Consider the following 60948-nt stretch of genomic DNA (forward strand, 5'->3'; position numbering starts at 1 on the left):
TCATGAATCACAATTGAGTCAACAATCGAGCAAGACAAGTCCACCTTCAGTTTAGAGTGGCCAACAATTAAGACATTTTTCAACTTAATAGGATAATAAAATATCAAGGATTCAAGAGCAATGCAATTAGAGAGCAAAAGCTCAAGGTCCTGATCGGTAATTCTAGAGCCATATAGATACAAATCTTTAAGGCATTCAAATCCATTATTCGTTTTTGGAAGTCTAAGAAATAGGCCCTCTTAATCAATATCATGGTCACCGTGCAAATGAATTATTTCAGCTTTCTTAGATAGGGCAAACTCAACCCACCTCACAAAATTGTGACCTTTGAACATACTCACTCACTCTGAACTCTTTTATACAAGAGCCTCTGTGTGTATTCAAGACATGGTCAACTATTTTTGAGTAAGTTGAAACCGTGTCATCCCACAATTTATATCTAGGGAAACTGAGATGAGTGAGGTATGTATGAAGATGCCGCCATCGTGTTGAAAGTATGCACGTAGAAGTAGCTTCTTGGAGGGTGAGTCGACCGATTATAGATATCAGAATATCACTATGCAAGTTGCTAATTCTATCTTCATTCACCATCTACAATTCACAAATTATAAATCTTCATCAATTAATTGATCAAAAGATCATGCATAAGCAATGTAATCTACAACAAAATGGAAATATCATATACTAATACTTACTTCCATAGCTTTAGTTTATACAATAAATAAATGGATAATCAGTGATACGGCCGAGCAACGGCGGAGCCGACGGCGCTGCGAGAGAGATAGGTTTCAATTCCTATCTATATTTTGGGCCAATTTATAGCGAGTTTAGGCTCAACTTTAGAAATTGTTTGGCTTTAAATCTTGAAATTGGCCTGCGTCTTTATTTCCTAGTGTTGGACTAGTTCACTACTCCAACGTTACACCTTTAGTTTTAATTGAGATCCAACTTAATTAATTCCCTATTTAAGTAGAATCTCAACTAATTATTTTTTTTAAACCTAAAGGTGTGACTAAAACAAACTTAACTTGACACTTATCATAAATCATAAATTTGGTCAAACTGTAATATATAAATTATCATATGTATAAATTTTAATCAAACAATGGTATGTTTTGCAATTTTGAAAATCAATTATATAAATTATTAATTTCAGTATATTTCTCAATTTTCCCACATGATTTAATTTGGGTGAAATGTTATCAAATGTAACATCCTAAAACATTCAACTAGGACATACCACCAACAAAATTTACATAATAACACCCCCCCCCCTCCCATGAGATTTGTATCAGTTTATCATTTTCGTCCATATCGCAAAGCATTTGGAATATACCAAAAATAGACATTAAATACACTCTTCAATCTCCTCAATGTGAGACTCTTATTCCCCTACACACCTTCATTTAATACAAAGTCAAATAATTTCTTAAATCCGCGTCATGTCAATCTGGGACAAACTTTGTGGGACAGAATGAGTACCATTTTTCTCAACACGCTTAGAGCATCTCCAAAGGGAGAGGTAAATGGAAAAGTAAAATCATATAACTACCGCATTTGAGAAGGTATTATACATTTTTTCCCATTTTGAAGAGGTATATTTACCAAGATCTTATAACCAGCATATTTGTGAAAAATCATTCTCGGGGAAGGTATTTGAAAAATTATTACACTTTATGTTTTTTAATGCAATTTTGTACTATTAATTTATTTTTTTTAAATGATATACCTTTCTATATATACTTTTTCCTTGGAAATGTATTACTTTTTGGAATGATATATTTCACTTTTTGAGAAGGTAAATAGATGATATACCTCTTTCATTTACCTTTTCTTGTCGTGTTCTACCAATAACTCAATTAAGTCATCAATTTAAATCATGTGTGCATCAAATAAACCATATATTAGAAATTCGAAATCAGAATAGTTTTGTCATTGAAATATTGAGAAAATTGTAAAAATTTTATGACAAGTTTTCAAAGTTGTGGAGTTGACAAGAACTTGATCAAAATTCATGATTTTTCCGTCCATTTGCCTTTAAAAGTAAAAGTTCAGAAATTACAGGCGGATTTCCTAAGATGTAATTTAAGGATATATTTCTGGAAGAGCTTGAATCACATGGACAATTTCCAAATCTTTGTCATTTCCTAGATTTAAGGTATCTAAACTAAGCTGTAATACTTACTCTATCCATTAAAAAATAGTCTCATTTGTGGACGATGGCACGAGTTTTATTAGAAAATTGATAACGTAAGAGAGAATGAGAAAAAATAAGTAAAGTAAGAAAAATATTAGAAAAAAATAGATAAAGTGTGAGAGAGGTAAGAAAAAGTGGATAAAATATGAGAGAAATTTTATTGTTTTTCAAAGATATTTTTCACAACAACATTGAGTTGTAGTGTTTCTACGCGCGATCTTTCATGAACCCTAATCTCAATAGCAAGGCAACAACGAAATATTAATTTAAAGGAAGGTATGAATAACTATTAAAAATAAATATAAATAATTCTAATGTCTAATAGTGTTGAAATAAAATAAGTTTTCAATAAGTAGAAAACAGACCACAATAGTTACATGACTAAAATACTAACTGATGTAATATGTCGAAAATCGTGGTGTGCACGAGCTAATGCTTCTTCATCACGAGCCACCACAGTCACTTTTTTAAGAGATATAGCATTATCGATTAGGTACAAAGTGAGAGCCAATTGTGATGTTGCACCGGAATATTGTAAGATTTCCAAATACTTTAGAAATAACTCGCATCTAGGTCCAATATATGTTTTTAACATGTCTTCGATATGAGAGGGCAGCATACGTGGAAATGTCATCACAAACTATAAACAAGCGCCATATTAATGTAATGACTAATGGATCAACATATATCATATACCCAAATTAATGCGTACCTTTATCACAAGTTTGTCTAATGAACGACATGCTTCAACCAACCGAACCAAACGCAAGAAAACGCGTAAAAAATTCGGGCAGCTACGACAATCTATTGAACAAAGGCTCATCTGTAGATGTTTTATGTTTACAAGATCAACCCACGACAACTCCTGATACAACTGCAAATTAAAATCACAAACATTAACGTTTGATATATATAAAAACACACATAAAAAGATAAAATAAATTGAAGATAAATTATTACTCCTGCGATACAAGTACAATCAACTACAATCGAGAGGTGCATTATTTGGAGTTGGTCGCGGTTGCAAGATGACATTCCAGTAAGGAGCTCATCAAGCACTTCTAGAGGAAACCTTTCAATATGGAGTTCCGTAAGCTTCAGAGTATTACTAACTTGCACGGAACACTTATTGTTGAAGCTATACAACTTCAAAGAAACGAGGCTAATAGCATCACGAATCACAATGGAGACAACACTCGAGTAAGATAAGTCAAAATGCTTCAGTTTAGAGTGGCCAACAATTAAGACATTTTCCAATCCGATTGGAAAATCAAATTTCAAGGATTCCAGAGCAAAAGCACAAAGTCTTGATCAGTAACTATAGGGCCAACTAGATACAATTCTTTAAGGCATTCAAATCCATTATTCGTGTTTGGAAGTCTAAGAAATAGGCCCCCGTAACCAATATAGGGTTGAGCATGTAAATGAATTATTTTAGCTTTCTTAGATAGGGCAAACTCAAACCACCTCCCAAAATTACAACCTTTGGACATGCTCAATCTGAACTCTTTTATACAAGAGCCTCTGTGTGTATTCAAGACATGGTCAACCATTTTTGAGTAAGTTGAAACCGTGTCATCCCACAATTTATATCTAGGGAAACTGAGATGAGTGAGGTATGTATGAAGATGCCGCCATCGTGTTGAAAGTATGCACGTAGAAGTAGCTTCTTGGAGGGTGAGTCGACCGATTATAGATATCAGAATATCACTATGCAAGTTGCTAATTCTATCTTCATTCACCATCTACAATTCACAAATTATAAATCTTCATCAATTAATTGATCAAAAGATCATGCATAAGCAATGTAATCTACATACAAAATTGAAATATCTTATACTAATAATACTTACTTCCATAGCTTTAGTTTTTCCAATAAATAAAGGGATAATCAGCGATACGGCGGAGCAACGGCGGAGCCGGCGGCGCTGCGAGAGAGATAGGTTTCAATTCCTATCTATATTTTGGGTCAATTTATAGCGAATTTAGCTCAACTTTAGAAATTGTTTGGATTTAAATCTTGATATTGGACTGCGTCTTTATTTCCTAGTGTTGGACTTGTTTACTACTCCAACGTTACAACTTTAGTTTTAATTGAGATCCAACTTAATTAATTCCCTATTTAAGTAAAATTTCAACTAATTATTTTTTTAAAACCTAAAGGTGTGACTAAAACAAACATAACTTGACATTTATACGTGTTTATCTCACATGCATTGAGTTCAAAAGTAAGTTGTATGAAGGTGGGATTTAACTTATTAGTATATCCCATTTAAATAAATGTAGAATGATATTAAAAATCTAGGTATTTCCCATGCAAAAGTTATCAATGTGGATCTAAGTCTTTTTCCTATTTATTTGTATATAAGGGAGAGAGATATGCAATGTTATGCTTGGTGTGTAGTTTGGTTATCCAATGTATAAAGTGACTGTTAATTTATAGGTCAAGTGGACCAAGCTCAGCAATCAGTTCCAAAGAACAACCAAATAGTCCCAAAAAACAGTCCAAAGATCAATTGTCAGGCCATTCGCAACGCTGTCTCTTATCCATCTCTTAACCGTCTCATCTCTTAACTATTCATGGGCCCCACTGTACTTTTCAGCTCATCTCTTAACTAAGAGACAACACTTGCATCCCCCCATCTCTTAACCATCTCTTATCCATCTCTTAACTATTCATTCAATTTCATTTTTTAATTTTTATTTCCAACAAATTCAATTAATAAAAACACACTTAATTAAATAAAATAAAATCACAATTTAAAGGCCTAAAAAATTATAAAATACATAATTATAAAATACATAATTATAAAATACATAATTAAAAAATAATATAATAAAATAAAATAAAAATTACAATTTAAAGGCCTAAAAAAGTTAAAAATGCATGATTAAAAAATACATAATTAAAAATACATAAATTAATATTAAAATTTACAAAAAAAAAATTTCGAATTTTCAATTTTTTTTTTAAAATAAATAAATTTATGACGTCATAATTCCGACGCCCACTCGCGGGCCGGCGAGTGGGAGTCACGCCATCGCTTAGCGCGCGCCACGTGGCCGCAACGCTGTCTCGATGCCGTCTCGTCTCGTCGATACGAGACCGAGACCGCAACGAGGCAGCGTTGCGGATGCTCTCAAGATCTAAGTTCACAATGCGCGATGCGCGGCTCTCAGCCTTGGTGAGGCGGCGGCGGCGCGCACATGTGGGGTCTACCGTCCATCTTAGTCCACGATAATTATTACACGTAATAATCATCTTATTAAATACCGTTTTAACAAGGTTATCATCCCCAACATGGGATAGTTAACTCAATTAATTAATCATTAGGCTTTCCTCACAGCTTTTTTTAGCTTTATTGTGACCATCATTAATCCATTATTTCTCACTTAACGAGAATCGGATTTGAGAAAAAGAATATACTAATGTCATCTATCCGAACATAGATTGTCGCTATTAATCACATTTATTATTTCTTTTTTCTTTGTTTTATCTCCTCGTATTTCTCTTTGAAAACATGTGTGTTTGTGGTGAGGATTGTTCTTCGCAAAGATAAGTCTTAATCACTAACCTCACTTACTAATCAACGAAACAAGTCAAATCACATGTTTCTCTAAAAACGTCAAAATATAATAGCAACTCTTATTCCAAAGCGCGATTATAACCGATTGAAACTGATTTACCTATTTTTACATAAACCGCGAAAATGTTCATCAAAAACCTCTTCATTTCATCCATTAAAAATCAAAATTATCTTCTCCTCCAAACCAAATTGAACAAAATCAATCGTCTCAATTAGCTCAGAATCTCGATTTTCATGTCGAATTGAAGGCAATCATGATGCTCGGTGGTTTCTCCGCGTCCGAATCTGCCGCGGAATTTCTCTTATTGAGCCGGAATTCGCTTCCCCCTTGTGGATTTCCGATTTTGCGGAGGCATTTTTCTGTTTCCGCGCCGAGGAGGGAGAAGCAGAGAATAGCTGCGGCGAGAAGCGCTTTGAATGACGGCGTTGTTTTTGATAAGGAGTTTGAATTCACGCCGTCGTTCAGTGAGTACTTGAAGGCGATGGAGTTTCTGAAGAATGAGAAGTACCAAACCCTAAAAAGTAGCGACGGTGGAGATGCTAGTAGTAGTAATAGACCGAGGGGAAGGAAGGTTGTGAAGAAAATTGAGGAGAAGAGCGGTGATGAGATGAGTGCAGCTGAAGAGAATTCGAGAAAGGGGAAGAGAGGGGCGTCGTATAGAGGAGTTCCGAGAGAGGGCGATTTTCGCGATTCGGAGATGGCTGGGAGGAGGCAGGGTAGAGATAGAGATTTGGGGATTCGGAATAGAAAGACCACGGATGGCGGTGAGAGTGAGTCCTTAAGTGTGGAACGAGATGCGTTTAAGCCGTTGGAAAACAGTGAGGGTGTTGTTGGAGGGCCAAGGGTGACAAGGGTAGACATGGAGGAGAGAATACAGAAGCTTGCTAAATGGTGAGTAGTGAGTTTGATCAACTGTGTCTGTTGCTTTGGTCGAGCTAGACGAAAATGTAGTGGCATTGCATAATGAGACTCTGTAGAGTGTCACTAGTCTGATAATTTTGTTGTGGTTATTGGTTTTCCTATTTAGAGTGGTGATTTGTTTGAATATCTTAGTTTATTCTAGATATGTAGTGAATGGCACCTTATGGATTAAGCATGTGTGTGATGTATGTTTAGGAAATTAGTGTCGCGTAGTTCATTTTGTGCTTGGCATGCTATGCTGGTTTTGTTTCCCTGTGACTTGCCTTACTGTAAGACATCATTTTGCAATCGGTGTGTGTTCTCTTGGATGTGCCAAATTGTGTAGTGTGCATCTGTTTATCCGCTCATAATAAAGTAGTTTACTTTTACAGTCTGAATGGTGCAGACATTGACATCCCTGAGTGGAAGTTCTCAGAAATTATGCGGAGTGCTCAGATTAGATTCTCAGATCATTCTATTTTGAGGGTAGTTCAGATATTGGGTAAGTTGGGAAACTGGAAGCGGGTGCTCCAACTCATTGAATGGCTCCAGTCCCGCGACCGCTTCAAATGTCACAGGCCAAGGTACGTCATCCATGATCACGATTTATTACACATTAAATCCCATTGTGAATCGTATTCATATAGATTTGACTAGTGTGAGGCTTTGATTAATGGTGTAATATTAATAGGAAATGCAACAGTGAAGAAGAAATTCGTTCTTAGTGTTTTCCTGGATCTGTTGCTGTTTTGATGCTTCTAATTTGTTCTTATATTCTAGATATATTTGTACTGCTGCACTGGATGCTCTTGGAAAAGCTAGGAGACCAGTAGAGGCTCTCAATCTCTTCTATCGGATGCAGGTATAAAAGTTGCACTATGCATGCTCGTATCAGTACCTAATAAGTACGGATCGTCATCTGATTTCTATCTGATCACTTCATGTAGGGACAAATGGCTACCTATCCGGATATAGCAGCATATCATTGTATTGCTGTCACGCTTGGACAAGCAGGGTATATGAAGGAACTATTTGATGTGATTGATACCATGAGGTCCCATCCCAAAAAGAAGTTCAAAACTGAATTGCTTGCAAAGTGGGATCCACGACTGGAACCGGATGTTATTGTCTATAATGCTGTAAGTGGCATCTAAGAACCATGCATCTTTATGTTCTCTCGACATTTTTTTTTTCTTTTATCTACACGATTTTTGTTTAATTTGTAGCAGGTGCTATATTGCTATATAGGTCCTTAATGCTTGTGTTCGGCGTCAGAAATGGGAAGGGGCTTTCTGGGTTCTGCAGCAACTAAGCGAACAGAACCAACAACCTTCAAGCACAACGTATGGACTAGTTATGGAGGTAAGCTGTTCGTGTTTCTGATATTACATGTCAGCAGAATTACCGTTGCCCTCGGATATAGTTCTTTTTTAACATTACACATTCTAAATAACCGTGTAAAAAAGAAATGTGACGTTTCAAATGGGACAGAGAGAGTATAATCTAATAAATATGCATTGGAGTAGGTCATGTTGGTATGCAGCAAGTATAACTTGGTTTATGATTTCTTCAAGAAGGTGCAGAAATCGTACATACCAAATGCTTTAATATATAAAGGTAACTTTTTGAAATATCCTTACAGCCTACTGCATCATCGGTCTCAGCTCGTAAACCGTTTTCTTGTTGTCTGTAGTTCTCATAAATGCTCTTTGGAAGGAAGGCAAAGTCGATGAGGCCATAATGGCGGTTGATGAAATGGAGAGAAGAGGGATAGTTGGTACTGCCGGTCTATATTATGACCTTGCTCGCTGCCTTTGTAGTGCAGGGCGATGCAGTGAAGCACTAAAACAAGTACGTACTTTTCATACATGTCGTAAACTTTGGTTTACAACTATGTTTCTTAGTTTCGTTTCATTTCCATTTCCTATTTTGCAGATTGATAAGATCTGCAGAGTTGCAAATAAACCACTTGTGATAACTTACACTGGTTTGATGCAAGCATGTGTGGATTCTGGCGACGTTGAAAACGCGGCATATATCTTCGATCATATGCAGAAGTTTTGTTCGCCAAATCTCGTCACTTGTAATATAATGCTCAAAGCTTTTCTTGATCATGGGAAGTTCGAAGATGCCAAACAGTTGTTTCTAACTCTGTTGGATAACGGAAATAATATTCGTCGCGAAGAAGATTACAGAGTTAGGGTTATTCCCGATATCTACACGTTCAACACAATGCTAGACGCATGTGCCGCAGAGAAAAGATGGGAAGATCTTGAGTTTGCCTATGCGCAGATGCTGAGATACGGTCACCACTTCAATGCAAAACGCCATCTTCAGCTAATATTGGAAGCACAGCGTGCTGGAAAGGTATTCATCACATCAGTGTTTCATTTAGTGCATCTGTGAGTCGGGCTCGTAGCCTTGCAGTGGCACGTTCTCATGTATATGAACTGCTTAAACTTTCATTACTTATTCGATCATGAGACGTGTCACTAAGACTCGAAGCTGTTTGCTCTTTCAGGAATCGATTCTGGAGATGACGTGGAAGCGCCTGGTGGAGACCAAACGGCCTCCTCCTCCTCTGCTCGTCACGGAAATGTTCTGCACGAGAGTGTCGCAGGGAGACTATTCCGCTGCGCTCTCGTATGTGGTTAACTTCGCCTTCGTCGAATCACATGTTTTCTCCAGAAAGTCCTGGTTGAAAGTCTTGACCGAGAACGCCCACCGGTTCCCGGACCGCGCTCTCGACGAGCTCGTACACGGCGGGAACATCCTTCTTCGCCGTTGCGAAAACGCTGCTCTTGAACATCTGTTAGATTCTTGCAAAGATTATTCAAGGAAGCAAGCATTATTAGATGTGAGGGAAATAGTAAGAACTGGGTTTCAAAATAATGCTGCTTTAGTATGCTAAAATCTGAAATATTATATTATTTGTTAATGTTATTATGTCGAATTTCTTTAATACTATCTAGATCGAACCACTTAAAATCGGCATATATAAAGTGGCATGTAATTATTTTTGTGTATTTAGTTGCATACCAATTTTATAATAAAGTATCGAACTATTAATTATTCTGATTTTATAAATAATCAAGATTTTAGCAGTGCTGACATGACTTGGTGACTTATTTGCGTGCAATATCAAACGCCAACATAAACAACATTTTTCGGTTTCTTGTTCCTCATTTTTTATTTTATCTCTTCTACCTCTTTATTTCTTAATATAAATTATAAATTATAAACCAATAAGTTTGAATTATTTCATTCAGTATAATACGATGTTGTTTCGAAGCTTACGATTTGACGTCGCCTATCTATGTACTTTGGTGATAATTTTTTATTTTGATAATGTAATAAATAAATGTGTTAGGTAACTTAGGTTAGGAGAATGTCCTATTCTTATAAGAAACAATTACAGTGACAATTGCCAATTTATTTACTATATTTGTAGTATAAACTATCGTGTTGGTTTAGCTGACATAATTGAACTTTGCTTGTCATTGTGACTGCAATTTTATTTAATTTATCTATTGTTTTCTATATTAAAAGTTTTCCTTTTTCCTACTGTCTTCTGAATATATATTACACCTTCACATGTTGCAAGCTTGTTTATTTTCAAACATATTTAATAGATAAGTATTTCTTAAAATACGTCAATATCTTCGAAAGCAGGAATAACTCACGATATATATGGAGTCAAACATTAAATTTTAAATTAATTTTTTTTTTTTTGAAGTTTGTATAATTTTGTTTTTCATGGATATATAGGTGAGATGTGGGTCAACAAATTTGAAAAACAAAAGTATATGAAAATAGAGAAAATGTTATTTCTTGACAGTAAGACATTTCGTCCTATCTATATGACTTGTTGCGTTGATATTTGATATTTTTAATATTTTCTTAATTGGCTTCAAAATGTTACACCTAATATTTGGCATATTCTAAGTAGGTGAATAGCATATTTAACGTGAATTATGTCACTCAAATTAATGAAACGAACAATTAAATCCGCGTAGAGACTGCAATAATTAAAAGAAGTAATAACAATATATAATAATATAGTAAAAGATTATCATGGCTGTAATTTAATAAAATTAATTAGTTGTACTGTACCTTGTTTTTTCTATATAAATTCATTATTTTTATTAAAACCATTCAAGAAACTTTTATGTTTCTAAACGATTTCTTTTAAATATTATTAGTAGATATTATTTCGTTTTCAAATAAGTTGTTTGATGATCAAAATCTGTATATTGATTAAGAAAGTGAATGATTATACATTTTTCTCATCCATTATTAATTATAGCGTGAATATTTTGAAAAATAAAGAGTTATCATGATAGTAAATGACACTTATCTATAGCAAAATGAATATTCATTATTACGAACACATTTTTATTGGGATTGAGATAATTCACATCAGTGAGTGAGTAGTTTTCCCAATTTATTTGAATTGAAGTCTAGTCTTTGTAGTAATTAATTTATTATTATTGGGGTGTTACGAAATTGCTTTGTTAATTAATATATGATCATCTCATAACTTGATATGCATATTACTAGTATTTATAATAAAAAGATAACACCATTTAATTAAAGGCTCGTTGGCGAATAAAGGCCCTTAATTCACACTAATATGGCTACAACTTTATTATTCCAAATTATGGCTATTATAAATTTGAGTAAAGATAAATTAACAAAAATAGTATATACAAAATGCCCTCAATGCTTTTACAACTTTTAGTACTAATATTATTTGTGTAGTTGAAATAGAAGATGACTATGTTCATCATCTTTATTTGATTTTAATCTATCCAATTGACGCTTAATCAATGTTATACTCATTTCGATTACTTCTGGTTTGGCTTTACATGCTTTTCCTTTTTGATAATATCATTGTGAATGTGAACAAAGGATTCTTGTTAATTTTTGGTTTTAGGATTCTTTTTTTAATTTTTTTTATTGGATGGAATATATATTGACAATATTCTTTGATTTGGTTTATAGAGGATAATGTATTACTGGAGTTTGGGACTGCAGATTATTTTTTTATATTGTGAAGGGTTTAGGTGGTTTTTTATTCTTTTTTGTGTGTAATGTCGTTTCTTGGTAATTAATATTAATCTCGTCCTGGAATTATTTTGAAATAGGAGAGGTTGGTGATGGTAGAAAACTAAGGAAAAATCTAGATATTTTCTTAAATAATATTATAATTTAGAGAATTCTCCTAAAATGTCTAGATATTTTAATACCTACTAATATCTAGAGAATTATGGATAATATATCTAAATATTTGTATAATATCTAGATATTTCCATTACAAAACCAAGTTTATTATTAATATTCTAACCGATTGAAGGGTTGCGTGGATCTGTAGTTTTTGGCTAAAGTTAGCCCTTCTTGTCATAGTGCTATGGTATTTCTAACCATATAGTGTTTTTGTTTGAATAAGAAGGAAATTGGTGTTCAAATATCATATGAACCATGTTACCATATAGTGTTGTTGTTTGAATAGGAAGGAAATTGTTGTTTGCAAATATCCTTTAAACAATGTTGCCCAGTTTTCTCATGCCAGTTTGTAGATATGGATAGTGTAGAGTTTCTTAAAATGGAACTCAGTAAACATCAAGGCGGTGAGTCCTCTATGACAGCGATGAGAGTCAATCCCGTGGCTAGAAGACCATATCGATTGGCTTGGATCCGGCCAACCCTAATGGTATCACGTTGCAAGCAGAGGCCGACCTCCATGGTGTCATGGGGTTCTTTGGAACCCCACCAATTTGTGTTATCACTATATATAATAAAAATATGCAACGATATATAATATAATTAGCTAGCTCAGTTGGCCAGCGCAGCGACTTGCAATCAGGAGATCTGGGTTCGACTCTCATTATATGTGCCTCTCGCAACTCCGCAATGTGTCAGGTTGTTTCTGGACGCCGACACTAAAAATATGCAATAATCGTTAATTATAATTTGGACCCCCACTATAAAAATCATGCGTCCGCTTGCAAGTGTACGTTCTAAGGCGGCCTTAGGATTGGCTAGGCCAAAAGTGCACGTTGAAGCCATTCAGTTATCGGTTGAGCACTGTGCAAATCTGGATTCTGCCCGACAGTAGATAATGGAGCGACTTGTGCCAATGACTGACTTATGTCTGACTACTGACTTCTTTGAATACGCAGACTCCGTTTGGCGTGTCAACGATATTACCTGGGTGAGAAGTTCAACCTTACTCTTACTCTCCACTAGTTCAAAGATTAAACACCTTATTATTCATATTTGACTCTTCAAAAATTTAGTTTACACATGACTCTCACTTAGGGTTATGAATGGCATTGGTCTAAACCAAGCAGGTTGTTACTTTTGTCGGATCGATGGTACCAATGGCGGACACACGTTTTTTCTTATGAATTCATGATTTTTATAGTAAAGCTCATTCAAGAAAGTTTTATTGATATTCAGTCGAGCAAAAATTCATCACTACCTAATTTTTCCAAAACATAAAACACAACTACGGAGGGAGTACCATTTATTGAATTTTATTTTGATAAAGTGGTAAGTTATTGAATGTGTGTTTATTTGGTATATTAAATTTATTGATATTTAAAAATTTAATTTTATAAAATTAAATCTAATATTGAAATAAAGAAACAAAGTGAATGATGACAAAAGGGAAGAAGAATGATAACTTTAAAATAATATTAGATTTAGTACCTAACAAATAATATCAGATTTAAAAAGTTCAAAGTGTAAAAAAACCAAATTGCCCAGCATCCCATTTTTAAAATCCAGGAACTATGGGCACACGGTGGTCCATAAGTAAAATTATGACAAAAATCAAATAAAATCTCAGCCCTTGGATCCTTAGATGGGATGATTGTGATAATAATATCTGAGCTACATTATTACACTTAAAACGTTATATTATTATCCGAGCTACATTATTAGACTAAAACGGGTTACATTATTAGCCAAGCTACAATATTAGACTACACAATCTACATTATTAAATGACACGTGACATTAATCTAACGGTTACATCACAAGATCCAACGGATGAGATTCACTTGAATTTTTGACAGAATTTCACTTATTGATATGAATACATCCTTAGGTTTGTGTTAAAATGACAACCCCTCTTAAAGTGACACCGTGACACCACTTATGCAGCAATATTATAAACGCTAGACATCAATCTATAGATTGTTGTATAGCGTGTTGGATATTGTTGGCCAAGAAAAATTGTTGTATAGTGTACAAAATATTGTTGGCCGTCTTTTTCAGAAATTTCTTCTTTTTTTGCCACGTGGCAGCTTATTATTCGTCCACCTGTACAAATGATTGGGTAGGAATGGTGGTACGATGTTATTTTAAAAGGTGGTGGTACTCTAACACTCTCCTACATCCTTATATATATATATATATATATAGGGTCTTGTTAGGTTGAGATTTATCAACCTAATTGAGAATTGAGATGCAATCTCAGCCACTCATTCAGAATATTTGTGAAATGTCAACAGCATGTAGTTTATGTCAACAGAGGGGCATAATTGTAATTTTATTAATTTTTTTATTTATTTATTTTTAATTTTTTTTAAAAAAAATTATTTTTTTTTATTTTTTTAAAATTTTTTTTTGTTTTTTTTATTATTTTTAAATTTTTAAATTTTTTTTTTCAACTACATATACAATTCATGTCAACTACACATCAAATGTCAACAACTTTATTCAATAAATACCATTTGACATGAATTGTACATGTAGTTGACATTATATTGTGTAGTTAACATGAATTGTATATATAGTTGACATGGATTGTACACATAGTTGACATTATATGTGTGTAGTTGACATGAATTGTGTGTGTGGTTGACATGGGTTGTACACGTAGTTGACATTATATGTGTGTAGTTGACATGAATTGTATATGTAGTTGAAAAATAAAAATTAAAAAATTAAAAAATTAAAAAAATTAAAAATTAAAAAAAAATTAAAAAAATTAAAAAAATAATAAAAAATAATTTAAATTTTTTTAAAAAAATATTAATAAAAAATTAAAATTAAAAATTAAAAAAATTATTTATTGAATAAAATTTACCATGATATTACTATTCTGCCCTTTCATAATCAATTAATCTAAAGATATTTTCCATGTGGAAAAATCTGGACCACTCATTTAATAAAAATGAGTGGCTGATATTGCATCTCATATATATATATATATATATATATATATATATATATATATATATATATATATATATATATATATATATTTTGTTTTTTTTTTTAACCACATATGTACCAAACCCTTTTAATTATACACAATCGGTAACATATTACTCCTATGATTCTAATTGTTTTTATGTAGCATGATTCATGAAGACCCTACAGCATCAAGGTCTAATTATTGTGTCATAGTATCATATTAACTGAATGGTCAACGTTTCTAAATATTTTTTTTTCTTTTAAATATTAGCAGATATTATTTCGCTTTCAAATAAGTTATTCAATTATCAAAATCTGTAAGAAAGTGCATGATTATACATTTATCTCATCCATTATTAATTATAGTGTGAATATTTTGAAAAACAATTAAAGAGTTTATCATGATAGTGAATGACACTTATTCTGTAGCATAATGAATATTCATTATTATTAACACATTTGATTTGGATTAAGACAATGTGTGAGTAGTTTTACCAATTTATTTGAATTGAAGTCTAGTCTTTGTAGTAATTTATTATTATTGGGGTGTTACGGAATTGCTTTGTTAATTAATATATGATCATCTCATAACTTGATATGCATATTAGTATTTATAATAAAAAGATAATACCATATAAATTAGTAGCAAATAATGTTAATTAAAGGCTCGTTGACAAATAAAGGCCCTTAATTCACACTAATATGGCTACAGCTTTATTATAGTACCAAATTATGGTTATTATAAATTTATCGTCATTCAAATCGAAAATCACATTATTCTACATAACATGATAAAAAAAACTTCATAAATTATGCCACTACAACATAGGAAAATAATATTCGCAATAATAGTACGAGGTAATCAAACTCAATAAATAAATTAAAAAATTTTAATACTCCTATACCGTCGGTTACTCTTGGTGTGCATTATTAAAAAAATCATTTTCACAAATAAATAAATGCAGATTTTATAGGTGAATTAGTGGGGACGTGTTTGGCATTGGGGTTTGGAAAAGTTGAAAAATATAGCTGCCAAGTATTTAACCACACGTGGCTCTCTGTGGGTTGTGAATGAATGCTCTACAAATGCATGTGCAGGTTGTACCGTACAACACCTCCATTGAGATACGAATTCAAATTTATATTTCAAGTCGAACGAGACAACCATCGGCGGATCCAGGTGGGGTCGGGCGGGTCGGCCGACCCCACCACAGGCCCCGGAGTGCCGCCGGGAAGCTCCTTTCATCAGCCTCCGATCCTACGGCATTCGCTTCTCCGACCCCACCTCACTCAGTGTGAGATGATGAGACTGAACAGAGAAAAAGGAAGAAAATGAGGGAGGATGCCGTAAAACGGAAGCCGATAGTCGAGAAAGAAGAGGAAGTAAATTCAGAAGAGCCTTTTCTCTTTTCTTCGAAGAGAGAGAAATTGAAATGGGTTAGTGGCGCATTGGGCGAAGAGAGAGAACTAAATTTTATCTTCCCTATATTTACTTGTAAACTAAAATTAAATAAATAAAAAGACATCAAGAAAGATGACACGTGACTGCGTAATTTATCTTAGATTAAATTGAATTATCTAATTGTAGAATGGGCATTGAACTTTTCTTTCTTTCTTAATTTGTATTAATTCTCGAAAATCATTTAAATATATATTCAAATCTAAAAAATCAATTAATTTTAATTACGAGTACTAGTATTTATATATCTAAAAATCAACTTATTTATAACAAACACATAATACTTCAATAAATATAATATAAAATAAATATTTCTTAATTTCATCTAATTTTAGTTTATACTCTCTTCGTCCCACAAGAATATGCGCTCTTTCTTTTAGTCTGTCCCATAATAATATGCACTTTCCAGTTTTGAAATTTTTTTCCTAGACTCATTCTCCACTAATTATACTTTAATTACTTTTTCTCTTTATTCTCTTATTTTAATTTTGCATTAAAACTCATGCCGAACTCAAAGTATATATTCTTTTAGGACGGAAGGAGTAATTAAATTTTCAACCATATTATTCATATTAAAATTAGCTTTGAAATTTCAAATTTGGGGATGTTACGAAAAAAATTATACACGTTAGTCCCATTAACACTTTTGGGATGAAATGAGATTTTTAATGCACATTTAGTAAAATAAAAGAGATATAGAAATAAAAAAGTGATTTATATAGTGTTTGTGGAAAATAAGGTCTACCTCAAAAAAGAGAAAAATAGTTAAAAAAAAAATAGAAGTGTCTATTGAGCAGACTCAGGCAAAATAGTCTATTTTTATGCAATAGGGTGAATATTTAGTTTAGAATACCGATACTAGTATGAGTTATAGTATTTAAATTAAAATATATATATGAATAATTATACTATTAAATATTTATTATATGGTTCGACCCCACGATATTTAGTTCCTGGATCCGCCATTGGAGACAACTATCCAAGGATTTACGATTGTTCAATATCAAAAGATAAGGATTGAATTTTTTTACTACGTATTGAATTAAGAATAGACGAGTTTAATTTTACTCAGCTATAATCTTTTAATTATAAATGTAAATATATTATTTGACAATAGACGGTATTTGAATCTCATTCTATCTTACAATGGCGATATTATAATATTTGTAGTGATTAGTAAAATGTGAATTCAAATTCATATTTTAATGGCATATATTTGTGGTTGCAAGCATAAGCATAACATTTGATGTGATCATGATTCAGAATTTGACTCGTCTCACATATTTTGTGGTTACAAGCATAACATTTGACATGACTATGAATTCAGAATTTGACTCGTCTCATGGTGTGAGGATTGTGCATAAAATTATAAAATTCGTCAGTTATAAGATCGACTCTAATGTTACACACCATAAAATAATTAAAAGTAATTTATAGAGGTACTGCATAGTTTTCACTTAATTGTAATGCTAAAATTATGTCTTTATGTGAATGGAATGGTATATACTACATAAAACTATTTAATTTTAATTAATTTATAATACATAGTTCTCACATTAATTATAGGGCGAAATTGATAAGTTGGTGTGAATGGAAATGGTATATTGTATAGACAACTATTTTGAAGAGAAGTTATTGTGTGAAGGGTTTGAGTTGAGATTTTAGTGAGCTAATAAACTAACATATGATAAGCATATTACCAAAAAAAAAACATATGATAAGCAACCTTAATTTATCCCAAAGATAATACTCCCTCCGTCCACGATTAAGAGTCTCATTTCTAGATGGCGCGGGTTTTAAGAAATATTAAGAAAAGTAGGTGGAAGAAAGTTAGTGGAATATGGGTCCCACTTGTATATATTAGTTTTAAATGATATGTGAGTGGAATGAGTTAGTGGAATGTAGGGTCTCTTTACCATTTATGGTAATTATGAACCGGGACTCTTATTCGTGGACGGACCAAAATGGAAAAACGAGACTCTTATTCGTGGACGGAGGAAGTAGTTTGCAAAGTAGAAAAAACAAAGCGAGCTAGCTAGCTACATCTTTATAGCCACAGTCGCTCGACAAATTGCTCGGGACGAGAACAAACATGAAGTATTCTCTTCCTCTCTCGAGGCTCGTTGAGGAAGAGGCAAACCACTGGACAATCAACAGCATCATCCTTTGATAACCTATACTTACTCATCCATTTACCAACTACTACATTCACTAATGCTCGAGCTGCACACAAGCGTGTAGGGGAATCGGCCACCATAGATACCACTTCCTCATTCGACAGGATGTCCCAAACCTGCAAACAATGTACTCATAAAAAATTATGCTACAATGTAATGAGTATGAATAAAGTCTGAATAAAGTCTACGTACACCGGCTGTTGTTAACAGTACAAACGCGTCTTCACCACACTCAACTGTACTGGAACGAATAAACTATTCGCATATCTCATCCCTAGTACAACTCTCGACTCCCCACTATTTCCGATCGTTAGATCTTTACCCTATAAATAAAAAATTAAGGTTGTTGATATATATATATATATATAGAGAGAGATGTGACCAGATATAACTAGTAGTATCTAACAACTAATTTCAATTTTGTATGTTAAAAATATGTTAGTTACCTTTGTCACTAGGGTGACCGAGGTAGTTCCACATACGCATTTCTGATTCGGCTCAAAATTGCATGTGTTTTTCTTAAGAATCTTGACTTCCCATTGCTCACTCAGCTTCAAAGGGAGAAAATCCCGGACACGCTTAGCGACCATATGGCCTTGAGGGCCTTGGCCGTCAAGGAAGGCCGTGTATTCTGTTCTCGAACCAAACTCGTTCAATTCATTCTTACTACTATTTTCTGTGGTTGAACCAAACTTCTGCAATGCAATTCATTATTACAAAGGTGGTGAAAGAAAGAGCAATTAAGCTAAAAGAAAAAAAAAATTAAAATTAAAAAAAAAAAAAAACAATTAAGCTAAAAGGAGTAATGTATGAGCATGAGCATGAGACATGTAACTATTTAAGTAAGTGGTAACCTCCAAAGCAAGCATGGCTTTCTTGCCTTGCTCTGAAAAGAGGGAGGCGACCTCAGTCGGCCGATTCAAGGAGAAGTGACGGTGGCCGTGGTGCAACCCTTTATCCTCATTATTCTTCTGCTCAAACGATGTGATTGTCGAAAACTTCCACTTCTTAGCCACCGTGGGAGAACTGGTCCACCTACTTTCGCACGATAAGCACAATCCCATCCGATCTATAGAGACTCAAAATTCAGCAAATATCCACAAAACTACAATTAACTCATGCTTTTTTCTAAAATGTAAAATTCCTAAGAGTTGTATGTTGTAACACTAAAATCTATGAACTATATATTATGATTGCTTGCAGATAATCAACAACCCATACAAAACAAATACTATGTAACATATTATATGCATATCAATGTTATAATTTAATTTGCAAAAACAAATATATATTTGTGTGTAGAGTAATCGAACCTTTATTGAAGAATTAAAGAAATTAGAATGATTTTGGTGGAGAATCTTGGTTTGGAAGATGCAATTACACTCCACTCATTACATATATACTCAAAAACAAATCAATTCTGATACGAATTTGTTGTAGTGGTTAATTACGAGTGAAATTAGGATCTAAATCACAACTTATATCCATTTTTTGCGATTCGCTAATCTAACAAATTTAATAGGATTAGTAATTTTACATTATAGTATTATGTTTTATGTAAAGAGTTACTAATGACATTTTTGACGATACTAAATATAGATAAGACAATGTATTAAATTAAAAAACTTTTTATATTATATGCCATGAAACAGTATAGATTAATCATTTTTTTGTACTAATAATATAGTTACTTCCTATTGTGAATCATTGTATTATTTAACCATGATTATTTATTATTATAGATGATTAAAAGAAATTGGTCCTCCTCCTAATGAATGTGATCAACTCTATGTCAGTTGGGACATAGAGTTGAGTTGACAATTAAAGGCCCTTAATTCACACTAATATGGCTACAACTTCATTACCCCAAATTATGGTTATTATAAATTTATAATCATTCAAATCGCAAAATCACATTATTCAACATAACAAACTTCATTAAATTATACCACTACAACATAGGAAATAATATTAGCAATAATAGTACGAGGTAATCAAACTCAATGAATAAATTAAAAAAATTTTATAGTCCTATATCGTCGGTCGGTTACTTTTGTGTGAATTATAAAAAAATCATTTTCACGAATCAATAAATTCAAAGCACAGATTTTATAGGTGAATTAGTGGGGACGTGTTTGGCATTGGGGTTTGGAAAAGTTGAAAAACATTTGCCAAGTATTTATCCACACGTGGCGCTCTGTGGGTTGTAATTGAATGCTCTACACGTACAACACCATTGATATACGAATTCAAATTTATACTCCCCTCTATTTTAAAATATAATAGAAAATAAGTTCGAAAAAATTAATGGAATATGAGTCACACTTTTATACTCCTTCCGCTCCATAAAAATATGTACACTTTTTATTTTCGTCCATCTTATAAAAATATGTGTATATAATGTAGGTCTCACTACCCACTAACAATACTCTATTTTTCACATTTCTCTTACTTTACAATAACATTCTTCTTATCTATCTTACTTTATCAATTTTGTCTTAATTCTCGTGACATATTTTTAGGACGGAGGGAGTATTAGCTCCGTCCACAAGAATATGCACTCTTTCTTTTTTAGTCCGTCCCATAAAAATATGCACTTTCCAAATTTAGAATCTTTTTTTCTCTAATGAGGTGAGACTCATTCTCCGCTAACAATATTTTAATTACTTTCTCTCTACATCTCTTTTACTTTACCAATTTTACATTAAAATTCGTGTTCAACTAAAAGTGTATATTTTCTTAGGACGGAGGAGTAATAAAATATGAGTAAGTATAAATTAGGGGAATATGATCCATCAGTAGTAAAAAGTGAAATGTCATGAGTTTTATGGAACGAGCTAAAATAAAAAAAAAAATATAACAAACTTTCTAAAGTGAAGAGAGTACTACGTGTAATATATTATTATTGATATTTTTCAAACACACGATATTGTCTCCTTTATATGAATAAACAACATTATATGATTTATAATTGATAACGTTTTAAGTGATTTTTCTTCTATCATATCGTACAATCCCATTAAAATATGCAAATAAATCCAAATTTTATGATTTAACTGCTTATTCTAAATTGACTCACATATCAAAATTTGACAAATTTATTTGATTTTTATCGCAATTTGCCCCAAAATGAACAACATACTCCTTTCGACGTCACTGCCACAAATTATAACGTCATTTTTTAAAATTTTACAAAAATATATTCAAAAGAGGTTGATGTTTGGTTAGTAGAAAATGAAACATGAGATAACGAAACTTACTAAATATGATCCCTCACCGGGAAGGTGTTCATGAAAAAAAAAATTACTAAATATAAAAGAAAATTAATTTTTGGGATTAGGTTATTAAGTTGGGATATTTCCTACCTTTTCCGTATCTTCCTATTTTCCCATCAGTACTTAACACAAATCGCGCTTAATCGATCTTGGTTAATGTTTATCTTAATTTGGTGAAATTAATTAATTATTGTTTTACTAATACAAATAGTATAATATGATTCCTTGCTCTGCTGTAACTATTTGCCGCAAATTCAAAACCGCAAAAGCTCAGTGACCAGAACTGGAACATCGCCACCTGCTTTCTCTCTCCTCTACATTCTTTTCAAAAAAAAAAAAATTCTGGGTTTATTCACAATCAGTGATATTCGTCGAGGGTGTGAGTCAAAATTTGATCTTGTTCACGTTTATTGAGGGATTTTTCCAATTTCTCGTGATTGAATGCGTATATGAGTAATGAGTCATCGTTGTTTGTCTTTTTGCTATGTGGGAAGGCGGCCTTCTCTTTTTCTGTTCATCGATTTTGTTGAATTTTTTCAGATCTTGTGATCACTCAGATACATGCATACATGTGTTGTGATTTGTATGGTGAAGTCTTTGCTCTTATCACTGCGGTTTGAATGCCGAATTGGCTCTTCACTTGCGTCCAAAATTAGTTTGGGGATTCATATTTTGAGGTTTTGTTATTTATTTATGTATTGTTTATTCGTTTGTCTGAATTGGGAATTCAAGAATGCCCTGCTTGGTTGATTGGCTGTGAAAAATTGAAGGTTTTTTGAGTGAGTTGAAGTTGGGATTTTGATTGTGAAAAGGGGGATCTTGAGAGATTTGTTTTCAGTTTTTGTGTTTGATTCCAGAATGCATGTTACTTTCATCTTATTTTGTTTTTATGTTTCTGATAATATTTTGCAGTTCTTGTGTTGTATCACTGTCATTAGCTGCTGGAAATTGCCTGATTTAGATAGGTTTACGCAGTTTTTGTTTTCGATTTGTTGGTTGAATTGTCCCTATTTATGATTGTTCATCTCTTTGAATTAGTTTCTGTTCCTACTTTTTTTGTATCAAAACAAGCTCTTTGATCAACACTGAGTATCCATTGTTTGAATTTTGATGCAGGAAATTCGAGGATACGGGTGGATTGTTTGGTGTTGATGTGAATATTTGAATGTACAAAGAATTACTTTATAGTACAAATTAAAGAAAGGATTTTTCAATGTTGAGTTTCAATAGGATCAGAGCTCAGCCGAGGGGCAATCGATCTATGTCTTTAGGAGGTGGATTTCTCTATCTTTGAAGCTTTGTTGTTTGTCTTCGGCTGTGATCTTATCCCTTCGTTTTATGCAGGCATGGAATATGCGGATCCGAAGAAGAAGAACAATTTTTGTGGTAAAATCTTGATGGTTTCCACTCTTACAGCATTCTGCATTCTTATGCTCAGACATTCCCCAAATTTCAACACCCCGACCCAAGTAATATCATTAGATTTTCAGTCCGTCATTGCTTCATTTGCTTGTTTACGAGTCTCGTAGGATTGAATGAGCAAACTTTTTGTGAATCATACAGTTCTCTAGTCATGAACCTGGTGTGACTCATGTATTGGTAACGGGAGGTGCTGGATTCATCGGTTCACATGCTGCGTTACGGCTTCTTAAGGATTTTTATCGTGTGACTATAGTGGTATCTATCTGATGACTGATACTCATGGTATTTTGTAATTCTACGTTGCCTTGATTAGTTTCTAGAATCGACCTGATGTGTGTTTTCAATTGATAGGATAATCTCTCGCGGGGAAACCTTGGTGCCATTCGTGTCCTGCAACAGTTATTCCCTGAGCCGGGGAGGCTTCAGTTTATTTATGCCGATCTTGGGGATGCTAAATCGGTATCCTCGCTGTTCTATTCATTTTCTGATTCTTTGAATGAGTTCATAAAGTTGTTTACCTTTGTTTTTTCTTTTGTTAACACAGGTCCGGAAAATTTTCTCCGAGAATGCATTTGATGCAGTGATGCATTTTGCCGCTGTAGCATATGTCGGAGAGAGTACTCTCGATCCACTCAAGTGAGTCTTTTGATGTAGCTACTCATCGTGTGTTTTGTTCGATTATATGATGTATTAGTGCTCTTTTCGATTAAGAACAACGAAATGTAGCAATGTGTTAGTGAAATTCTTTCCCTAACTGTGTGTGCAAAGCAGGTATTATCACAATATTACATCGAACACTCTCGTTGTATTAGAAGCGATGGCGGCTCACAGAGTGAAGACATTAATTTATTCGAGCACATGTGCAACGTACGGGGAACCTGACAAGATGCCGATTACAGAAGAAACCCCACAGGTGACGAGGGCTTATGAAGTTTACACTCCGAGCCTAGTGCTTTTGCTTTGATAGGCGAGATCTGTCGACTAATTTTCTTCGGTATTTTGCAGGTTCCCATAAATCCATATGGAAAAGCCAAGAAAATGGCAGAGGATATCATTCTTGATTTTCATAAGAATTCTGAGATGGCTGTCATGATTCTTAGGTATAGTGTTTTATTATCTCGATTTTCGATGAAATCCTGCAGCTTAGTCGAACGAGCTACTGAAACTTCGTTAATCTATCAGATACTTCAATGTGATTGGTTCTGATCCTGAGGGAAGGCTCGGTGAAGCTCCCCGGCCAGAACTACGTGAACATGGACGGATATCTGGCGCTTGCTTCGACGCTGCTCGCGGAATCATCCCAGGTCTCAAGGTCCGTGTGCTGCTGCTGCTCGACTTAGCCTAATCGAAACTTCTCCTTAATAAAAATCGAATCTTTCAAGTGCAGGTTCGTGGAACAGATTACAAGACTTCCGATGGCACCTGCATCCGTGACTACATTGACGTGACCGATCTCGTGGACGCTCACGTCAAAGCCCTCGAGAAAGCCAAACCCGGGCACGTAGGCATCTACAACGTTGGTACGGGAAAAGGTAAAAATAAAAGTAAAACCCCGTTTTAACGTTCAAACAGCGTGGGACTGACACTGACATGGTTCCACCACGTCTCAGGAAGTTCAGTGAACGAGTTTGTGGCAGCGTGCAAGAAGGCGACGGGGGTGCCTATAAAGGTCGACTTCCTTCCCCGGAGGCCTGGGGACTACGCAGAGGTGTACAGCGACCCGTCGAAGATCAGGAACGAGCTGAACTGGACAGCAAGGCACACCAACCTCGAAGAGAGCTTGCAGGTCGCGTGGAGATGGCAGAAGGCGCACCAGAACGGGTACGGGTCGATGTCTGCGTAAATAGAGCTCGTATTTCGTAACGGAGGACTAACATGAACGAACCCCCGACCGGACCGGATCGGAGCCTCAATTTTGGGTAGTGTTGGTAGTGTTATAGGGAGGAGAGGAGTTGAGGAGAGGGGTGTGATGTATTCTTTTTACATCTCTATTGAGATACGTTTGTTTGATAGTAGAATGGTAGGGATCGATTCTATAATGATTTATGCGTTTGAATAATAGTTTATGAGAGGCATAGCTTATTCTTATTCATATATATTTCTCAATTATTGTAGCAATTCTTGAGTTGAAAAATCCTCACTTTTACTTTTAAGTCTATGCTGTTTGAAGTATTATTGTTATTTCATTTTTTAATGAAAAAAGCCTTAAAAAGAGAAAAAATGGAGATGCGGGGTATCGATCCCCGTACCTCTCGCATGCTAAGCGAGCGTTCTACCATGTGAGCTACGTCCCCTACACGTTTATGTTTTACCAAATAAAATATAAATTTGAAAACTCTGTTGATGCAATAGCATAGGGCTCTGAATGGAGATATTGCACCCAACTTTCCTCAAGGGCCAACTGCGTCCTATATTCTCCAGAATCTCAGGGTGAGCATTCGGATTACATATACGATTTTTGCCCGATCCTATCCGAAAATCCAAAATTTTTTGAGAAATGAATTCGATTTTATCTCAAATTGTCCAAAAATCCAAAATCCGAGCGATGAATTCTGATTCAATCCAAATTGCATAAAAATATAAAAATTCGAAAATCCAATACCAAAATCCAAAAAATCACATACAAATAAAATTGGAATTGTTCAACACAATGGTTCTATATATTGGTTAGGTTTGTAATTAAAAATCACTACTATATTTTTATTATTTATATAATAAATATATTTCGGATGTCGGATTACTACGGATTTTAAATTATTCGATCTGATTCAAAAAATATGATCCAAGACAAAATTCCAAAAAATCTTAACTGAACTTTAAATTTTAGTTTGGTTCGAATCAGATTTTCGAATTTGAAATATTTTGGTCACCCCTGATCTTGTCCATGTATATGATCAGTGATTTCAAATCTAGAGACAACTTTACGTAAGATAGAGTTTGATTGTTTGTAATAATTCATCATTGTTTGAGAATTCAAGTTCATAACAAGACTTTGCTAACAGATATAGATTCTACAATTGTACTAAGCCGTATGCAACTCTTGAGGCTCAAATATATCAGTCTTGATATCCAATATAGTGTGTACTCTCAGCTGAACATCAAATAGTGTCATTCAACAGAATACAACATCCACACAAATGTGTCTTTGCAAGTCGTTACACCAAAAATATACTTTCATTGACAGACGAGAAGCAATCACGTTGCAGCTACTCCACTGCTTCACCCGACAGTTTGGACTGCTCTGTCAAATGCTTCCTCCGCTGCAGATGCACGTACGACGAGAGTATGTTCCGGGTGAGAAAGTTTCAATTGGCTGCAAATACACAATTATCAGAAATTCCACCATCAGAAGATCTACATAACGAGGCTTTCCCTCTCTCATAAAGGTCGTACGAACTAAATTCAGTAAACAAGCACATTTCGGCAATAGGGGAAAACAAAATCGTTACAAGCCAAGGAAGAGAAAAATGGATATAGAATAGTTTCACGGAAATTCGATGTACCCAGACTATAAAGCAGCTTGCATTCAGTTAAGGAACCCTTATGAAAGTTATAAAACAGATTACGGTATGAATCCTACCTGAGGTAGCGCGATGATGGTTTACCGAGGTGAAGACTACAAACAACCAGATTGGCAAGGGTCTCTGGATCCTTAGCATCCTGTGCAAACCAGAAATTTACATGTTAGTATGCTAAATAGGGAAGCAATTATAGCATTATACTCGAATTTAGCACACAAAAGGAGAGGAAAAGTAAGTATGAAGCAAAAGGAGCTCAAACAGGTCTGGTATGAAGGCAATGCTAGTGGGAAAGCAGCTGTGGATGATTTGGCAGCCAATGGGCGTAGATAAAACTAAAATTGTTCGAAGCTTCAGCATTATCATACAAGAGAAAAGTATTGCGGACATTAGAAAAAAAGAAATGACTAGCAAATGAAACTCACTCTGTTAAGGGCCTCAAGCAGAAGGGTCTCTGCCTCGTCAAATTCCCCCTTGTGCATGCAGCAAACAGCCTTGCCATTCAGGACCAAGCTAGTCATTTGGTACCTCTCTGAGAAATCTTGGAAAATAAGATATGCCTCCTGGATCTTTGAACCACCCTGTTTCAGGTAGCAATATGTGAGTCTCCAGACCCACGATTTGGATATTACTGTATATATCTCGTGAAACAACCCTTACCACAGCCAAGTTGAGCCATGCGTTAGCAAGTTGAGTTAGTGCGTGGTCTTCATCTACTGCTTGCATGACTCTCAATTGTTTCTCGGCATAATCTGAACGGTGCATCTTAAGAAAAATTTGGACATTTAAAGCGTGCCTGCAGAAGCATAATATCATTAAGATTAAAGTAGATGTGTGCACTTTACTACACACACACACACAAAAAGTATGGGAAAACCAGCTTAGTAAAATATGACAGATCAATCAAGTTGCTATCAACACATGGACAAAAAGTGCCATGGAGTCAATTAATGGGATTATCAACAGGAAATGTCTATAGTACTTAGCACAAACTAAGGGGACTTACAACTCCATTGTTCCACCAGCATTTGTATGCTTCAAAGCTTCATTATAGTCCTGTTCATGCATGAATATGGTCCCGGCAATGAGACGTAAGATGGGGTTGCTTCCAACTGCAGGATCCGCCAACCACTCGTGGAGACTTGAAATTACTGTTTCCTACACAAGTAATGAACAGGAATTAGTTTGGACAAGCATTTGGCATAGACAATCATGAAAAGAAATTACAAATACTCCAGCATTGTTCGCAAACGAATTTTTGGCACAAATTTGCTTGCCATCAATCCAATTAACCCCACAGTAAAATTCCTTCAGGTACAAACAACCCTAACTAATACCTTCATTTAAGTTGGGAGAAATGCAGATCCACAACAAGAAACAATATTTTCTCCCTCATGAAACTTAGACACGACCCAACTAATTGAAAAATACCGGTAAAATTACAAACACAATGACACATCGATTGCAATCGAAGGAACAAAATTAAACACTTTGTTCTTAGAGATGCAGATATAAGGAGCCAATTCACATTGTTCTTAGGGCTGGAGATACATGAAGCAAAAAAACTCACCTTGTTGTTAGGGCTGGAGAGATATAGAGCCAATAATTTCACCGCCTGAAGCGGCGTCGCCGCAGATGAATCAATCTCACTTATCACGAGCTACACATCACAAATCAAGCGCAGAAACAGAAATCAATAATCATTCTCAATACAATACAATCACCAACAACAAATTAGAATCCGATCAATTCCTAATTCCAGCTCAACAATTGCTGAAAATTCAAAGCAGATCTCCAACGCGAATGCGCAATCCAACCGTACCTGATAGCTGCCGAGAGCAATGTAAGAGCGGTAGACGAGGCAGTCCCTCTCAACGGCGTCGTCGGGCGAGAGATTAGGGATTTCGCTGCTGTTGATTGCGCCCTGGTACGCCCCCACGTAAAAATTGTTCCTCAATCCGAACAACGGATCGGGTCCTACAACCGCCGCCATTTCTGATTCGCTGAAGCTTAAATCTGGGGTGATGAAGATCGGATCTTGGGAAGGAAGCGAATTTCGAGAGCGATCGAATGAAACGCGCAAGATCAGATGCGAATGATTTTACACAGTTGAGAGGAAAGAGAAGCGGGTGTTTGTTGTCAACGTTTTTAGATGAAGTCGCTATTTCTTAGTATGATCTGAATTATAGTGGGCTCAAATTTGGGGCGGCGCGTATTCCATGAAAAGGCCCTAATGTTTCTGGTTTCGTGGCCCATTTGTTATGATGAAATAGGCCTGATAATTTTTTACGCCACGAAGCACAAAATTAATTAACTTTTGGCAAGTCTTTTGGTTTCGTATCCTTATCAGAATGACCTGCTAGGAACTTGATATTTAAGGTTGGATCCGAGTAATCCTTTAAAAAAATATATTACTGTAATTGTTTTTATTCTTTTGAAAAAAAACTATACGTTAGTTTTATTCTTCAAGTTCATGAAATCAGGTATAAATCGTGTAAATCAAGTTTTTATTATGTAAATTATGCTTTAAATCATATTTAATCGTGCAATATGAAGTCGTAATTGTGTAAACCATGTGAATCGGGTTCAAGTCGTTATCTTATTTTTATAATGTTGTTTCAATCCATATTAGTACTATATTGTATTGTGTGCGGGTTTGAATGTAGCAGGTCGGGTTCGTTGTATGGGTTGAGAATTTTCTTAATAGGTTGGGTTCGGATTAGACCTTTGGGTTAGATTGTTATCAGATTAATCCGATAACGGCCTAACCCATACAATTTACCACCCTTAAGTGCAAACATATACATGGAGATGTTCAAATCAAAACCCTTCTTTGTCGCAAGAAAGTGATACCTCAAATCGTGAAAATCTGCAATGGATTCTTCTTTTTGATGGATGACGAAGAACTATGAAATCATTACACAACGCAAAGTTAAAAGGATAATAGTCATATAAATCACAATTTTTGGTTGATTTTGAGTTATTCTTATAATTATTAAAATTATAACATAAAATTTATTATTTTTAAAATTTTTGCACTTGTATCACTATGGTCAAAAATGAAATTGAGGTGGCAAAAAAACCATGCAGTTTTTGATAAATTAGTGTTGTTTTATCTAACACTGAAAACTAAATGATCATGTTGTCAAAATAACATCATTTTGTTGTCCCATATATTTGATTTTATCGGATTAGTTTTGATTTTGATCATTGTATATAATTGTAAAAAAATTAAAACTAATGAATTTATATTTCCTTTAAGTTACGAGATTAGCATAAGTGAATAAAAATTTATAAATAAATAACAATTATTTCGAATTAAAATCCAAAAAAAGAAACAATGTTTATATAGATAATAGGCTAAGGCCACAAACCCTCATAAATTAGCCCATTCACAAATTGGCCACTAACTACTAATTATATGCAAAATATGAAATAAAACATATGACGTTAGTCCAAAACCAACACAAAAGAAAAAGGGAGCAAGAAAATTATGACTATAAAGAAGCGAATAGAAGCGAAATTGATCATTGTAATAATCGGATTTTCTTTTTTAATCTTGCAACTTTACAAAATCAGCATCTCTCGTAAAATTTGGCTTTTTATACTTTAGATAAATTTCGAAATAATTAATAATCAATATGGGCCTTTTATAGTGGGGAGGCATGGAAGGATGGAATCATTATAATCCACTTACTTTTTGAACAATGATAATATTCATTACTCCAAATGCATGATTTTATTTGTTACCTACTATAATACATGATTAGTTAATGGGTTTTATTTCTTTAATTAAGAGGATCAATAAAGATTTTTCATATAGTCACATGCTGATTCGATTATTCGAATCCTGACCTATTAGTTAAAGAAAAAACATCTTATCTATTACGATGTGCTTAATCGTTCACAATTAATGAGTTATTTGTCTTTAAACACAATTAACCGGTTATTTGTCTCTAAATATGTCAAGTACTAATAGAGTACTTTTTTTTTTAGATCAAGAATTCGTTCATTGATTTAATTATTTTGAATTATACACGTGTTGCGGTATTGTTGAATACCTCCAAAAGTGTAGAATTATTGCTATTATTATTGTTACTTACGTGCATATACAATGGTATCCTACTCATCCATTATAACTTATAGACCTTCTTTTTTTTTCTTTTTTTTTTCTTCTTTCTGATATTCGTATTATATCTTTCCCAATTCGATTGCTTTGTTCGTTTGTTTATTTTTTAATTCTACATGCGTTATTAATTTTATTAGAATGTTAATCACGTAAATGTCTCCTGTTTATCTTATAAATATATGAGTAGTACACCAAAGGGTGTGTTAAAGTGACAACACTCTTAAAATGACAATGTGACACCACGCTAGACTGTAATATTATATATGCTAGACTGCAATATTATAAACGCTAGACTGCAATCTATAGATTGCAGTCTAGCGTATTGGATATTGCAGTCGGGAAAAGTTGCAGTCTAGTGTATTGGATATTGCAGTCCGTGAAAATTTACCTTTGAGCAATTTTTATGATTGCCACATGGCATCTTATTATTCGTCCACATGTACAAATGATTTGCTAGAAATGGTGGTATGGTGTTACTTTAAGAGGTGTTGTCATTTTAACACAATCCGTACACCAAATTATTATTTAATAGATAAAATAACTTTTTATTCGCAAAATCAAAAGAAGAGGAACACATGGAAGTGTCATAAATAAAAATAATTCAATTTTTCCATTATTTATGACAAATTCCCTTTGGCCACAAGTAGTAGTTAGGAGAGTTGGATAGGTTGTAATTAACATCCAATGTTTAATGTACCAATTTATGTTAGATAATAATCAACTATATTAGATAAAAATCATGATCGAGCTAAGTTTTTGGATTTTTAATTTTTTTCATATTAATATTATTAATTCAGACGTCAAAGTAACAAAAGTCAATACTCGTAGCAATACAAATTTAAGTACTGTATTTCTTATTTATCTAGCTCGACAACTTATATGTTAAAATTTGTTTGTATATACAATTATGAAGTGAGACATTTATCCGAAGACAAATCTTTACAATTGTAACATTTTATTCGAGAATGGAGAGTAGTCAATTTTTAGTCCCAGAAATTCACATAGATAGAGACGTGTATATATACACATGTATGTATATACAATGTGTCACGGGTCTACACAAATAAAGAGGGAGAACATGTATCACAAGTCACAAGATCCACTTTATACTAAAGTTTCAATCTTTATACCAACAAAAAATAAATTCGAACGTTGGAATTGCCAATGGCCTACCACAATCCAAAAAGGCCAAACTCATCATTTACTTCCTCCACAATTCTTCATGTGATTTAACAACATATCCAACCAATAAATTACAACTACAAGATTTCACCTATTAAGATAGATTGCATTTATGAATAAATGGCATTCATTCATTCAATACATTCTTGATTGAAACTACAAAAATTACATTTAGTCCAAAATTTGAAAAAAAGGAAAATAGTTTTAAAAAACCCACAAAATTTAATCAAATTTTGGTCAATACCATAGCTTTAAAAATGACCGATTAAATCATAATTTTGACAATTTTTTAAATTGTCCTATGAAGTTAAATTTGGGGAGAATTGAGCATATGACGTGGATGTAATACATCAATATTTCAAAATTTCAAAAAGCATGCTCAGTTCCGGCATCCACGTCATTTTCAATTCTTTCCAAAAATTCAACTTCATGGGACAATTCATAAAATTATCAAAAATATGATTTAATTGACTATTTTTTAAAGTAGCAGATATAACCAAAAATTGACCAAACTCTGTAGATTGTTTTGGCTATTTGCCCTTCAAAATATTACAAATATACTATACATATAGCATATTTGTTCACTTAATACTTTAAAGTCAATATTCTTACTAATTTAAGCTGTTGTGTCTTTAAGATAAGAATTTAGGAAAAAAATAATTCTTTCGAAATGATAGGGAAATAATGAAGTAAATATAAAACACCAAACCACAAACAGTTGGAAAAGAAACGAATAACGGCAAAAGAAAAAGATCCAATTTTTATTTCCGTTGATAATTTTGTTTAGTTATAAACAAAACGTTCATCTGCACATTCCCCAAGAAAAGGTTGCCGATTCACTCCTGTCCTTTTCTTGCTTGAATACATATGACCCTCAAATTCTATATTCACATCAAAGAATTGCATTTTTGTCAAAGAAGATAAGCAAGTAGTACAAAATGCTTACATTAGTTTTTTTTTTATTTATGCACAGACAGACTGACAGAGGTCCATAGACACAAGTGCTTATCATATGTGCTTGTCTACTATAATTACAAGTATTATTTTAGTAATAAATGTGGAGAGTTTATTGATTTAGTTTCTTTCTTCTGGATTTGCTCTCTTTACAGGTGAGTGGAGTTAGTGGGAAGAGTTTTTTTTTTTTTCATTTCTTCATAAAAAGGAAGAGGGTTGTCAGTTTGTACATCTTGGAACAAGGGGTGTACCTCTGCATTTCAAGAAAGTGGTAAAGATTGAATCTTGGGGAGATGGGAGGTTGTACTTCTTGAAGAAAGCGTAGTACCTTCTCATTCTTTGTGATTTTGGGTGTTTGTTGAGAAAGGGAAGCTTTTTTTTGCAATGCAAATGGAGGGAAGGTGGGGGGTTGGGTTTTGGGGTGTAATGGTGTGTTTGGGTGTGTTTGTGGGGTGCAGTTTTGCTCAGGGTGATGAAGGTAATGTGACTGCTGTGTATATTGTCACTCTCAAACAAGCCCCAGCTTCTCATTACTATGATGAGCTTAGAGTTGTGAAAGGGCATCATGTTAGAGGCAATGGGTCTGAGGGAATGAGTAGATTTGATAAAGCAAGGTACAATTTTTATTCAATTGGTTGTTTTCATGTGAATTGTTTTCAAGATTGGATTTTTTTTCCTGTTTCATCCTCTAAAAGTTCAGCATTTGATGTTCTGTTTCTTGTTTTGGTTTTTCTTGAATCAAATTTTGGTGTTTTTTAGTGTGGGAGTTTGACTTTTGGAGATTTTATTGTACTTGAAATACATATGATTCTGTTATTTAGGGAAAGGATTAGGTTATTCATGTGTATAAAAGTTATTGAATTAGCCTATTTCTAAGAAAATGAGGTTATGCATTTGGTTTTGAATGTGGAATTGTGATTTACAATATGGATTTCCTCTTTATTGATTGTGTTCTTGATGATGAAATCATGGTAGTTAATGTGTTTGCACTGTGGTGAAATTAGGAATACAGCAAAGACGAATAGACGCCACAAGCCGTACATAGACCGCGTGCACGATTCTCTGTTAAAACGGGCCTTAAAGGGCGAAACGTATCTCAAGCTCTACAGCTACCGTTACTTGATCAACGGATTTGCTGTGCTAGTCACTGAACAGCAGGTTCGTCTTCATGATCCCGACTTTTGTCACTGTCTTGTTGCCTAAGTGTGTGTCTTATGCTCACTGGTAATGTTTTTGAAGGCTTACAAGCTGTCAATCAGGAGGGAGGTGTCGAATGTGGTATTGGATTTCTCGGTCAGGACTGCGACTACTCATACACCCCAGTTTTTAGGTCTTCCCGATGGAGCGTGGGCGCAAGAAGGTGGATTTGATACAGCGGGAGAAGGGATCGTTATTGGATTCATCGACACTGGGATTGATCCCACACACCCTAGCTTCTCTGATGACACGCCCGAGAAGCCATACCCTGTCCCACAGCATTTCTCCGGGATCTGTGAGGTCACACGCGACTTCCCATCTGGATCCTGCAACAGAAAGCTCGTTGGGGCTCGACATTTTGCTGCCTCCGCGATCACTAGAGGGATTTTCAACGCCACACAGGACTATGCTTCACCATTCGATGGCGATGGCCATGGGACGTAAGCATCCTCTCTATTACATAGCTGTATCCATTTTATTCGCACGTATCGTTATACGCAAATTATTGCAGGCACACAGCTGCTATTGCAGCAGGAAACCATGGAATTCCAGTTGTAGTAGCTGGACATACCTTTGGAAATGCCAGTGGAATGGCTCCTCGTTCGCAGTAAGAATCTTGCTTCGACTTTTTACTCGTTGTTCGTATGCTGCGTTATGCATTGACCTGATTCTGATATGTTATAACAGTGTTGCCGTTTATAAGGCCTTGTACAAAAGCTTCGGGGGCTTCGCTGCTGATGTGGTTGCTGCCATAGATCAAGTAAGAATCTCAAATAAATGTAGCCATTCTTCATAAAAACCGACTCTTGGTTTGATATCGTATTCAATTTCTGTTTTTGTGCGTTTGCGTTCGTAGGCTGCACAGGACGGAGTGGACATAATAAGCTTGTCGATAACTCCAAACAGGCGGCCTCCCGGCATTGCCACTTTCTTTAATCCCATCGACATGGCTTTGCTGTCGGCTGTCAAGGCCGGGATTTTCGTCGTGCAGGCAGCAGGAAACACGGGGCCGTCTCCCAAGAGCATCTCCTCCTTTAGCCCTTGGATCTTCAGCGTTGGCGCTGCAACTCATGACCGGAGCTATAGTAACTCTATAGTCCTCGGCAACAACATCACAATCCCGGGAGTTGGACTTGCTCGTAAGCCTCAAATATTCGAATTGTTGATCGACTACTAATCATTGATCAAGTCTAAAAGATTCTGTTTGTATCTGCTTTTCTCCAGCTGGAACGGAAGGAGACACAATGTACACGTTGGTTTCGGCCATCCACGCCTTGAACACGACAACAGCAACCGCGAACGACTTGTATGTTAGCGAATGCCAAGATGCCGGGAACTTCAACCAGAGTGTTGTTGAAGGGAATCTTCTGATCTGCAGCTACTCCATCCGGTTCGTTCTCGGCCTCTCCACCATCAAACAAGCTCTAGAAACCGCGGATAGCCTCAATGCAGCTGGCGTCGTGTTCTACATGGATCCATACGTCATCGGCTTCCAGCTCAACCCGATCCCAATGAAGATCCCCGGCATTATAATCCCATCACCCGACGATTCAAAAGTGAGTGTGCTTACTTACGACTTCCTAGTACGGAAATGTTCGTTCCATAACACGCATACGTTACATATTATCGCAGATCTTGCTACATTATTACAATTCTTCGTTGGAGAGAGATGATAGTTTGAAGAAAATTGTTAAGTTTGGAGGACTAGCAAGTGTTTCTGGTGGAAATAAAGCAAATTTCAGCCACAATGCTCCTAAGGTTATGTATTATTCGGCTAGAGGGCCGGATCCGGAAGACAATTTTCTTGATGACGCCGACGTGCTAAAACCAAACGTCGTTGCTCCCGGGAACTTCATATGGTCCGCTTGGAGCTCGGGTGGCATGGACTCGGTCGAGTTTCTAGGTACATTAAAAATTGTTCAATAGTGGTTTTGGTGTATCCCGTGACTCGAACCTGTGACCTATTAAGTTGTGTTTCGTCGTTGAACTCTCACCATTTTCTTGACTTGTGAAGGTGAAAGCTTTGCAATGATGTCTGGAACAAGCATGGCAGCTCCTCACATTGCTGGACTTGCAGCCTTGATCAAGCAAAGGTTCCCCACTTTCTCGCCGTCCGCGATCGGATCCGCCCTCTCGACAACGGCTTCCCTCAACGACAACAACGGCGGGCCGATCATGGCGCAGCGCGCCTACACCAACCCCGACGTGAACCAGTCCCCGGCCACTCCCTTCGACATGGGGAGCGGATTCGTCAATGCCACCAGAGCGTTGGATCCCGGCCTCATTCTCGACTCCGGTAACGCCCCTCGTCTGCCCTACATCCGTTAAATTACTAAACTACCCTTGTAAACTATAACAAACGTCGGCATCACGCAGGCTACAGCGATTACGTGTCGTTCCTGTGCGGCATCAACGGCTCGTCCCCGGTGGTCCTGAACTACACGGGAGCGAGCTGCGGGGTTCCGACCCTGAATGCCACCGACCTCAACCTGCCCTCGATCACTGTCTCGAAGCTGTACCAGTCCATCACTGTGCAGCGGGTCGTGACCAATGTGGCCGGCAACGAGACGTACAGCGTCGGGTGGAGCGCGCCTTACGGGGCCTCGGTGAAGGTGACGCCGACGCACTTCTCGATCGGCGGAGGAGAGAAGCAGGTGTTGAGTGTGTTGATTAATGCTACCATGAACAGCTCAGTGGCTAGCTTTGGGAGGATAGGGTTGTTTGGGAATCAAGGCCATGTGGTTAATATTCCTCTTTCTGTTATTCTCAAGATTTCATACAATAATACTGCTGGCTGATTTTTTTTTCCACTATGGGTAATGATATTCCATGTAATTTTCAAAACATTTTGATTTTTTGATTGGTTACTATGTAAATTCTTTGAGGTGCATAAATAGTTGAATGTTGTTCGTTTGGGTATAGGCTATGCTACTTAATCTTAGGATAATGTCATCTAGAATTAATCATAACACATTAAGTCTTCACCATCTCCCTATGAAAAAATTAATCTGGAGTCAATTCAATCCCAAGACAAGTTAATCTTGAGAAAACGAACAACCAAGAATGTGGATAGATTCACTCATGTTATCCTCAAGGAACCCGATGGGCTGTTTAGGTCAAAATCAGCCAGAATCGAACCGGATCAACCGATCAAGATGAAACGTTCGATTGAGTTTGAAGCAACCTGTTTCACTATTGTTTTGCCCCACAGTGAAACATTACTAGATTAGAAATATTACAAAACCACAGTAGTAAATTCACACGGAAATAAATGGAAATAAGCTCTGATGTGTTTAAAATGGAAATAAATATATTCACACGGCAAACTCTCCAGCGAAAATCACAATGACATGAAATGGGGGATGTAAACTGTGGGTACATCTATTAGAGATATGAGTAGCAAATTCGTTTTCGTTTCAGTAGCATGATTTTTAAGTGAGATCGTCTTCATCCAACGGATCTTCCGTTTCTATAGCACCCCTCTTGAACCCAGAGACATCTCCGGTGGGCAGTTTCCTTGCAATCTTGATGATCTGCAACAAGATTGTCATCTTGCATCATCTTGGACACAGTATATTTTGGAATGCGGTGTTAAAGGAAGGAAAAGGTGAGAAGAGAATCCGTGATGATATGATGAAGCAACAACATTAGGCTGAGACTTGAGAATGGATCAACAGACTTACTACATTATCAAGGTTGGAAACAATATTTGACTGAGCTGCTTTTTTGATTTCCTCAACATCTCCATCAGTATATGCAGACATAAGTCGAGATGCAGCACGATTCTGATCACTGTTCATGAATGCATCAACTCTGCCAAAGAAGCCATATTTTTCATACAAGCACAAACATGACCAATAAAAGATGGAGGCAAAGGCTATCCAACTTACTGGCAACAATCATTGTAGCATTTCTCTGCTTGCTCGAAGTCATGTGCGTATAGATACACAATAATTGCACTAAGATAAGCCTACAAATCACAACAGGTTATATCAGTACAGAGCATGTAAATTTCAGTTTGGCACTACAGAGAATTAGTTTTCAAACTCATTGTAAAAACCACAACACTGAGGCAGGCAATAGGAGCCACTGACAGAGAATGTCCAATATGTTTCACGCAGTTATAGTAAGTTCTTGTCTCCTGAAGTCCATGTTTCCTTTTTTTACAGAGGGATGAAACAGTAAATGGTGGGAGATTACTGCACCTTGCACTGGCTATGTGTAGCATTGCATTTGTCAGCTGCTAGGGCTAATCTTAGAAGAAAAGTTGCAGCGTCCGTGTACCTATTCACAAGAAAATCAGAAAAATCATTTCATGATCTGTGAAAGGGCAACATCTGGAAAAAGAGTTTCATTTTTCATGGACTAACATACACAATGAACTAAGAATAAACAGAATCATTTTTACTAGATGAAATGATGAATAACCTCATAGTCTCAGACTCTCATACTAATATTTATGATGCATATTTCGAGTAAGCTGGCTGTTAAGACACTAATTCCCAACGAAGCAACTAAAGATTTGATAGAGCACTAGTTTATACATTGCACACTCAAACAACTAATAAGTTCTAAGTCATCCATGATCAATAAAGGGAAGCGAGCTTACTTCTCAAGTTTGATATAAACATTTGTAGCAGCACGATAGAGATCAAACGCCATTTGCTCCTTCCCATCCTCTTCAAGAACAGTACAAGCATCAGTGTAAAGCTGGATAGCTCCCTCAGGCATCGCATCTTCTAAAGCACTTTAAGTGAACACAGCATGTTCATGAAACCATCAGGATATCATTGAGGTAATGGAAAGACAATTCATCGAAAAACGTGACAGAATTACCATAAAAGAAAAAAAAGTTAATTTCGATTATTTCAAGCACTTAATCACCAAACCAGACCTCAATCCTTCTGTATCCAATTTATAACTTCCTAAACAGATCACAAAAACCATCTATGCAATGAGGTCTACCAATAATGAATTTAAATGAATCACAAATACAAAACAAATCATACCGAGCCCCTTTTGCAAGCGCATCAGACGCAGGTTGTGCCCTTCCACACTCCATGTACAGCTCAGACGCGCGTCTATAGAAGTCAGACACTTCGTTCCAGTTTCCTACGTCCTTTGCAAGAGCTCCAGCAGTCTCCATATGTCTCGCAGCATCCCAAGGCCTGGTTCATCCATCAAGACCACCTCAATCATTAGCATCTAACAAAACCGATCAAATTCCAAATCTACTTCGCATAATCAAACAGTGCATCCGCAGAAAAATAGATCGAAATCGAATAAACATACGAAGCTTGCATCTCGTGCCCCTTCGAAGCCTTTTCAAACGCTTCCTTAGCTTGCTCAAACTTTCTAGCAATCCTGTAAGCATTTCCTGCCATAGTATAACTAAACACCATTAATTCATCAATTCCGATCCAAAAACATGGATAATTTTACTTCAAGCATCACTTCTTAGCTGATTTTTTATTTAAACAAAATTGAGAATAATCGTACCAGCCTGTTCATACAGAGCTGTTGCATTCCTCCAATCAGCATTCCATCTCGTCAAACTGAGTTTTGTCCTGCAAATTGGCAAAAATTTCCACCAAAAAACCGCAATTTTTGAGATCACTCATAACTAGATGAACAGATTTAACAAATTAACAATGAGATAAATAATAGCGATGGCGAATTTCACATTTTATCTGCTTTGGCCATCAATTTGTCTGGATCGGAAGCCATCGCTGATCGAAATTTGGAGCTCCCGAAGTCGGCTATGGTGGATCGAGCTATTCGGGTTATCTGTCTTTATATTTATCCCGACCCGGGAATCTCCTTTTCATTTCGGATCCGGGTCCTGTACTGTGCTGTTCTCTCCAATTCGCTACAGTTCCAACCAAAATCACTGTCGTGGATATTAATATTATTTTAATACATTGATTTATTAGAAAATAACCATAATATTAATAATAAAAATAAAAATAAATCCGAGAAAATAATATTTTTATAGTCTTCTTCTTCCTTTGGAATTCATCAGAAAGTCAGCTTCCCTTGTTGTAAAGTTTTCAACGGAGATTGGAGAAGAACAAAATTGTGTGTAATCCAATCCAATCTCATAAGATCTAGCTGCATTCGTTTGTTTATTTGATTTCTACAGTCAGATTCTCACCGATTCCGCGTAATCATATCTCTATTGTGATAGAAATTCATCCAATTCTTCGCTGGTAAGATTCGTCGATCTTCTGTTTTTTTGTTCAATTTTCGTATTATCAAATTGTTCACGATTTCGCGATTCCGAGATCTGGCTCCTGTTCCTTTAATTTGAGGTTATTTTATGTTTGAGTCAAATTGATTAACGATATGTGGTAATGTAGCTTGATTTTGTTTCAAATTTGTTGTTTCGTGGATTTCAACCGACAAAGTATGATTTTTCTCAGTCTGTTTTGTGTTAGCTTATTGTGATTTTCGATGAATGTTACAACTCTAAATTAAATTGTGCTGTTTAGCTGAAATTGAATCGATTAACCTGTATCTGAAACTCTAGATAAGCTTGGAAGTTGAGTATTTAACAGTTTCCCTTTGTAATTTGGATTTTGTAGATATGCAGAGCCAGATAGTTTGCACCGGGTGTAGAACGGTGCTTCTTTACCCCAGAGGAGCTACTAATGTTTGTTGTGCAATATGTAATGTGATCACTGCTGTGCCTCCTGCTGGTAAATCTTTTAAAACTCACCATTCTTGCACTCTACTGCTCGAATTTCGTTGCGATCTCCTCCACGTGCTCAATATTTTTCAGCTGAAGTTTCCAGTGGTAGTTTGCTTATTCCTCTTGAGCTTCAAGAGTGGGTCTAATTCTAATACTATCAATTAGAATTTTTTTTGGTTTATCGATGACTGCATTGCCCAATATACGAGCATTATCACTTTGCAAATGGTATAGAACCCAATTAGGGCCAACATTGCTAATGTTTTGGTTGTTTAGGTAATTATTTCCTATAGCTACTGGATTCTTCCTGTATACCTTCTCAGTTTTGTAGGTCTTTTTTTTTTGTTGATGGCATGCCACTTCCTTCCACATTGTCTTATTCTTCCGTGGTAGTTGACAATGTCATTAGATGAGTATCTTTGACTGAGAAAAGCAGTATATAGAAGGATTTGCAATTGAAGATTAGAAAATATTCCCGTCTCCAGTCAAAAGGCTATTTTATCCTGCCTGAATGCTTATAACCAGGCGAGGTTTTCATATTCTTACCTTAATCGAGTGCACACGCTAGTAACTATCGTAAACGCCTCTATCATTTTTGCAGTACAAAATCCTGTCCGGATACAATATCCAACATCTCCTAGGTGATGTAAAATTTACTTTTTTAGAGTGAATATAGGAATTGTGGCAGTAATTTCCTGTCACTTAGAGAGAAGGCACATATTATGTCTCTATGCCATTTATTACAATTTCACTAATGTTTTATTTCTATATGCAGGGATGGAAATGGCTCAACTGATATGTGGAGGATGCCGTACGTTACTTATGCATGCTCGAGGGGCTGCCAGTGTTAGATGCTCTTGCTGCCACACGGTGAACCTCGTACCTGGTATGAATTTGATGGATCATGACTGTATATGGTGCTTGCCATTTTCAGTAGTGCTTCTTATTTGGATCCTTGGCATTTATTCTTCATCTTCATCTTCATCTAATTGTTGCTCAATGATCAATTTGCAGCGCCAGCAGCACCACAGGCACCTCCACCAGCTGCTAATAATATTGCTCATGTCAACTGTGGAAACTGCCATACCATGCTCATGTATCCAGCTGGAGCTCCATCAGTTAAATGTGCAGTTTGCCATTTCATAACAAATGTTAATGTCAGTACTGTGCTTTCACTCTTGAGTTTACTCTCACTTACACGCATCTTTGAATTTAAAAAATATTGCAAATAAGAGTAAGGACTGATTTTTTCTGCTAGGAGCCTTTGCCGAAGTTAGCTTGACAGGAGGAAATATGCTATCTCTCTGATCTTTAGATACACGCTGGCTTGTTTTATTAATTACAAGCTTAACTACTGTGCAATCTAGGAAAACATACAAGAAATGTTAGAATACTGAACCCCATAGGTTTGTTACTATCTGGTAGTGGTTATGACTTATGATTGGATCTTGCAAAATGTTTTACGATTATTTATTAGACATTCACTGAAAGAATCAATGCAAAGAAAGTGGGAAGGAATATACTGGGTAACGACCCAGGAGCCCCTTCTTTCCCCATCTTCTGTAAGTGTGTATGCTTTGAGGAAATGCCGATGAGGAAAGTGATTAGGATATATCATTAGGGAATGTCATTCTTTTCCCCGGTGTGTATGAGTTTCTTATGCGTATAACACGTTACCATACCCGCTTGCAATGGTTCACAACTATGATACTGCAAATAATAAGGTGGTCTTGAATCATGCCACAAAATGTATGTTAATATAATGATATATCTCTTCACATGTAGAATGGCGACACAAGGGTCCCTGTTCCTGTTCATAGAAATGGAGGGATCGCAACATCTGCATCACCACCACCTACTTACTTGGTTAGTTAGTTTCTCCTCGCACTCCCCCGGTAAGAAAATCATATTTTCCGCACGCCAATAATTACTTCTTCTGTTGCAGGCACCATCCCAGTCTCATAATCAAACAGTGGTGGTGCATAATCCCATGACTGTTGATGAAAGCGGCAAGCTGGTGAGTTTCTCGACACTAGCCACTCCTTCGATTCGTCTTGATCGCAATGGATAGACACTGATTCAATTTATCATCATCATCACAGGTGAACAATGTGGTTGTTGGTGTGACAACTTAGGAATGCAACGGAAATGGGCAGATTCACAACCTGTCCTGTTCTTCTGTTGTGAATGGCTATTTCTGATCCTTGTCTGCTTCAAGGATAGAGATATGATGTGCATATTTTCTGGCTGTAGTGACATATGCATTATCTAGCATTGTTTGTATAGGACTAAGAGGAGCTTGGCTTTTTATTTTTTTTCATTTTTTGTCATTTTGTAAAAGTTTTGTTTGTCATTTTGTTTCTCTTGTTGCTGTTATGCTACCCAAGATATGTAATCTACCGTAACTTAATGTCATGAAATATAGTTGAAAAGACAAAGTTAGTTTATGTGTAATGCTATGGCTTCCATTTATGAATTGGTTTTGCCATTGAAACCTCATCAGCATGGTATTGGCACACACACACACACACACACATGCATATATAATACATAGGGAAAGGTTCGAATGAGAACGAATATTCAAAGAAAGTACGAAGAATCAATTTAAACTCTTCGATACGAAGATCACTGGTAGATGTGGTCTGAAATCTCGTTGATGAACAAATGTAGCACTAGAGTTTGAATTCCACGAGAACCGAACATTTCGTTGAATTATATTTTTTCAAGTGCCTGCAAATTTTTGGGTAGGTTTTGATATTTTTTGGTCAAAGTGAACTGCAAATTTGATATTTGGTGAATATTTGCAATACCTCATAAAAATAAATTGCATTATTAGGTTTAATGTATTTGAAATACTTTTACACTTTTGGAAACTATGTTTTTTTTTTTCATTTTGTCACTTACAATATCAATGGCGAATTTGATCATTTGTACGTAGTACTAGTTATTTTCACTTCTCTCTCTCTAATGCAAGTAATGTATCAATTTTTCCATTGCTGCAAAATGTGTTTTTTATATAAATTAGATAACGTTTATTTTTGGGCCTAACTATTGTAAAAATTGCATATCTTTGACAATATATAAAAAAAAACATAACAATTCAAGAAAATTGTGAAATTGTTCGATCCAATTCATTGAGCTAAAGAAAATGAGAAATTGCTGATCTTGAAAAGATATCACATCAACAAAATCAAGAAAATGTGAAATGTGGCGATCAAATTCATTCAAATCAGAGTAAAACTTACAAAACCAAGATCACCAAAAAAACACATTGAAAAAATCTCAAAGAAACAACACACAAAAAACAAGAAAATGAATCCCACCGCAAGATCTCCCCGCGCCGGCGCCGGACCCTACCGCGGCAGCAGCCGGCGGCACTCCCAGCGGCCTCAGCCGCTTCCTCCTAAAGAGACTCGCACCCTCGCCCTCGGGCTGGAGGGGGCCCGAGCCCCCTCCACCGAAGACCGAGTAATTGAGCACCCTATCCACCCCGTGCACCGCGAAGGCCGGGTTGAGGAAGATATCCCCCTGAGTAATCTCCGATCCGTCGACGGCGAGAGTCGCCGGAGAATTGTCGGTGACGACGATGAAATTGGAGGGGAGGAGGGTGGGGAGGCGGGTCTGGCTGGGGAGGTCCTGGAGGTCGGAGAAGGTGAGGCGCTGGGGGACGATGTGGTACGGGACGAGGAGGGGGTCGAGGCGGGCCGGGGAGGAGGCGAGGAGGCCCGAGATGGCGGCGTTGGAGGGGACGAAGAGGGTGGCCGTGATGGGGAGGGAGGCGGGGTTGGCGGAGGAGAGGAGGCTGGCCCACCCGCCGTAGTCGCCCGTCCCCACGAGCGCGTCGAGGATGTTTTTCAGGTGGCCGTCTTGGTTCTCCGGCGCCGGAGCTGGCGGCGGCGATGGGGGATTTGCGGCGGCGGCGGCGGTGGTGGTGGGCGGTGGGGAGGGGGGTTGGGATGGGGAGAGGGCGGTGAGGTGGAGGGTGGCGGCGGCGGTGGCGGCGGCGAGAGCGGCCAAGAGGAGGAGAGAGAGGGAGAGGGAAATTGCCATTTCGGGTATGATTTTTCAAGAATTTGAGTAAGAGAGAGAGGAGAAGAGAGGGGTTGATTTATAGAATTATAGTTATGTTTTAACTAACTTACAAACTAGTAACTGACACTCCCGCTAAATATCAAATCGGATTTCAAGTAAAAGAATTCGTATTAATTTAAGGGATATTTTACCCTTTTTTTAATTTGATCAAAATTGAAAACCCAACATGGCAAAAAACGAAGTCATTTTGAAGAAAGTATGGTAGTAATTTATACACGAACTTTTGAGATATTCTTGAATTTTTCTAGAATTTTAAATTTTTCTGGTTTTTAAACTCACGTATGAGTATTACAAGCATATGTACTCTATGACAAACACATGTGACTTAATAGAGAGATGAGTTTTAGATTAAGCTGTATTCAAATATTGTTAGAAGACTTATGTGATTGTATATTTAATCTGTGTATGAGCACACAAATCGCAATTCTTTTACCATGGATAGGAAATGCAAAGACTCATATGCAATTTGAAAGGAAAAAAAATCACAAATATCATATAATCATTTCATTGAAGACATTAGACATAAACTAGTGTAATTTACAAAAGACTTGTTATCGATAAAACATTAAATCATTACAACTTAGAAAAGAGATAAACTAAAATATAAAATGTTCACGTATTTATTTATACACAAGTTAGGCAATCAATCTGTTTTTGCCATGTAAATGATAATATGTCATGTGCAATCCACAGACTTTAATTTGATCAAAATCATTGTCTACAATTGTATATAGCTTGTAAATGATAATATAATTTTTGCCGTGTAAATGATAGTATGGGGCAAAGCTAGAAAATATCAAAAGTTCGTGTATTTACAAGTAAATAAACTCCTAATTTAATTGCACCTTAGGAAACGAAATGACTCCATATAGGAGTATATAGCTTATAACATATTAATACAGAATTAGGAAATACACAAATTCATTGGAATGAAAATTTAGGTGAAATCACTGTACAGAAAGAAGAAACAAATATCTTTACAAAAAGCCAAATATCAATTTAAATTAGACTAACTACTACTAAATGCAAATTCACAGTTCTAAAGCATTTAAAAAATTTACTAAAACAATACATAGACAACTATGGTACATCCTTGTATTAGAAATCTAACAATTTTCTTTCCAATTATCAAGCTTTAAGCACTTCAGATTTCTTTGCCCAGTAAGCTCTAAATCTTTGCCTTGCATACTCTACATAATCAAAATCGATATCGTTGACATGCTCCTGTGATCGTAACCCAAAAAACACGAACAGTGAGAACGCTGGTATCGTGAGTTGTTCTACCTCGTGAATACTAGAGAAAGACAATACGAGGTTGGTGAAAATTACCGAGATTAATCCCCACAACGCCCAAACAAGATGGCTAGCGAGAGTGTACTTCTCCACTTCCTGCGCTAATTGCTTCACCTCCGTGTCGCCAGGTTTTTTTCCTGAGGAAAGTTCTGGCACTTCAACGACATGCAAAAACAAACGAATAATATTCTATAGACGGAAACCAAAGGAAGAAGTGGAAGTAATATAATTATCCGCAGTCACGCCTTTCCTCAACTCGTCTTACAGAAGTTGAGACTCCTAAAGAACTAACAGAAAATATTATGGAAATTAAATAAAGTAACAACCTGAAGTAGCCAGATAGACATGCAAGAATCTTTCACGCTCCTGCACACCTGGGTAAGAAAACGAATAGAATTTTAGTTTACGTTTTACTAAAGGAGGATGAGAAGGAAGAAACGTTATTCGAAGCGAAGAGCACATCCACTACCTGGGTATTTACTGTAGTCCAAGACGTGAGGGGTTTCGGTATGATAGTTAGCAGCCATCTCACAAAAATGATTGGCAATGTCAAAGGCGATAGGGTTGTAGCTTGCATATTCGTAATCCTGTGGACCAACAAAAGATAACCGTGATCAGAAGAAAGTACCTGCGAAATCAAATGACCATTGAGCTGATCACAAAGTCATATGTTCATCTCACCCCTCCATTTTAGTAGGTGATAAAACATAGAAACAAGCTAGAAATCCGATCCAATATCCGCCTACTGTAAATAGATGTACTAATGCAGCTAGGGTCGGTCGAGCTACCAGGGAATGTAGTTAAGGATCATGCTGCCTCTAGTTAGTAACCGTGCAGGTGGTGAAATAACAGATGTAGAGCTACGCCAGAACTGCTGGATCAAATAAAACAGATAGCTACCTAAGATCAGTTTTTACTGGATGAAAATCTTAGTCGAGCAAAGTCCACTACAGTTCTGTCAGCCCATCACTGTCGTATAAGTCACTCAACGAAAATAGTCATGTATAGAAAAGATCAGAAGGGCACAAGCGTCAACGAACCCACAGCTAATTAAAAGCTTAATCTAGTTATCCTACAAGGTCCTGAACAACAATATCTTCCTATACATTATGGAATTTACATAGTTACAGTAAGGAATTTAAGCATTCAACTAATCGCCCATAAAGATCACAGCTTAAAACTCACAATTATGGTTATTGACTTGGTTTCTTCATCCACCATTATGTTACCATATTGCAAATCATTGTGGCAGAACCCTATGCCATTATTGGTATGAAGTTTCTTCTCTAGAGCCAATATTTCAGCTTCCACATCTTCTAAGCGAAACTCCTTGGCTTCTTGAGGCGAAGAAACACGTTTGGCTTCCTTAACCCATTTTCTGAAACATTATGGCACAAAACCTCAAGTAAGAACATAGCATCACAATCAGAAAATGCGAGTTTCCATGAAATATCACTCTCTACAGTCTACACATAGAACGAAATTATCGGAGAGAAAAGGACGCACCGCATTCTGTCCCAGAGCACAACATTCTTAGAACCAGGCATATTTAGGCCATGAAATTCTTTCATTTTAGAAGCTATTATACCAGATATTTCAGGATCACGCAAATCAGGGGCAGAAAGTGTCTGAAAATCCGGCAATCAAACACAATATGTTAAAATATTTCCTAGTGAAATTATATATAAAAAGGATTAGTCATTTGTTTTGGCAATTCAATCAATAACCAGATACTAAATTCATCATACGGCATGAAAACATGACAAGTTTGATCAGCTTCTTCAGCATAAACACATACTAAATTCAAATTCAAATTGATGTACTAATTTATCATCAAGCTTGATCAGCCTCTCCAGATTTCAAACATTTATTTGCTTTGGAAATTCGATCAATTAAACTACAGATACCAAATTCAAATTTCTGAGTGAAATTAAACCCCCAAAGTGATCATTCATTTGCTTTCCTAATTCGATTAATTAACAACATCTACTAAATTCATTGAAACAGCACGAAGGCTCATCAAATTCGATCATCCTCTCCAGCATAAACAGCTACCAAAATCTAAACATCTTCAATTACAGAAACAAAAATCAGTTGCGATCAATTACCCGAGCGTGAATGAACTCCTCAACACGGCCATTCGCGAACCGTCCGAGCAGCCTCGGCCCGTGCCCCTGCTTGGAAACAAACTCAAACGTGCGAATCTCACTATCGCGATCAAAAAACACATCCACTCCTTGACCGTAGATCCTCACCAACACCTTCTTCGACCTCGGCGGCGGCATCTCGGGGCTGGAGGCGCTCCGGATCCACTTGATCTGGTAGACCTCGTTGGTCATGGCTCCCTGGAGCGGGTGCACCTGCAGCGCCTGCGGATCGACGATGTTGCTCCACTCCGCCGCCATGCGGACGAGGATCTTCCTGGCGTCATCGGGAATGCGAGCGGATCTGTCGGGGGTCCCCATGGGAGGTTGAATCGGAGGAGAAATGGAGGGAGGCGGGGGGATTTGAAAAGCGGAGGGGAATCGAGAATTTCGCGGAGAGGAGAGGCAGAGCTTCGGAATCGGGGTTACCGGGAAACGGTTGGGCCACGTGGACGGCACGTGATGAGGAGGCCATCTCAATTTCGCCATTAGCACTCTCTTCATTGGATTATAGGTGTCACAAATTAAATAATTTCGCTTGCTATGAATTAAAAATGTATAAATCGACCTACCTATACTACTAATTTATTATACTTGATCTGTTTGTGAGTCAAGATTTTGTTTAATACTTAATTTGATTTCTTAACTTTGAAATTCTTGTATTTTTAAGGAAAGTAATCAGAATGCAATTCTATTGGATTTTTATTCTCCCATTTTTGGCATATATTCTTTTTCCAATTTTTATATTCTATACTATTTTTTTTTACACAATTATAACATAGAGGAATGATATGCTACATACCTTAGGTGAACTCCTTAGGTGATTCTACTATACAAAAAAATGTTTTTGAAAATTTTAATTTCACAAACTTCATAAAAATTAAAGTATGATTTGTTATTTATTAGTTTATTTTGATATTATACAGAATACGAGCAAATCGAGCTTTGATTTTTATGAATTTTGTGAAATTAAAATTTTCAATAACATTTTTCAATGTATTAGAATTAAACTAAATATATAAATCGAAACGAACAACGCTAAACATGCATCAAACGAGCGTGGTGCTTACATAAACATATCATTCCTCATACAATATAATGATTATTATTTATTATTATTAGTATGCTATAAATTAATAACCAATTAAGAAAGTCTTAATATCATTTTAAAATTATAAATCGACTTAATTATAATACTAATAATATATTATAATATAATTTCTTCTTCTTCTTATTATTATGTAACGTACTTAGATAATTATAGTATAATTATTAAAATTTTGAATCTTAATGATAATGACTATTAGTATAAATCAATAATTAATTAAGAAAATAATTTTAAAATTATGAATCATTCATAATTGTAAAAATATTAAAAAATAAAGCAATAATAAGTACTATTATGTTGATATTTATTATTGTCATTTTTGTGTTATCAACCTACTAAGAAAATCTTAATAAAATAATTAAAATTCTAAATGACACTAGTACTATTATTATTATTATTATTATTATTATTATTTTGATTAATAATTTGCTAAACAAATCTGAATCTTAGTGTAATTTTAAAAACAATAATCAAGATGATGTAAAGGTAAATTTCTCCCACTTCCATTTTCAACAGTCTCACGATCTCACCACTAAAACTCACTCAATCAGAAACTCGAGAATTCAAGTTTCACATCATTATTTCAAGCTGGTAAACTACAAATGTGATAAAGATGCACACATATGCATACATTTCAAATTTTAATTAGGAAAGACTGTGAAATGGACTCTGTTAAGGAGAGGTGGACGCAAAATCTTCCAGGAGGCGTTCGATGGTCCTCCTCGAGGTAACTTTGTTGATCTCAAACACTCTCATCTCGCCTCGTAGACCTGCATGTACGAACAATCTAGCTCGATATCCTTGCAGAAGCTACAACAGCATAGTTCATGGGACTCAAATGTTAGGAACAACTAACTGACCTGATTGGTTTAGAGGTCTGAGTGGAAGCTGGGCTTCGCTTGAATTCAAGAACATGAGCAGATTCTTCATGAGCTCGGAAGATTCAGCAGAAACCAGAATTTCCCTCTAATGTTAGCATGATCAAGAAAATTTTTAGATTTGATGTGGTGTTGAAGGTCTTCATACGTATACGTATACGTATTTATAATTATGAACCACGTATGATTGTTCTAACCTTGAATCTCTTCTGTGGATCATAGTAGCCAGAGACTACCATTAGTATGCTGAGCTTCTCCAATTCTGCGTTTCAGAATAAGAGTGTCAGCAGTGAAGAGTAATGCAGCATGCAGTGATGCAGGGACGATGAATTGGAGCAAAAAACTAAAGAACAACATTTCCATGTAAAAGATTTTATGAATCAAGATTCAAGTAAATAGATGTCATAATTACTTTGAAAATGTATGATTTCCTGAACTGAAGCTGAATCATGAGACAGCAGTTGGGCAACTGACATCCCGATTGAACTCATCCCGATATTGGGTCCCAGCCTCGAACTTATAGTATCCGGTTTACCTGTTTCAACAGATTGCAATACCAATGCAAATTGGTGATTTTAGAAACAAATGAATCGGGCTTTCCAATTTCGATTTTTTTGAAAGAAAAAAGCTACACAGATGAATAGGTAGAATTGAAATCAGCAATCAAAAAGACAGCATGCAAAACCTGATATGGTCCATTTCTTGAATTCCTTCTGTAATATATCCCCCAATTTAAGATCATACGAACCGTGAGTTGTGTGTTTCACTGAAACAGGGCATAAAAACAAAGTTGAGTCCATAATAATAAACTGATTCAAAATACAAGAATTAGAGTCCCGAGAATGTTATCTGTCAATCTGTCTCACGTAATTGGTAAAGCCCGTTGAATCCAAATCGGCCCGCTCCATTAATCAACAAGGTCGCCATGTATTTATCTTTCGAGGTACAATATGGGCTTGATAAATTTTCAGTGTCCATAAGGATTCCTGCTAACTGCAAATTGGAGAAGATAAATTACATGTACATATTTATGAAAAAGTGCCATTGTGTATCTTGTTTTCTTAAATGAACTGTCTCTACAAATATATTTATGAAAAGGAAAGGAAAATAAGAGGCATATTGTCCCAAGTTCTGGATAATAATGCCAGCATGATAACTGCAGCGTCATGAAAATCTAACATGGAACTGTGCAACATATAATTTGTGAATTTGTACCAGAAGTCTACTGAATCCTTGCCCGCTCAGTATCTCAGGGGAAGTCGTTGCAAAATTTTCAGCAATTCCAGTACAGCATGATACATCCTGAAATGAAAGTAAAAAAAGGATGATTGTAACCATTTTCTTATATATTAGAGGAATGGAAGCAAAAGGCAAATCTAGTTTGTATTGTGCATACCTCTCGCTCAGTGACCGTATGAACCCAAGAAAATGCATCAGACTGCATAGAAGGTTGAATAATGTCAAATAAATTTGTAGCTAGATGTTAAGTGTATTAAGATGGAACCATCGCAGTACCTTTTCACAGTGGAACACTTCAACTATTGAATCTCTCAGTGCCTGTTCCAATTTAGCAAGAAAATATCTTCATTTGATGAGGTTAGTAGCAAAACAAGCAACTAGGAATAAAAAACTCTTTACCTCTTGTTCAGACGGGAGCTTATCACAACTGACCAAAACCAGTTTGAGACTCCCATATAGATCGTAATAGGCCAGGTCAATCTGTACAATTTCATATAGAAGGAAACCAGTAGGATTACGACATCATGGAGACCAGAAATGAGCTAGTTTCTAGGTTTGGAATACTGAAATGGTAAGTACCTCATCAATGAAAATTAAAAATGACAGATCAATATGGCATGAGTTAAGAAGCCACCGAACATTAACATGTGTGTCTAAGTCAGCCCTCTTCATATTAATTACAGGAACAGTGAAAAAGTGCTTGCTTTTGATAGTCTCATCAACATGAAAAGCATACATGATGGTCGAAGCCACCGATCCCACATCTGACAAAATGCACCTTATTAGTATAGATAGATAAAATAGTACTCCCTCCGTCCCGCTTTAGCAGTCCCATTGACTTTTCTGCCATCTTTTTGTAAAAATGATGAAAAATAGTTAAAGAGGAGAAATGGTAAATTAAGAGAGAGAATAATATAGAGAAGAGTCTTATCTACATTATTGTCTCTTTTACTTTACCATTTCTCTACTTTAACTATTTTTTATCATTTTTACAAAAAGAAGACAGAAAAGTCAATGGGACTGCTAAAGCGGGACGGAGGGAGTATAAGCTAATCCCTTGTTTACTTTGAAGGATTGAGATATCCCAAGGCCTTTGATAACTCCTATCATTCGAGCTAATTTGGTTTGATTTATATCCCATTGAAAAAGGGGGATTGGAGAAACTCAATCCTCTATCTTATCAATCTGAAAAGTGAATCACCCACTCAAGATTTTTCTAGCAAATATAACTGAAATTACCTGTACCATCTGGCCCAATCACAGCATGTAGGAACATCCCAGGAACACCAGCATTGACAACATCTCTCTTAGCCTTCAGGTACGCGTTTAGCTTGTGAATACTTGCACATGGTACAGTAACTCCCCTTAGTAGCGAAGGCCCTTGATAAAACAATGCTGCAGATGGAGGAAGAGGAACATTGGAAATATCTGTTTGCCACTTTGTCACTTGATATGATGTTTCGACCAAAGGCCTTGTGGAGCTAACTTGAATGGCCAACTCCTTTCCTTCTGTGGAATCTGGACTAGAAATTGCTAATGGTTCGTTAAGTTCATCGAGGTTGATATTCACATCTGACTGAGCAACTACTAGCGGCGAGGAAGTCTTTGACCACCTCCCGGACGATGTCCTGCCAATAGGTTCTAGAACTATGTCCATAGGTGAGTTTTTAGGACTATCATAAGGTTCTTCAGTTATAGCATCAATAATATTTCTCGATTTATGATCTCCAACATCTGAGGCTGGTCTATAACTGATCTTCGTTGCTAAATTTCCTTGAAAGTCAATTGCACTGCCCTTCCTGACTAGTGCTGCTTCACCTCTTCGCATCCCATGAAAGAATGGGTCATCACGACCACGATAATATGCTTCCTGCAGTGTTGAGGGAGAATGCTTCATCAATACCAACAATGGCCAAAATAATCATATTAAACTCTTAATTCATTCCTAACTTAACATTACGCTCCAAATCACAGAGGCCACTCGTTATTAATTACAGCATAATGACTTTCCTATGTGTGAAATAGCCATAATTTCATACCATTGCAATGTAAATATGACTATAAAGCAGAGTAACACGTATTTAAGGCACCGATCTTTTCATACAGGTAATACCATCACTGTATAGGAAAAGAATCCAAATTAGATCAGTTGAAAAGGCATCATCGAAATCCTGGCTTTATTCGCTTCACTACAGCTGAAAATAAGCATCTTCACCTATAATTTCAGTAGCTACATCAACCACATACATCATCACATATTAGGCACTTTCCGTTATTCACATACCATACGAAAACTACACTACTACGCAACATTAAGGTCTGTAATTTGTCAGCATCCCTCGAATCCATTGATCTCATCCCCACGCCACCCATAAACATACTTTCCATCACACTTTCCATCACGCATTCATTCAATTTTCACACCAGAAGCATTCATAATCATTGCCTAAACAAACATCATTCAATACTTATATAACCATACAATAACTCAATCAATAAATCCACAGCCACAAGCTAAAACTAAATGGAAGCTGAGAGATGGTTTACCCTCTGATTTGAGTCCACTGCATTAGAAGCGGCGGAGGTCTTCATGTTTGCAGCAGGAATCACCCTCCAATTTCGTGATTGAGTGTGTGAAAAAAGGATACGGATGATTTGAGAAAGACAAAGACCGAAGCCTTGTATAGCACAACATTGTGAAATCCGCCATTGTTGGACTTAGTGAAGGATCATTCGGCAGAAGAATTCAATTGACCAAAAAAAACAGGTAATCAAATTACAAACAAAAAAAAACCCTATTCCCAAAGTTCATATCGGAAAATTACTCCACAAACAATGCTTACTGTCAACTTTACCAAACTTTAAATACGATAGATAACTCAACGGGAAAAAAGAGGCGTGAAGGAAACCTGTATCGGAGCTCCTCCGTCGCGCGGAGATTTTGACGGCGGAGCATCACCGCCGGTGGAGGAAACAATGGTAAGTTTTCAGTTTTTTAAATTTCTCGCGGTTTTTTTGGTAAAGGGAATTTCTCTTTATTTTTAATTAAGATAAATAATTATATGAGAAAAGAAAATTAATTATTTTTAACAATTTCTAATTAGGAGTAAATAGTTTACGCGTTCAAAATTGATGAAATTTCATAACGTGTTTGAATTTAATATTGGATCTTTTATTATTTGATTAATATTTTTTTTTCATTTGAAGGACCTCGTGACGATTATTAGTTTATTAATTTAAATGGAGGATCGAATATTGGAATTTTGACACGTCTCTCTAATTTCTATAAACGAATTTATATCTCTTAACTGGAGTAAGATTTATTAAATGATTGGGAATTCAGGTCGAGTTGGGGGTGATCAATTCCATCGCCTCTTCTTTACGTCATGGACAACTTTCTTTTTCATTTGATTCGATCCTATATATTCCATTTTTTAGATGTGTCGTTGTTTTTTCTATAAATATGTAATAATCTTTTATTTGGACTTTAGTTTTATTTTTTTAAGTGCATATAAGTATATTAGTATTTCAGTACAATTGAATTTATGATAATATACACTTTATAATCCATTTTAAAGATTAAACGCCAAAATCGAATTTTAAGTGCATATAAGTATATTAGTATTTCAGTACAATTGAATTTATGATAATGTACACTTTGTAATCCAACTTAAAGATTAAACGCTAAAATCGAATTTTGTCCTCATAAAATATTATGATGACATATTTACAAAGTCTTCATTCCAATCCCACTGCAATTAAGAGGAATCTCTCTTTAATTTAATTAAAATGAATAGTTATATGAGTCTGGGAAAAATCTATTAAAAATAGTTTTTTTTTAAAATTTCTATTTAGGAGTAATTAAATAGTTGTTCATGTGTTAAAAGTTGATGGAAATTTAACAATTTGGTGTTTGAATTTAATACTGGACCTTCTACTGTTTGCAAATATTTGAGAAAGATAACTATTGAATTAATATTTTATTTTATTTGAATGATCTTTTGTGCTTATAATTACTAGTTTATTAATTTAAATGGAGGATTGAATGTTGAGATTTTGACACCATCGCTTTAATTTCTATAAATTAATTTATATCACTCAACTGCAGTATAAGATTAATAAAATAATTGCGAATTCAGGTGGAGTTGGGGCTCGAGGCCGATTATTCCATCGCTATCGCCTTATGTCATAGACAACGGTCTTTTTCATTTGATCCGATCGCACGTGTTTTAATTTTTAGATCTATCGCCTGTTTTTTCTTATAAATATATAGATAATAATCTTTTATTAGGACTTTGGTTTTATTTTTTAAGTGCGTATAAGCATAGGAGTAGTAATTAAGTAGAATTGAATTTATGATAAATGTACACTTTATAATCCAATTTAAAGCGTAAACGCCAAAATCGAATTTTGTCCTCATAAAATGTTATGATTACATATTTACAAAGTCTTCTTTCCAATCCCACTGCAATTAAGGGAAATTTTTCTTTATTTATATTAAGATAAATAATACGAGTCAGGGAAAAATCTATGAAAATTAATATTTTAAAAAAATTACTGTATTATTTAGGAGTGAATAGTTTATTTGTTCAAAATTGATGAAAGTTTAATAAGTTGGTGTTTGAATTTAATTTTGGACGTTGTTGGTAAATATTTGAGAAAGATAACTACTACACCAGTATTTGAATAATATTTCATTTGAAGGACTTTCGCATTTATGATTATTAGCTTATTAGTAATTTAAATGGAAGATCGAATGTTGAGATTTTGACACGTCTGTCTAAATTTATAAACGAATTTATGCCACTTATCTGGGGTATAAAATTTATTTAATGATTGCGAATTCAGGTAGAGTCGGGGCTGTTCAATTTCATCCCTTCTTCCTTACGTCATTGACAACAGTCTTTTTCATTTGATTCGATCGCACGTGTTCCATTTTTTTAGATCTCGTCGTTGTTTTTTCCTTATAAATATATAGATAATAATCTTTTATTAGGACTTTAGTTTTGTTTTTTAAGTGCATATAAGTATAGTAGTATTTCAGGAGAATTGAATTTATGATAAATGTACACTTTATTTCGTAAAATATTATGAGGGCATATTTAAAAAGTCTTCGTTCCAATCCCTAAAATTAATGCGATTCAATCTTGTAAGAATATTATAAATTATTACAATCCTATTTTAGTAGTACTCCTATTTTTGACAATGATATATGTGCATACATTCATATATTTCAGAGAATCTTCTAGATTTTAATTTATATATTGAATGATTTTGAATTTATCATATTTTTATTATACTATTAATTTATTTTAAATTGTTTTAGAGCTAGGATTTAGAAGTATTAAAGCAAGGTAATCAATAATCATGAGCAATATAATGAGTGATGGTTAATTACAATATTCAATATATATTCTATATGTGAAGATAAATTTTTTAGACCATATTATTTGCATCAAATGAGTTAATTATATATATACTGCTATATAACAAAATGGGAAATTAGAAAATATAAACTGGTAAAATGCATTTAATTATGGGGATTTTAATTAATTTGTTTGATTCTCTATAATAATTACAGGTAAGTACGAAATATCTATATAAACCACCTTCCCCTCTACATCATTTCATCATTCTCAATAACATAGAGATAGTACATTCTATTCTTTTGTAGTTTCACGTATATACACACACTACTATTTTCAAATTTATAGTTAGCTCTTATGTTAGCTTATAAGCATTTGATGGTAGTAGAATTAACTTTTCTATGTTGGGGCACCCACACTCCACATACAGAAGGTGAGATTAGAATGATGAGACATGTCTGACTCCCTGCATGGCATCGACAACACTAACCCACTTGATGGACCAGTCAAGTTGAGTGGAGTGCAAGGAGCCAAACATGTTAAAAACTTTTTTTTTTTTTTTATTGTTATTATTGTTGTCATTTTTTGAATTTATAATTGTGTATGATTAGAGTACATATTTATAACTTTGAAAAATGAATACATATGTAGTGAAGGTGGATGTCAAGAGAGTTCGACGTGCCTGGCTCCCTGTATGCCACTTGGTAGCACTAATTCGATATACGAATTTGTTGAATTGAGTGGCGTAACGGGAGTCAAGCACGTCTTGAAATGATGTTTGTCAAGAGAGTGATTTGATGTGCCTGGCTCCCTGTATGCCACTTGGTAGCACTAATTCAATAGACGAATTTGGTGAATCGAGTGGCGTAACGGGAGTCAAGCACGTCTTGAAATGATGTCTGTCAAGTGAGTTATTGGATGTGCATGGCTCCCTGTATGCCACTTGGTAGCACTAATTCGATAGACGAATTTGTTGAATCGAGTGGTGTAACGGGAGTCAAGCACGTCTTGAAATGATGTCTGTCAAAAGAGTTATTGGATGTGCCTGGCTCCCTGTATGCCACTTGGTAGCACTAATTCGATAGACGAATTTGGTGAATCGAGTGGCGTAACGGGAGTCAAGCACGTCTTGAAATGATGTCTGTCAAGAGATTAATTGGATGTGCCTGGCTCCCTGTGTGCCACTTGGTAGCACTAATTCGATAGACGAATTTAGTGAATCGAGTGGCGTAATGGGAGTCAAGCACGTCTTCAAATGATGTTTGTCAAGAGAGTGATTTGATGTGCCTGGCTCCCTGTATGCCACTTGGTAGCACTAATTCAATAGACGAATTTGGTGAATCGAGTGGCGTAACGGGAGTCAAGCACGTCTTGAAATGATGTCTGTCAAGAGAGTTATTGGATGTGCATGGCTCCCTGTATGCCACTTGGTAGCACTAATTCGATAGACGAATTTGGTGAATCGAGTGGCGTAACGGAAGTCAAGCACGTCTTGAAATGATGTCTGTCAAGAGATTAATCGGATGTGCTTGTCCCTGTATGCCACTTGGTAGCATTAATTCGATAGACGAAGTTGTTGAATCGAATGGCGTAACGGGAGTCAAGCACGTCTTGAAATGATGTCTGTCAAGAGATTAATTGGATGTGCCTGGCTCCCTGTATGCCACTTGGTAGCACTAATTCGATAGACGAATTTGTGAATCGAGTGGCGTAACGGGAGTCAAGCACGTCTTCAAATGATGTCTGTCAAGAGAGTAATTGGATGTGCCTGGCTTCCTGTATGCCACTTGGTAGCACTAATTCGATAGACGAATTTGTTGAATCGAGTGGCGTAACGGGAGTCAAGCACGTCGTGAAATGATGTCTGTCAAGAGATTAATTGGATGTGCCTGGCTCCCTGTATGCCACTTGGTAGCACTAATTCGATAAACGAATTTGTTGAATCAAGTGGCGTAACGGGAGTCAAGCACGTCCTAAAATGATGTCTCTTTAATTTCTTGGAATTTGATCGAATGGGTGATTTTATTTAGTTTGTACTGGAAAGACAAGAAACATTTTATATATAAATGAACTGAATTGTAGTATATTGTTATTAGATTCAGTTGCTACTTTAGATAAGCAGTCGTTTTTATGTTATTACTCCACAAATTCAATGGGTTCTTGAAGTTATTTTTTAAATCTTGGGCATGATTAGTACCTGTATTTCAACTTTATTCTATAATAATTGTTTATTTGAAATTGAAATTTGAGATTCATGTGAATGTATGTAACAGTGTATTTATTGTATCTAAAAAGTTACCTTATGAATTATAATTTAAATGGATTAATTGATTCAAAAACCCACTTTTCTTCTAAACCCTAATGTCATCCTTCTACTTACAAAACCCAATTATATTTGTTCACAAGCCATCTCAGATTCTAAGAATATTAAGGGGTCCAAATCAGGATACTGGAATTTACAAATGAGTTAAAAAATGAAGACATACTCATGTAAAGTTTTCTATTTATTTATTTATTTAAATTTAAACTACAAAACATTTAGGTCATGTTCTCCTATCGTAACTAATTAACTCGGTATTAATTAGTTTCTTTGTATTCTATTATCATTCCGATTAGATATGACCTTTGCTTTCTTCATTTTAAACTACATAAAGGGGCTTTGGATCTCGAATGAATCCCTAAAATAATGGCAAAAATTCATTCTTTTTTAATTGACAATGGAAGTAAAGTTGCTATATCATAGTAGTGTTTGTTAATTCATACGCATCGTCACAGAATCCTAGGGACTATATGAGTACTAGTAAATACTTTTATTTAAAAATTACTCCGTATTAACTTTGCATTAATTGAAGTTTTCTAAAAATATTATGGGATGATAAACATATTCAATTGAATAGTTGATAATTGGTCTCGTACAACTAATTCACTTAATTGCAATAAAAGGCGATTCCGTCGTATTGGCGGTCCTCACACTTCAATCTGACACCATGTGAGGGAGGTTCAATCAGGGTACGCAGTAGCTCGTGGGGAGACAATGGTAACTAATTTATTTTCTCTACCACCATCATCGATTAGATCATTCATTAAATATTTTGATTAACTAATTTTATTTTCTCATGAAATTTAGATTTTTAATGTCATTTTAATCTCTTTATTTATACTTAATTGTCGGTCCTTATCTTTTCGAATTTTACCAACATGCTCTGACTTTACTTCAACAACCTCCAAAAATAATTTTTTAACCTTCGTTTGCATGGAAATTAATCACAATTAAAAAGTCATGTATTAAATTAAATTTCTAGTTGAACTATTAAATTAATAAATGCAACTGCTCTATTCATGCTTAACTGGAATGAGATGGTAGATATAATTTGTCGAACAATTATTGTAGAGTCACAACCATGTATAGTTGTTTATTATTTGTTGTTATAATTTAATTATTGTTATTATAATCAATGTTTTAGGATTGAAGAAATGGGGAAGTATGATTCAGCTAAATTTGAGGTTAAAAAAATGGTGATTGCCAAATCCATTCAATTCAGAATTACTTAAAATTTTTCATCTGTCTTCCAATCAATCAACACACTAATTGTTAGTGCTAATATCTTTCAAAATGTTACTCCTATGTCCCAACTCCTATCAATTTAATTTCTCATAAGAAAATATATCTAATCTTCTTTTGATGGTACCATTTATCTACTTTATCCTTATTTATTGAGGAGTCATTAATAATTAATTAAATGTGACTTTTTAACAATCTAATTTAATCGGATTATATATAATAGTGTAATAATCATTTGTAAGCATCGAGGGTAGAATTTGTCACTATTAGGTTAAAATTAATTGTTTAACTTCTGGTCTAGAAAAATAAGTACGATTGATTAACTAGGGATTAAATAATGACTACGGATCACATGGAAGGATGCTTCTA

At 35.4% G+C, this 60948-nt stretch overlaps 10 protein-coding genes, 1 long non-coding RNA gene and 2 pseudogenes across 13 annotated transcripts; 5 read left to right on the forward strand and 8 right to left on the reverse strand.

Moving 5' to 3' along the window:
* The window catches only part of LOC148931763 (uncharacterized), a 1397-nt pseudogene extending 806 nt beyond the window's left edge, over positions 1 to 591 (reverse strand).
* Positions 592 to 3045: 2454 nt separating this feature from the next.
* LOC148931764 (uncharacterized) lies at positions 3046 to 3942 on the reverse strand (annotated as a pseudogene).
* A 1966-nt stretch (positions 3943 to 5908) lies between these two features.
* Positions 5909 to 9647, forward strand: LOC125194247 (pentatricopeptide repeat-containing protein At1g30610, chloroplastic-like). Of its 2 annotated transcripts, XM_048093193.2 has the most exons (9): positions 5911 to 6676; positions 7078 to 7269; positions 7466 to 7547; positions 7633 to 7824; positions 7934 to 8047; positions 8212 to 8302; positions 8379 to 8536; positions 8621 to 9052; positions 9207 to 9647. In XM_048093193.2, the coding sequence occupies exons 1-9, from the start codon at positions 6039 to 6041 to the stop codon at positions 9594 to 9596; spliced, it is 2289 nt and encodes a 762-aa protein (XP_047949150.1). In that variant the 5' UTR covers positions 5911 to 6038; the 3' UTR covers positions 9597 to 9647. The 2 variants fall into 2 exon arrangements, with proteins under 2 accessions (XP_047948701.1, XP_047949150.1); XM_048092744.2 differs by having other exon boundaries at positions 5909 to 6676; positions 8379 to 9052.
* An 8774-nt stretch (positions 9648 to 18421) lies between these two features.
* LOC125212861 (putative protein phosphatase 2C 33) lies at positions 18422 to 19593 on the reverse strand. The gene is made up of 4 exons (XM_048113142.2): positions 19384 to 19593; positions 18976 to 19224; positions 18722 to 18852; positions 18422 to 18645 (listed from the first exon to the last, which is right to left on the reverse strand). The coding sequence occupies exons 1-3, from the start codon at positions 19591 to 19593 to the stop codon at positions 18733 to 18735; spliced, it is 579 nt and encodes a 192-aa protein (XP_047969099.1). The 3' UTR covers positions 18422 to 18645; positions 18722 to 18732.
* Positions 19594 to 22025: 2432 nt separating this feature from the next.
* On the forward strand, positions 22026 to 25379 carry LOC125204092 (UDP-arabinose 4-epimerase 1-like). The gene is made up of 11 exons (XM_048102648.2): positions 22026 to 22183; positions 22921 to 23078; positions 23149 to 23273; positions 23368 to 23481; positions 23578 to 23685; positions 23771 to 23862; positions 23998 to 24139; positions 24232 to 24326; positions 24409 to 24538; positions 24614 to 24758; positions 24837 to 25379. The coding sequence occupies exons 2-11, from the start codon at positions 23018 to 23020 to the stop codon at positions 25067 to 25069; spliced, it is 1245 nt and encodes a 414-aa protein (XP_047958605.1). The 5' UTR covers positions 22026 to 22183; positions 22921 to 23017; the 3' UTR covers positions 25070 to 25379.
* Positions 25380 to 26266: 887 nt separating this feature from the next.
* LOC125194061 (coatomer subunit epsilon-1-like) lies at positions 26267 to 28867 on the reverse strand. Its single transcript, XM_048092095.2, has 7 exons — positions 28567 to 28867; positions 28315 to 28404; positions 27751 to 27902; positions 27405 to 27540; positions 27170 to 27325; positions 26807 to 26886; positions 26267 to 26539 (listed from the first exon to the last, which is right to left on the reverse strand). The coding sequence occupies exons 1-7, from the start codon at positions 28735 to 28737 to the stop codon at positions 26446 to 26448; spliced, it is 879 nt and encodes a 292-aa protein (XP_047948052.1). The 5' UTR covers positions 28738 to 28867; the 3' UTR covers positions 26267 to 26445.
* Positions 28868 to 32942: 4075 nt separating this feature from the next.
* LOC125200669 (subtilisin-like protease SBT2.2) lies at positions 32943 to 37125 on the forward strand. Its single transcript, XM_048098384.2, has 10 exons — positions 32943 to 33623; positions 34014 to 34167; positions 34249 to 34646; positions 34718 to 34813; positions 34894 to 34966; positions 35063 to 35345; positions 35431 to 35762; positions 35839 to 36109; positions 36221 to 36502; positions 36583 to 37125. The coding sequence occupies exons 1-10, from the start codon at positions 33394 to 33396 to the stop codon at positions 37002 to 37004; spliced, it is 2541 nt and encodes an 846-aa protein (XP_047954341.1). The 5' UTR covers positions 32943 to 33393; the 3' UTR covers positions 37005 to 37125.
* Positions 37126 to 37474: 349 nt separating this feature from the next.
* Positions 37475 to 40026, reverse strand: GSNAP (gamma-soluble NSF attachment protein). The gene is made up of 9 exons (XM_048098385.2): positions 39890 to 40026; positions 39706 to 39773; positions 39499 to 39583; positions 39216 to 39374; positions 38816 to 38953; positions 38412 to 38490; positions 38097 to 38176; positions 37890 to 38019; positions 37475 to 37739 (listed from the first exon to the last, which is right to left on the reverse strand). Exons 1-9 carry the CDS (start codon positions 39931 to 39933, stop codon positions 37638 to 37640), a joined length of 885 nt encoding a protein of 294 aa, XP_047954342.1. The 5' UTR covers positions 39934 to 40026; the 3' UTR covers positions 37475 to 37637.
* Positions 40027 to 40203: 177 nt separating this feature from the next.
* LOC125211963 (protein LOL2-like) lies at positions 40204 to 43351 on the forward strand. Its single transcript, XM_048111942.2, has 7 exons — positions 40204 to 40415; positions 40791 to 40904; positions 41673 to 41783; positions 41912 to 42054; positions 42683 to 42763; positions 42843 to 42914; positions 43000 to 43351. The coding sequence occupies exons 2-7, from the start codon at positions 40793 to 40795 to the stop codon at positions 43030 to 43032; spliced, it is 552 nt and encodes a 183-aa protein (XP_047967899.1). The 5' UTR covers positions 40204 to 40415; positions 40791 to 40792; the 3' UTR covers positions 43033 to 43351.
* A 745-nt stretch (positions 43352 to 44096) lies between these two features.
* Positions 44097 to 44947, reverse strand: LOC125188670 (uncharacterized). The gene has a single exon (XM_048085669.2). It carries the CDS (start codon positions 44945 to 44947, stop codon positions 44180 to 44182), a length of 768 nt encoding a protein of 255 aa, XP_047941626.1. The 3' UTR covers positions 44097 to 44179.
* Positions 44948 to 45965: 1018 nt separating this feature from the next.
* On the reverse strand, positions 45966 to 48964 carry LOC125214444 (putative choline kinase 2). 2 transcript variants are annotated; one of them, XM_048115485.2, is made up of 7 exons: positions 48391 to 48964; positions 47789 to 47910; positions 47468 to 47660; positions 46752 to 46869; positions 46609 to 46656; positions 46319 to 46419; positions 45966 to 46213 (listed from the first exon to the last, which is right to left on the reverse strand). In XM_048115485.2, exons 1-7 carry the CDS (start codon positions 48928 to 48930, stop codon positions 46118 to 46120), a joined length of 1218 nt encoding a protein of 405 aa, XP_047971442.1. In that variant the 5' UTR covers positions 48931 to 48964; the 3' UTR covers positions 45966 to 46117. The 2 variants fall into 2 exon arrangements, with proteins under 2 accessions (XP_047971442.1, XP_047971434.1); XM_048115477.2 differs by having other exon boundaries at positions 46319 to 46437.
* A 1051-nt stretch (positions 48965 to 50015) lies between these two features.
* LOC125202184 (uncharacterized) lies at positions 50016 to 54322 on the reverse strand. Its single transcript, XM_048100545.2, has 13 exons — positions 54199 to 54322; positions 52891 to 53521; positions 52231 to 52415; positions 52051 to 52131; positions 51928 to 51969; positions 51809 to 51850; positions 51628 to 51714; positions 51279 to 51405; positions 51098 to 51178; positions 50825 to 50947; positions 50610 to 50674; positions 50395 to 50500; positions 50016 to 50304 (listed from the first exon to the last, which is right to left on the reverse strand). Exons 1-13 carry the CDS (start codon positions 54241 to 54243, stop codon positions 50207 to 50209), a joined length of 1713 nt encoding a protein of 570 aa, XP_047956502.1. The 5' UTR covers positions 54244 to 54322; the 3' UTR covers positions 50016 to 50206.
* A 56-nt stretch (positions 54323 to 54378) lies between these two features.
* Positions 54379 to 55067, forward strand: LOC148931765 (uncharacterized). Its single transcript, XR_016135331.1, has 3 exons — positions 54379 to 54418; positions 54526 to 54630; positions 54995 to 55067. It is a non-coding gene; the product is annotated as an uncharacterized LOC148931765 (long non-coding RNA).
* Positions 55068 to 60948: the final 5881 nt, after the last annotated feature.

The sequence above is a fragment of the Salvia hispanica genome, chromosome 2, assembly GCF_029641045.1.
Source record: "Salvia hispanica isolate PSC_SH4W2 chromosome 2, Shi_PSC_v1, whole genome shotgun sequence".
Taxonomy (NCBI): Eukaryota; Viridiplantae; Streptophyta; class Magnoliopsida; order Lamiales; family Lamiaceae; genus Salvia; species Salvia hispanica.

What these genes read in the sequence shown, in the direction of transcription:
- LOC125194247 (XM_048092744.2), top strand. Translation starts at nt 6,039, where the DNA reads ATGATGCTCGGTGGTTTCTCCGCGTCCGAATCTGCCGCGGAATTTCTC. An exon ending in ATCTCTTCTATCGGATGCAG is followed by an intron (nt 7,548 to 7,632) that starts GTATAAAAGTTG and finishes CACTTCATGTAG; the next exon opens with GGACAAATGGCTACCTATCC. An exon ending in CGTATGGACTAGTTATGGAG is followed by an intron (nt 8,048 to 8,211) that starts GTAAGCTGTTCG and finishes GCATTGGAGTAG; the next exon opens with GTCATGTTGGTATGCAGCAA.
- LOC125212861 (XM_048113142.2), bottom strand. Translation starts at nt 19,593, where the DNA reads ATGGGATTGTGCTTATCGTGCGAAAGTAGGTGGACCAGTTCTCCCACG. An exon ending in AAGCCATGCTTGCTTTGGAG is followed by an intron (nt 19,225 to 19,383) that starts GTTACCACTTAC and finishes ATTGCATTGCAG; the next exon opens with AAGTTTGGTTCAACCACAGA. An exon ending in CGGTCACCCTAGTGACAAAG is followed by an intron (nt 18,853 to 18,975) that starts GTAACTAACATA and finishes TTTTATTTATAG; the next exon opens with GGTAAAGATCTAACGATCGG.
- LOC125204092 (XM_048102648.2), top strand. Translation starts at nt 23,018, where the DNA reads ATGTTGAGTTTCAATAGGATCAGAGCTCAGCCGAGGGGCAATCGATCT. An exon ending in ATTTCAACACCCCGACCCAA is followed by an intron (nt 23,274 to 23,367) that starts GTAATATCATTA and finishes TGAATCATACAG; the next exon opens with TTCTCTAGTCATGAACCTGG. An exon ending in TTTATCGTGTGACTATAGTG is followed by an intron (nt 23,482 to 23,577) that starts GTATCTATCTGA and finishes TTCAATTGATAG; the next exon opens with GATAATCTCTCGCGGGGAAA.
- LOC125194061 (XM_048092095.2), bottom strand. Translation starts at nt 28,737, where the DNA reads ATGGCGGCGGTTGTAGGACCCGATCCGTTGTTCGGATTGAGGAACAAT. An exon ending in TCTCCAGCCCTAACAACAAG is followed by an intron (nt 27,903 to 28,314) that starts GTGAGTTTTTTT and finishes TTACTTGTGTAG; the next exon opens with GAAACAGTAATTTCAAGTCT. An exon ending in GCTGGTGGAACAATGGAGTT is followed by an intron (nt 27,541 to 27,750) that starts GTAAGTCCCCTT and finishes ATGCTTCTGCAG; the next exon opens with GCACGCTTTAAATGTCCAAA.
- LOC125200669 (XM_048098384.2), top strand. Translation starts at nt 33,394, where the DNA reads ATGCAAATGGAGGGAAGGTGGGGGGTTGGGTTTTGGGGTGTAATGGTG. An exon ending in GATGGCGATGGCCATGGGAC is followed by an intron (nt 34,647 to 34,717) that starts GTAAGCATCCTC and finishes AAATTATTGCAG; the next exon opens with GCACACAGCTGCTATTGCAG. An exon ending in GGACTCGGTCGAGTTTCTAG is followed by an intron (nt 36,110 to 36,220) that starts GTACATTAAAAA and finishes TGACTTGTGAAG; the next exon opens with GTGAAAGCTTTGCAATGATG.
- GSNAP (XM_048098385.2), bottom strand. Translation starts at nt 39,933, where the DNA reads ATGGCTTCCGATCCAGACAAATTGATGGCCAAAGCAGATAAAAT. An exon ending in ATGGCCAAAGCAGATAAAAT is followed by an intron (nt 39,774 to 39,889) that starts GTGAAATTCGCC and finishes GCCAATTTGCAG; the next exon opens with GACAAAACTCAGTTTGACGA. An exon ending in GTTTATATCAAACTTGAGAA is followed by an intron (nt 38,491 to 38,815) that starts GTAAGCTCGCTT and finishes TCTTGTGAATAG; the next exon opens with GTACACGGACGCTGCAACTT.
- LOC125211963 (XM_048111942.2), top strand. Translation starts at nt 40,793, where the DNA reads ATGCAGAGCCAGATAGTTTGCACCGGGTGTAGAACGGTGCTTCTTTAC. An exon ending in CACCACCACCTACTTACTTG is followed by an intron (nt 42,764 to 42,842) that starts GTTAGTTAGTTT and finishes CTTCTGTTGCAG; the next exon opens with GCACCATCCCAGTCTCATAA. An exon ending in TTGATGAAAGCGGCAAGCTG is followed by an intron (nt 42,915 to 42,999) that starts GTGAGTTTCTCG and finishes TCATCATCACAG; the next exon opens with GTGAACAATGTGGTTGTTGG.
- LOC125188670 (XM_048085669.2), bottom strand. Translation starts at nt 44,947, where the DNA reads ATGGCAATTTCCCTCTCCCTCTCTCTCCTCCTCTTGGCCGCTCTCGCC.
- LOC125214444 (XM_048115477.2), bottom strand. Translation starts at nt 48,930, where the DNA reads ATGAAGAGAGTGCTAATGGCGAAATTGAGATGGCCTCCTCATCACGTG. An exon ending in GTGCTCTGGGACAGAATGCG is followed by an intron (nt 47,661 to 47,788) that starts GTGCGTCCTTTT and finishes ATAATGTTTCAG; the next exon opens with AAAATGGGTTAAGGAAGCCA. An exon ending in CCAAGTCAATAACCATAATT is followed by an intron (nt 46,870 to 47,467) that starts GTGAGTTTTAAG and finishes GTTGGTCCACAG; the next exon opens with GATTACGAATATGCAAGCTA.
- LOC125202184 (XM_048100545.2), bottom strand. Translation starts at nt 54,243, where the DNA reads ATGAAGACCTCCGCCGCTTCTAATGCAGTGGACTCAAATCAGAGG. An exon ending in AAGGATTCAGTAGACTTCTG is followed by an intron (nt 51,406 to 51,627) that starts GTACAAATTCAC and finishes TCCAATTTGCAG; the next exon opens with TTAGCAGGAATCCTTATGGA. An exon ending in CAAGAAATGGACCATATCAG is followed by an intron (nt 50,948 to 51,097) that starts GTTTTGCATGCT and finishes CTGTTGAAACAG; the next exon opens with GTAAACCGGATACTATAAGT.